The 71,909-nt window shown below is 42.4% G+C and overlaps 5 protein-coding genes and 1 pseudogene across 7 annotated transcripts in view; 3 read left to right on the top strand and 3 right to left on the bottom strand.

Moving 5' to 3' along the window:
- On the bottom strand, positions 32,105–33,249 carry LOC8066298 (putative glutaredoxin-C14). Its single transcript, XM_021446384.1, has one exon. It carries the CDS (start codon positions 32,839–32,841, stop codon positions 32,524–32,526), a length of 318 nt encoding a protein of 105 aa, XP_021302059.1. The 5' UTR covers positions 32,842–33,249; the 3' UTR covers positions 32,105–32,523.
- Positions 45,734–49,902, bottom strand: LOC8066297 (E3 ubiquitin-protein ligase MIEL1). The gene is made up of 12 exons (XM_002442208.2): positions 49,747–49,902; positions 49,403–49,490; positions 48,462–48,506; positions 48,335–48,367; positions 48,180–48,257; positions 48,064–48,107; positions 47,945–47,985; positions 47,496–47,578; positions 47,338–47,429; positions 47,149–47,218; positions 46,774–46,812; positions 45,734–46,420 (listed from the first exon to the last, which is right to left on the bottom strand). Exons 1-12 carry the CDS (start codon positions 49,842–49,844, stop codon positions 46,253–46,255), a joined length of 879 nt encoding a protein of 292 aa, XP_002442253.1. The 5' UTR covers positions 49,845–49,902; the 3' UTR covers positions 45,734–46,252.
- On the bottom strand, positions 51,839–56,183 carry LOC8067243 (annotated as a pseudogene).
- LOC8067242 (rRNA-processing protein FYV7) lies at positions 54,853–57,649 on the top strand. The gene is made up of 3 exons (XM_002443251.2): positions 54,853–55,132; positions 56,982–57,088; positions 57,233–57,649. Exons 1-3 carry the CDS (start codon positions 54,895–54,897, stop codon positions 57,509–57,511), a joined length of 624 nt encoding a protein of 207 aa, XP_002443296.1. The 5' UTR covers positions 54,853–54,894; the 3' UTR covers positions 57,512–57,649.
- Positions 62,718–66,519, top strand: LOC8066296 (disease resistance protein RPM1). Of its 3 annotated transcripts, none has more exons than XM_002443250.2 (4): positions 62,718–62,811; positions 62,923–63,082; positions 63,165–66,117; positions 66,204–66,519. In XM_002443250.2, exon 3 carries the CDS (start codon positions 63,272–63,274, stop codon positions 66,071–66,073), a length of 2,802 nt encoding a protein of 933 aa, XP_002443295.1. In that variant the 5' UTR covers positions 62,718–62,811; positions 62,923–63,082; positions 63,165–63,271; the 3' UTR covers positions 66,074–66,117; positions 66,204–66,519. The 3 variants fall into 3 exon arrangements, with proteins under 3 accessions (XP_002443295.1, XP_021301547.1, XP_021301548.1); XM_021445872.1 differs by having other exon boundaries at positions 62,718–62,853; XM_021445873.1 differs by having other exon boundaries at positions 62,923–66,117.
- Positions 71,416–71,909, top strand: part of LOC110437605 — an 804-nt gene continuing 310 nt past the window's right edge. Inside the window, exon 1 of the mRNA XM_021466083.1 lies at positions 71,416–71,909. This exon is cut by the window's right edge and continues 310 nt beyond it. Within this exon, the coding sequence (XP_021321758.1) occupies positions 71,416–71,909 (494 nt within the window).

The raw sequence follows: 71,909 nt of genomic DNA, 5'->3' as shown, positions 1-71,909 counted from the left end.
AATCTAAGGAGGTCTTCTACATGAAAGTTGTAGGGAATTTCATAAGTTTTCTAACGATATAATCTGCAACTCTATTGGATTAACAGAATAAGAGTTATACCTATTTTACTACGCTGGTATTTTTCATATCGCGAGGAAATTTCAGGACACTAGTTTGTTCTCTTGCATATAAGTTCTTTGGGATGTCGAAAGTTCTCAATGTTAGTTCACTTGGCTGGGAAACATGCGAGCTAACTTTCTTGTGTCCCCTAGTTGACCCTTTTAAGGGGGGTAGCCCAACTAAAGGAGTTACAATGAGACGAATTGGCTAGTGTTGGATCATATGTGAGGATCACAAGCGCTTGGTAAATTGGTTTTGATTCAAGATATCGTCCCATTCAGAAAATATCAATGGAGATATATGTCATTGCTGATACTCATGGATTGAGAGTTATGGTTATGAGGATCAGATGACACCAAAGGTTACGAAGTTATATGTACAATATGAGAGTGAAACAACTTAACCGTGATAAAGGTACCGATAATTGGAACTTAGTGATGGAACTAACCTTGGATCAAGAGACTCGGTACAACGAATGTAAAAGACTATGATGTGTAGCGTTCAAAAAGGATAGGAGAACTGGTCCTTAGTGTCCCCCAATCAATCTCATTCTAAGGGGTGTAGCACCTTGATATTACGGGATGATGCATTATAAAACTATCTTGAAGTGATAATTGTCTTCTGAGATATTCTATGATAATGGTCATCTATAAGAAGTTTAAGTTTTGTCAAGATTGATCTTTGGTTCGAGCCACCCTTAGTTGTGAGATCAATTTTCACCATACTTAGAATGTACCTGAGATGTGATGTGGAGCATGGAAGTACTATCTTCTTGGACAAAAAAATATAAAAAAATGTCATCAACGTGGATCATAAGGACCTAAGAAAAATCTTCACTAAGTTGATTCTAAGTTGGTTTGGTATTGAACAAGGTTATGACTTCAAAAAAAGTGCTATCACTTGGAGATAGATTACTAGAGGGTGCAAGGTAAAGCTAAAATCTCTACAAGAGGATGGAACAAGTCAAGGAAGTGAACAACATCCAAAGGCAGAGTATCCATATCTCTTTGATCACTGTCTTCCGAATCTCGAGGACGAGATTCATCTTAAGAGGGTAGAATTGTAACACCCTAAAATTTGCTCCTTTTGAAATAGGTGAAAACTGATTTAATTTAATATTTTTTTGTGCTCATAAAAATATAGGAAAAACAATATTTTTATTAAACTAAAATTTAATATAAGGCTTAGAAACATTGTTGAGCATTCATGCCAATGCATTGGATTTATTGTACTGCTTGGTTTTGATCATAACTTAAAATGACTTACACTATTTTCAAAATTGTTTCTAATAGGGTTTTGAAATAAAATAAAATAAAATAAACGATTCCAGATTTTTCTGAGATTATTTAATTCATAGAATTATTTAATTCTGGAAATAACAAATTCTAACCCTAGTCCAACTCATCCAAACCTCACGTGTATATATATATAATACTAGTATGCGTTAAATCTTTTTAGCATCACACGTTGAGCCGCCGCCGCCGCCTGAGTCCATCTGGGAATCAAAGACATGTTTTGCACCGTCGTTAATCCGTTCGATCTGGTTCATGCGTTGCTGGTGCCTGTCAACCGAGGCAGAATCAAGGACGGAATCCTTTTCCGTTTTCGATGGTGCAAGTCGCTGAAGTCAAGTCGAGTTTGTCATGGTCTCCAGAAGGCGGCTGATGTTCAGCGTTTGCAGAGATTGCTGCTTTAACCTGGTTGCCGCTGCTGCCGCGGCCGCTGTTGCGAGTTCCAGAGATGAGAAGTTCATGTCGATCAAAGTGGAGACAGGACTATTGCCGTCAGTGCTTCTCGTGAACACAAGAAATTTTCTTGCTGGTCTGCTAGTGCTGTTCCGTGAAGAGATATACGTGTGCTGATAATTATCTTGTTGCGCATACAGATCCAAGTTGCAGAACCTGTTGTCGATCGTGGAGGTAAAAATCAACTTGGTGTTTTCTATGTATAAATATTAATATGATAAGTTACTAACATAATTCTATTTCAACCTTATAAAATGCTCATTGTAAATCCGATTTGGTCCATTCAAATTGCGTTAGGTTCATATTAATGAGCTCTACATATTAGTAAAATTGTTTACTCAGTTTGAAACCTTTTTATTTTTGTGACCCTATTTAATTAATTATTTTTCTATATAAAATCTTAGAAAATTTATAACTTCACCGTTTTAACTCCGATTTTCGTGAACTTTACGTCTTTGAAATCGTAGCGATGCGTAGAATCATTTTATAAACTTTTCATACTGTTTTTACATGTTTGGTGTACTGTTCTAATTGTAGCTTTGTTTGCTTCATGTATGTTTGTCGTCGATTGTTTGTGTGTTGATGATCGAATTTAGACGGTGAGAAATTCGTGGTGCACAAGAGTACTTCAGTGATCAAGATCAGAGCCTTGAACAACTAGTAATACCAGCAAGATCAACAAGAGCATTTGGATTAAGGCAAGTATAACTGGGGACTATCCTTGCTATCTATACACAATTAATATAGCATTTATCATTTGCATGTGTCCACCTTGATGACCTTAGCAAAATCATAGATGATTGTTATCCTGAATTCCTTGATTACCTATTTGGATATGCATTTGGGTAGTTCTTGCTAGTGCTTGATTAATAATCCATGATCTTGTAACATGAATATTTGAATATACAATAAACAATAAAATAAGCTTTCTAGCAACTTGAATATAAAGGGTGGAAAGAACTCTGGCTTTTGCTGGATTGATCTTGACCCTCCATAAGGACTTATCCCTTGGCAAAAGCTGGGACAACTCGTACAACCATGAGGGCTATATGGCTCTGGCTTTAGTCAAGTATGAGTAAGCTTTTCTAGCTTGTTAGAGGTTACCCGAAAGGGCGGAGGGGCTGAACCGTTTTGGGTATAGTGCGAGCCCCTGTCCCTATGTGTATAGGCTGCGCGTCATTGTGCCATTCGGAAGGGGGTATCTATATCTGCGCGCAAAGGAAACCTTGCGGCCCTAACATGTTAGGCGAACCTTTGAAAGGCTTCATAGTGATCCCTGCCGACCTCCCTAGGAAGGGGGTTAAGAGACTAGCTACCTCGGGCGAAAGGGTAAATCATGACTCATGGGTAAAGATGTACAACCTCTGCAGAGTGTTAAATCTGGTATACTAGCCGTGCCCACGGATACGGGCGGCCCGGAAAACTGACGGAATAGATGGACACTGATGAACATGAATAATGATAATAAATGATGGTTTATCATGTTGTTTATATGTGTTATTCTTAATTCTTGTATACAATTGATCATGTGGTTATGGGATTATTAGTGCTACCTTGATATTTGCTATCCAATGATTAAATATTCTATCCACTATTAAAAGCTAAATGCAGTCAAACTAGTGTCAGCTTTTTGAGCCTCATGAACCCCTAGTTATACTTGTTGAGTACGATATGTGCTCACTCTTGCAATCCCCCCCCACACATCAGGAGAAGTTTTGGGCTTGTGATCAACCAGTCAGTTGGATCCTGTGGAGAGAAGTTAATACCCGAAGGTTTAGAGTTGTCTATCCGCTGTTTGATGCTAAAGGTTATCTCTTTTATATCATGTACGTTATATATTTATGCATTGTCTTTTGATATTACCCCTTATTTGTAGCTATATGTGAGATTTGACTTCTAAAACTCATATATGGTGCATATCTGGTTTTGTCCTTAAAATCGGGTATTACAAATAATCGTAGAAAAGTCTGGAATTATTATTTAAGCCACGAAAAATACTCCGAAAGCTCAGAAAATTTGGGAAAAATTCTCAGAAATATTATAGAACATGGGGAACCCGAATAAAGTTTTTGGAGCTCATGATAAGATTGTTTGGAGCATCTAAAAATTATATCATGCTCACAACAAAGTGAGAACAGAAGCTGGAAAAATTTCCAAAAAGTTTGTAGAGATTGCTTGATGGACGAGGAACTAAAAGAAGTGCTTTGAGTGACAAAGAAAAGATTTTTGGAAGCTCCTAATAAAAACTTGAGCTTAGAAATAAAGAATTTGGTTGTAGATAAAGATAAAGATGTACTGACCAAGGAAGATCGATCTACTAAACGCATTTTTAAAACTTTGCTCAATCAATACATAAAGGAGCATGAAGCATCACATCAAAACATATGCACCAGCATGTATGCATAATAATATTGCTAAGCCTTATGATAAATTTTAATTTAATAAAAAAATATTATTTTTCCTATATTTTTATGAGCATAAAAATATAAAATTAAATAATTTTATCTATATTTCAAAAGGAGTAAATTTTAGGGTGTTACAATAAGCAGATTTAGACATGAAGTGTTATAAGCTACTTTCGATAGAATTTTTGGAGACAAACATTTTTTACTAACAGTAAACCAATAAACAGACTGTGCAACTTTATCAATGTGTTTCAAAAAACACAAAAAAGTAATAAAAATGTGTGTATTTTATGATTCAAGCTCACTACCTATCAGCATTTCACAATCTTGTACTAAATAGTTCAGCTCCCAAATGATACCAAATGAAAAACATGCCACCTATGAAGTTTTAGACCTTGTCGGGCTCTACAAATTATATAAAGGTGTGTTTTCATCCGAGATATAGTTTGAAAAATTAAAAAAATTATGAACCTTAAAAATCTGACAATTTTGAAACAAATACTTGGGAGTAATCTTTTAAAATAAAAATTCATCAACTTCCAAGTGTAGTTTGAAATTTCTACAACTTTAGTATAGATCATGTTAACGTCCAACTTTGTACTTTCCATTAACATCTACAACTTTAGTATAGATCATGTTAACGTCCAATGTAGTTTGAAATTTCTAAATTTTAAATTTCAAAATCTTAGAACATGAATCAAATATTAGTAATTTAAATGACTTCAAATAAAACCATCATAGAATGTATTGAGAACTTCAACTTTTGTGTAGCCCAAGTTTGTTTGAAAAATATAAATTTTAAAATCTTAGAGTTTAAAACAAATATTTAAGACTCTATATAGTGTCAAATAAATAAGTTATCGACTATAGAGTTGTATATCACAATAAGCTATACAATTTTGGAATGAAGTATGTCTTAATATAGGATCATATAAAAAGTTATGATTATTTTTCTTGAAACAACAATTTCTACAGGCGATACCTTAGAATTACCGTCACTGTTAATCGATTCCTAGAGGCTGACCTCTAGAATGCCCCATCTTAATAGTCATTTTCAGAGGTAGGCATTGTAAGATATCAGCCTCTAATGTTAACTGATTAACAAAGATGATTGTCTTACAATGTCCATCTCCATTAATAGTCAATTAATAGAGGTGGTCACCTTAGAATGTCCAATCTCTAAAAATGATGAACATAGGTGGGGTGTTTGCTGGAGGCGCCCTAAGCTTACATAAGTGCCACCACAAAATGTCTTCCCTTCTAAATTCCTTTCTATAGTAGTGACACTCAAGCAACAAATGTTACGTGTCTCCATTAAGAAACACTGGTACAATACCTCATACTTTTAAACACTATGATCATGACATATATTCAAGTTCTTTCCAAAGTACTTTGTAGACTAGGAGTCCACTATGAGTTACCCACACCATCCAAAGTCATAAGTCCTATGATTTTGTGTGAGTTATGCATGCATATGGCTTATACGATTCAAACTCGTGACCTACCCTTTAGTATGACCCCTCCTTATGTATCACCAATACTCACTACTTATAGTACTAATGGGGACTACCCACTATGGAACCGCCTTATTGTTGATCGTCGTTAACACCTCGATCTACCATCAACATTTCACTCAATTATAAGGCAAACCAATATGAAATGATGGAAATCTTGTTTATAGTTCACCTAGTTCCACATGTCCTTGGAAATTTATTTGCATGCAGGGGAAACACCAAAAATGGTCAAATTTGGACATGGAATGACACATGGATGTGATAGAGGAGCAACTGGGCCAAGTGGCCCAGCGGCCACCGCCACATAGGCGGCGCCTGCCCCCCTGGGTGCCCTTGACACGTTACTGATCTATGGGATCACCTCACCAAGGCTTGTACACTGTCCATCCAAGTCGATTTGATCCAAGGGAGGCGGATGAATGTGCCATAGATCCATGGGCCCACCTTCATACTCCTAGAGCATGCAAACCACCATTCCAACTAGCATTTGGACATCTAGCAAATTCACAACCATCATTAGGGTGCATCCAAGGCCATTGGATGGCAAGGTGGTGGATCCAAGGGCCCCCTCCCCTACTAGCGCCCATCGCCTTACTTCCATCCACCAACCTCCAACACGCCTACAAATACCCCCCATGCCTGGTGCTACAAAAGGAGATGCCCGGCTCTTGAATCATCATCCATCACCGACTCCAAGCTCGACATTAGCATTTAGTAGTAGCACATAGCTCTCTTGCTCTAGCACTAGCACTAGCACTAGCTTAGCTTAGCTCTTCTAGCTTAGAAGTAGCAGCTAGCTAGCAAGAGGAGAAGAGTTGGGTGTAGTCTCTGCCTCAGAGTGTGGAAGAGTCTTCTAGGGTCTTCGGGTCTGGTATAGCTCCTTTGTAATCATATAGTTCTTACTTGATATAGTACTATACTTCTAGTACTTTACTTATTAAGTATTTACTTTACGCATTTAAGTTCAAGTCTTGCTCTTGCTTCTACTTGTTAGTAATAAGTCTAGGTCCTTGTTCTATCGGCATAGGTTATCTAGCTACCTTAGTGATAGCTTTATCATATCTAGTAACTGCTCTATCATCTAGTTAGGGTGTCTCTTCTTTGATCTCAAGTAGAGACAGTAAGTTTATAGATTAAGCGTGGTGATTAGGCTATATCTTACCTTCAGATATGGCTAGCCCACCGGATAGTTTGTGGTAGCAATAGGTGGTGATAGTCCTATTTGCCTATGTATTCCACCACATTGGGGCTAGTTATTAAATCATAGGGCTAGTTATTAAATCATAAGGCCCGTTGTGCACTGTGTCCAGTTTAATTGGGAGCACGTATGCATCTTTACTAGATAAGGTAATTCTTGTCACTCAGTTATCTTGGTTACCTAGATTACACCCTTCTCCCCCTCTAGAGCTAAGCAAAGATCAACCTACCTTTAGTTATCTCTAGTTATCTTTAGTTATCTTTAGTTATCTTAGTTATCTTTAGTTATCCTTTCTCCACTTATCGCCCCCGCTAAAGTTATCTAAAGCCACCACTCACTGATCCGCCCACTCATCCTAAGGAAACACCTATGAAAGGTCCTTGTTTGGTTTGTTTGGTAATTGAGTGACAACTTAGGTGGACTAATAGTGTGTATGTGAGATAGACAGGAGATTAGTCCACAGGTGATTATGTGATGATGGATGAGCTCATTGCATATGAGACATGACATGGAGTCATGTGACCTGGAGAAGATCAAGATGAGGCTTGGCTTGATGGACCGGTTGCAAGAGTGAAGGGCAAGTCAGAGGCTTTGAAACGAGGAACCACGTGTGACGGTGAAGCTTGAGCAAGACTTGGCATCGATGGACCGAGGCAACGGTGAGGAGCAAGTGAGGTCAAGATCGATGAACCAATACGGTCATGTGATGATATGAAGTGGATCATATCATTTGGTGATTGGTTGGTGCATGTGTTGGAGGAGATAGAATGGAATGCGCAAGGCAAAGGTATAACCTAGGGCATTCCCATTTCACCAGTCATAGGTGTGTAGAGAAGTTTATGATCGGATTTAGGATAGATGGCCGTACTATCAAGAGGGCGAAACTTGTTTGCATATCGCTCATCTAGTACCACTTGAGCGATCTAACTTTGCATACGTGTTAGGATCGAGTGGCATGGCAAGTTGAGAGGCTAACTCCTGTGGGAAAATGTTTGTGAAAATGCTAACACACTTGCACATGGTGGTGTACACTTGGTGGTGTTGGCACATTTGCAAAGGAGAAGGTGTTGGAGTTGATTTTGATCAACTTGGTGAAGAGAGAGAAGCTTTTCGGTGTTCTCCGGACATTAGGATGGCTCTTGGATTAAGACTTGGATCAAGTATCCATATGGATTGTGTAGCCCTCTGAGTAAGCTTTCCAAAATGTCTAAAATCATCAAATTTGGAGTCCGGAGCTAAAAGTTAGCAACCTAAACAAGGTTTGAGACGGTACGTTGTGAGCACAGGACGAGTCCGGTGTGCACAGGACGCGTCCAGTGGTGTGAGTCTGGTGTACACAGGACGCGTCCGGTGGTGTGAGTCCGGTGACCCTGCGAGTTTGCGTTACTCTCTGCATATGCGTCCGGTGGTGTGAGTCCGGTGACCCTGGGTGAAAAACACCCTCTCTGCGTACAGGTCCGGTGCGCACAGGACGCGTCTAGTGTGAAGCAGCAGAGCGTACGGTGTGGCTGGTGCAGGCACGCGCACATGCTAGCCATTGGTGGCAACTGTCGAGTTCAAACGGCTAGTGACACATTGTTGTTGTCTGAGCAACGGACGCTGGGGTTGAGCGTCCGGTGGCTCCCTGCAGTGGGTCCGGTGCTCACGACTTTTGCCCTGTGAAGGGGTAACGGCTATTTCAGCCCTTGGGGCTTTAAATAAAAGTGGTGGCCGGCCTTGGTTGGTGCTGAGCACTCTTGGGACTTAGTGTCCATGCTTGGGGAGTGCTAGGAAAGCCTCTAACTCACTTGTGCTTGCAAGAGTGCGAATCAATAGCGAGTGAGTGATTCTAGTGCGTTGCATTGAGAGTTTGTATCGAGTGGCACTAGGTGTTCGTGTTGCAAGCTGGTGGTGCTTGTTACTCTTAGAGGTTGCCACCTCTTAGATGGCTTGGTGGCTTGTGACTCCGTCGAACCACACAAGGAGATTGTGCGGTGCTCCAGAGAAGAGATTGTGAGGGGTACGGTGCTCACCCTGCGGGGATCACGAAGAGCAACTCTATTGGATCGTGCGTGTCATCGAGCTACCTCACTTGTGGGTGTTCTTGCAGTGTCCAAGTGGGGACGAGGTTCGTGTAACACCTCTTAGCCGCCGAACCACCAAGTGTTGGTCGACACAACAAGGACGTAGCTTGGTGGCAACAAAGTGAACCTCGAGAGAAAATCTTTGTGTCAACATTGCTCTTCCTATTGGTTTGCAAGTCCCTAACACAAGCTTGTTCTTACATTCATATACTTGTGCTTGTGTGTTGACGGTCCTTAAGTACTAAATTTAACCATCAACTAAATATAGAAAAGGATCCATATGCACCAAACATCTAGAATTAGGGTTTTATCTGACAGAATTCCATGAGCTTTGGTGTTTATCTATTTCTATAGGGGGTTATCAGAAAATATGGAGAGAAGGCCCACATGTCATGTTTACAACGAGATAATTACGTGCCGCGCAATTTTCCTTAATCTAGAAGAGTCCAGAAGCCACGGCAACGAACGGGAGACCGGACAGGCTCGGGGGCAGGGCGGCCGCCCTCCCCTATTGGGCGCCCGCCCTGGCCTCGGGGCCAATCAGGACGAATCTCCTGGATCGTGCTCCACCACCTTTGAGGATGAATCTAAACCATGCAATCAATGTCGGTTTAATCCGACGGCCCAAATTCACTTGAAAGGACTATTAATCAAGGCCTCTCCACCCCAGGGGGAGAGAGGAGAAATCATTATCAGAGGAAGCCATCAAAGTTAGGGTTTATACTTCTCTCCCACAGAGAATTAGAATTACCTACTCCCTAATCCTTCAAGTTTAGAGGATTGATTAGATAGAATTAGAGAAGTAGAGCACTACGCTCTAGATTCGGATCTTCGTAATAAAGATTGGTATTATTTCATATCTTTCTCTACTACTTTATTCTAATTGCATTATGTCTCTATTTATTATGCTCTTAGTTTGCTCTAGTTCTATATTTGATATAGTTATGATTGATAATAAGTTTATGTATAAGTTTGCAAAGCGCTTAGCTCTTGACACGTGGGAGTTAAGTGGTAGATCACATGTAGGTGTGGTACTTAGATGTTATTTACATGCAAATGTATCCTATTGGCCGGGCCGTGTGGTAGTTCGCGATAGTGACAGCTTCGTTGATTCTTATATAGTCCACCCTCCATTGATAGGACAGACAGAATTTGTATTGCGGAGTAAGTCTTGTGATGCCCGATTTACTTTAGCAATGTTCCTTATACATGAATGAAGAGTCTTTTATGCTATATATGATCTTGTAGATAACTAGAGTAGATTGTGACTTAGTAGATAGTAGATAACTTAGAATCCATTCTCTAGCTAATCCGACGTCACCTTACATATATGAGGAGTAGTCTATTTTCTAATCGCTGTGTTATTTATCCATGAGCTTATATTTCATTATCATTATTATTATGGCTTACCCCCTGTTGAAGTAAGTGACTGTGTGACGAGTTCCTCATTAGTAATCATGTCCTTGCAAGTTTATCTCTAGTTTATGCCTTGATAGATTTTATCCTTATCTCCATCTCCACTGTTCTCTTAAGCAAAATTATAAATAACGATACCTGGAATACTTTCCTGGTGAAATGCTACAATGAGGTGTTTTATCTGTGTGCTTGCAGATAGAATACATTATTTCCTAGAGAGCCTTTACATTCATAAATACCTTTGTACACTCTGGCACCATGCTGGGGATGACAACCTAGTATCTAAGTGGTGTTAGTCACTGTCAACAAGCATTTCTAGCGTCGTTGCCGGGGAACACACAAAAGGAGAACACAAAAAAAGGAAACACATAGGAGCGGTAAGGAAAGTTAGGAAATCAGTCAAGGTTATTCACATAAAATATTAGACTAGACTATAGAGAAATAATTGCATAAAACAGCTACTAAGTGAGAAATCATAACAAGCCACCTCTGCTTTGGTAGGTTTACCCTATTGTTTTTCTATGTTTATATTTTTATACAGGGTATATCAGGATTGACTTTGGTGCATTCAACTCTTCATCATCAGAACCAAAGCAATCAAGAAAGAAAGAAGAAGCTACCTACCAATTGCTGAAGCTATGGCACAAAAGACCTTGCAAGAATTCTCTGCTCCAAGTCTTGAGAACATTCCAACTGGTCCAAGATTTGCAGTAGAGGAAGGAGCACCCGAGTTCGAGCTCAAGTCAAGCCTCATCAATTTCGTACAAGCTACACAATTCAGTGGAAAGGCACATGAAGATGCTAGTGCACACTTGCAGAATTTCTTAGAGATTGGAAGCACAATCCACATCAATGGTTTTGACAAAGACGTCATTCTGCTTCGCCTTTTCCCATTCTCACTAGAAGGGAAAGCGAGGAAGTGGTTTTACACTTATCAAGATAACATCAACAATTGGACGAACTTGTCACATGCCTTTCTATCAAAGTTTTTCCCTATAGGCAAGACAGCTGCCTTAAGAGGAAATATTGTCAGTTTCCAACAGCAGAAGACAGAAACCATTCCAGAAGCATGGGAGCGTTTTCAAGGATACATATCAGATTGTCCTCACCATGGAATGGCCAGATGGCTACTTATGCAGACCTTTTACCATGGATTAACCCAGAAGGCTCGTGAGTGCCTAGATGCATCTGCTAAAGGATCATTCTTGGAGCTTACAATTGGAAAAGCAGAGATACTTTTGGATAAGATAGCAGAAAACCAAAGCTGGTTCCAAGATGAAGCTCAACAATGTCATCAAATTGAAGTAGTACCAGAAGAAGTAAATGCATTATCAACCAAGATGGAAAATTTGCTCTATTGGATTGACCAGAGGGCCAAGTTCAAAGAAGATCAAAGGGCCATTGAGACAGCATACAAATATCAACCTACCTCGAGTCAACCCAATAGCAAAGGTATGAATTCAGGTAATACTTTCAAGCAACTTTCATTAAAAGAGATAATTGCTCAACAAACCAAAACTAATGATGAAGTTAAACAAAGGCTAGATACAAATGAATCATCTCTAAAAGATATACACAATAAAATGGATTTTCTAATAACTGCCTTTGATGAGCAAAACACACTTAATAAAAGGGTAGAGCTTAAATTAATAAAGCTAGCTGCTGCATTGCCTGTTGCCACTAACATTGAGCAGGTAAAGAACATAACTACTAGGGGAGGCAAAGCCACCAGGGATCCCCCATACCCAAAAGAGAAACAAAGAACAACAGCACCAGTGCAACCAGCAGTGATAAAAGAAGAAAGCCCAGTTGAAGCAGAAGAACTGCTACAACCACCAAGGACTGGAGAAATGAGGAAAGATTTTTACGACACTAACTATTTGTCATTTCCCAGAAGGAACAGAGGACTACAGTCGGATGAGAAGTTTGGTAAGTTTGTAGAGGTCATTCAGAAATTATATGTCAACATACCTCTACTTGATGCCATACAGGTACCTACATATGCAAAGTACATCAGAGATATTCTTAACAAGAAGAGACCACTGCCCACCACTGAGGTTATCAAGCTGACAGAAGAATGTAGTGCGGCCATACTCAATAAAGCACCAAGGAAGAAGAAGGATCCAGGATGTCCCACCATTGATTGCTCGATCGGAAACCAACACTTCAACAATGCACTTTGTGATCTCGAAACAAGTGTCAGTGTGATGCCAGCATCAGTCTACGAGAAGCTTGAACATACGACCCTAGAACCAACATCAATGTGCCTGCAACTAGCAGATCAATCAGTTCGACACCCGTTGGATATCGCCGAAAACATTCTAGTCAAGATCAGAGATTTCCTAGTGCCAGTAGACTTCGTGGTACTGGACATGAGTCCCGACTCAAAAGTATCCATCATCCTTGGAAGGCCATTTCTGAGCACTGCCAATGCCCACATTGATGTCGGGAAGGGAGAAATCAAACGGACAAGAAGAACACTTCACATTCAAGCCCAGTAAAGGAAGTTCATCAAGAAGAACCACTAGAGACACCATCTCTGGAGGAAGGTAATTCAAAAGATTAAAAGATTTGGAGGTCCAGCTTGGGGGACCTAAAAATTTCAAACCCTCGTCGGGAGGTAAATCGGTATTTATCCACATCATTTAAATTCTTGCATTAGTCATATTTATTCATAGCATTATAATAATCAAAAGCCCCATATAAATAATATTTATGGTGTGTAACAACCCATATTTATTAATTATTGTGGAGGCACAAAAATATTTTTTCATGATTATTTTCAATAAATTCCAATAGATTTTCCTGCATTATATTTACTTATAGCAACCTTCTAGAAGTATGACCCACACTCCTTGGGTCCCACATGTCATACACCACACCTCACACACATCCCATCACATTATTTGATCCACCAACATAACTCCACTCACTAGCACTTTTTCACTTACCAATCACCACCCATGAACTATTATTCTGCGTAAGAGCCAAGCAAAGGAGGGAGTGGAGAAAAGGCAGCTAGGATGGCCACCAAAGGTGGGCGCCCGCCCACCTACAGAGGGCGCCCGCCATGCCCCCCTTTCCTCCTATAAATTGCCACTTCCTACCTCCAACTTCTTCACACAAGCATTCCAGAAAACCACGTAAGTTTCAGTTTCCAGAGAAGGAGCTCTTGTAGTGAAGTAAGAAGAGAGTAGAGAGGAAGAGAAGAGTGGGAGAGAGGTTGGTAGTCTCTGAGTGAGAGAGTGAGGTTCACCTAGAAAATAGTGACCCCACTGTCCAAAGCGGAAGTAAAAGTTGTTTAGGGGGAGGTGCTGCCAAAATAAAAACTTGTCTTAAACGACTAACCCCTAGACTACTGACATTTCAGGACAGCTGACCACTAACATTTTCTTTCACATTTTCCACTAGTTGTCTGTGTGTCAACTTTTGTCTACAAGATGTTCAAGAAGGTAAAAAACGCAGGGAAGGTCCTCAAGAACATTGGTACGAGGAGCTCGTCCCGACACTCCTCGCACCAGTGTTGGGTATTTTAAACGCAAACAGAAAAATCCGCAAGCGCACGGATACCGATGTAGCCTTCACCCGGGAGTATTCCAGAGTATCGATTTTCCACAGAGACCGTGAGTGTACTAATTAAGATCCAAGATCGCCCAAGGATAACTATATAATTATTTTTGGTGGGAAGAGAAGAAGTTTCCTGAGAGTTCTCTAGTTGATCTAAGAATCAAGAATTACTTCAAGATTATCTATATCGGGACATCAGAGCACTAACCACAGAAAGAGATGAGAAGGGGGCTAGGAAGGTCTGACTACGGTCCTACAAACACCGACCCGAACGTGGTGGAATACGTCGACCGTTAGGGCTGTCACTACCCTAAGGCTACCACAACAATCCGCAGGATTGGGTGCAATTCCAGGTAATCGCAAGACTAAACACCACGTCTAATCTATTAATTACTACTCTAGCGTTATAAAGACTAGAGCACTTGATGCAAGCGGGAATCCAATAAATAACTTGAATGTAAATAAAAGTAATTAGAGAACTCAGGATTATGAATTGAAGAACCTGGAGAACGATGAAGAACGAACCAGATGCTGCAAAAGTATAATGTTGAGGAAGATCCGACAGATCCGGCTCCTCCTCCGCTCTCCTCTTCTCTCTCCCTATTTTCTAGATTACAACTAGAACTAACTAGAACTAGAACTAGAGGAACTAGAACTAGAACTAGATCTAGATGAACTAGAGGTAGAACTAGAAGAACTAGAGGGATCCTCTCTACTTGGATGAAGAATTGAAACCCTAACTTTGATTCTGTAGAAGAGGTATGATCTCCAGGGGCCAGGGGGTCTGGTTTTATAGTCCCTTCAAGTGAATCTGGGCCGTCGGATCAAACCGACATTGATTGAACGGTTATTGTTGATCCTTTAGGTCAGTGGAGCAATATCCCGAAAGAGAGTCCTGATTGGACTCTGGCTGAGGGCGGGCGCCCAGGAAAGGAGGGCGGGCGCCCTGTCCCTGTGTCCTCTCGGCCTCCGCTTCTGTCCCGTGGCTTCTGGAGTCTTCTAGATGATAGAAAATTGCGCGGCACGTTAATATCTCTATGTAAACCCGACGTGTGGGCCTTTCTTTTATATTTCCTGATAACTCCCTGCAGAAATAGACAAACACCAAAACTCGTGGAATTCTGTCAGATAAAACCCTAAGTCTAGGTGTTGGTTCCATTTAGATCCTTTTCCATGATTAGTTGATGGTTAAATATGAGCATTAAGGACCGTCAACAAGCTCCCCCAAGCTTAACCTTTGCTCGTCCCTGAGCAAAGATGAACTCAAGAGTTTCTGCAGTGGTTTCATGCCTTAAAGATATACATGCATTCACACAAGATTTTATCTCTAAGTTAGAGTAAACTGTTAAGACTTAAAACTTACTCATTTACCTTTCACCATGGGGCTTGCGACCATCACCTGTGTCTTGAGCAGTTAAAAGATAGAACGGTCTAGTCAAGCGCCATGTCTCATGTTCTTGATCAACTATAGCTCTGGAGTTTTTGCAGATTTTCAAATAAAACTCAAAGATTCCTTATATGACTCTCTCTAGTCTTTATTTTGTGGTATTTCTGGATCCTTACCAAGGCAGTAAAGGTGTATGCCTTCTCTCAAAGTATGTGCTATTTGTAGTATGAAGCATAGTGGCATTGCCTTCTCTCTCACCCTACTCTAATAAGGTTTTGATATCTGGAGCTCATAGGTGGGAGATAGCTAATACATACTTACAAGACATTTATTGCATAGTCAAACCAAGGATCCAGAAGAACAAGTCAATAAGTCAAATCAAGATGTGCATGTGTGGCGAATGAATGGTGTATGGTGATGATGGTGATAACAATGGTGAACGTCTAATTCTACTTGTGCTCTTTTGAACGGATACATACCTTTCTTGCTCTTTTGAAACTTTTTGAGGAGAATAAGATGCTCTATGTTTTCTTTTTCTTTTCTCTCAGGTGGGTATCTTGTACCCCTAATTCTACTATCGGACACTTGTCCATTTTTACCTCTCGTCTCACTTTTTCTTTTCTTTGAGGTTCCGGGCACTTGCCCCTTTTTATTTCCTCGTATATATATTTTTTCATTTTTTTTCTTTTTTTTTAGAGCACTCATCTCATGAGATAATATAGCAAGTGGTAGTAACAAGATAACTTGAGCATTTATTTCACAGGTGAAAAACAGGAATATTTTTGGCTATTCTCTTCCGGATTAGGAGTAGAATATTTTTGGGTGGTTCTGGAGATGGAAATGGATGGATATATGTGGATGCGTACTTTCGGAGTAGAAGCAGCATGTATGAGTGGACGTGCAAGTGAATCTTGATTTAACCACATGACAAGCTCCTAAGGGTCTACAAAGCTTGACCACACTCAATGCTCATAAGCAGTAAAAAGTAAATGTGTGGCTCAAAGTCTAGCAAGCATGTATATATGGCTGTGGTAGGAATTTAAACTCTCATCATACAGGAACTCATCATGCAACAATTTAAAGATTTTCAAAGATAAAATTCTCCAGAATTCTAGCATCTCTAGGAACAGATAAACAACAGCTCAACCTTCCCATATCGTATCCGTTAACGACTTAGACTTTAGATCAAGTACTCTCCCCACAAGTTCAGGTTTAGAGCAAATCTTAATTAATAACAGTCATGCCTAAACTTAAGAGAGGTTTCAATATTTAGAACTAATCATGGCAGAGCAACTATTCATCATTTCCATGTGAGAGCTTATCATGAGGGTTCATAGCAAACTTTATTTATTTATTTATTTAGCAAACTAAGCAAAGATATATATATATATATATATAAGCACAAAATCTTTATTTGGATTTTTATGATTATGCATCTTTTTATTATTTGAGTAAAGTATAAAGATGAGTAGAACACTTAGCTGGATAAATGGGGGTGCTCTCCCCCAAGCTGGATTTTGACGAATTTTCTTCTGATGTAGCTGGCAGGTGGCGGAGGTGTATTTGAATGTCGGCAGCACTCTGACAGCGATTAGGATGTCCTCCGTCTGCTAGTCTTCTTTGATCCTTGAATTCCGCGGAGCTCAAATAGACAACAAAGCTTTGTGCAACTGGTTAAGTGTTAGCATAAATACCTAGCCTTTATCATGTTGAGTCTCCTCAATAAATGTTACTCATTAGTAGGATCATAATTTTATTTTTTTATAGGACAGGAATATATTTATTTTATTTTTATGCCACCACAGTGAATGTACTTATGGGTTTTATGCCATGAGCATACTCACATGGGGCTTACTATTTTTAACATTTTTATTTTCTTTTTAAGATGATATGAACCTGATTAACTAAGCAAACTATTTTCAATAATTGAAAGGGAAAAAGGATAACTACCAAGTTTAACTCTTACCAAGGCGTTCGGTGTTTTTAAGTCCTCCGAACGGGACTCTCTATTTTCTCAGTTGTCCTGGGATTCGCTGGATGGCGTAGTCAGTGGTTCCGGCAGCGCCTGGTCTTCATGTATAACTATCTTCTCTCTCCACACCTGACACGGTGCTACGGTCTCCTCAGGACAGTTCTATTCAAGTTGTATGTCTTCAGACCTTACAACTTCTCCTTCATAGTCTACCCATCCGTCCTTGATGATTTGCCTTCTCTGATTGCGGTTGCGTCGTCTTCTTCTTGTCCTGACCTGCTTAGAGTCTTCAACTATATGGTTAGGGTCAGTAAAATAGCGGCGTACCTTTTCAGAGGGGAAGTGCATGTGGACTTCTCCGGTTCCAATGTAGATGATTGCTTTAACGGTGTTGAGGAACGGTCTTCCAAGGATGATGAGTGGATCGTACTTGTCTTCTCCCATGTCAATAACCTAAAAATCATGTGGAGCTGAATGTATGTTGGTTGTAGGGGCATGGTTCCATGCAGGAGCTGATAAGTGACTGCGCCCATTATGCTGACGTCAGATCTGGTGTCGTAGAGTGTCTTCTGAAAGGAATATCCGTTGATGGTGCACTCGATGCTTGGAACACCAGGGTCGTCCTTCTTGATCAAGAAAGGCGACTTAAGTCGACGATCTTGACCTCCTTGAACTGCAGTGACCATCTTTGCTGACTTGGTCCACATTTGCTTGTTCCTGTTCCTCTTGTTGGTCCTCTTCCTTGTTTCATGTCGGGATTGCTCTGAGATTTGTGTAGTCTTATTCTTGAAGGTAAACGTCTCCTTCCTTCCCTTGATGTAGAAACTGATCTTAGCAGCACTAGCGTAGATGACAGCTCCTGAGGTGTTTAGGAATGGCCTCCCTAGGATGATGGGTGCCCTCTCATCAGTACCAGTCTCTATCACTATGAAGTCTGCTGGGACGTACAAGGTACCAACTCGGACGTAAAGGTTCTTCAGTATTCCCCTGGGCATAATGTTGACGCTGGAGCCAAAGTTGTAGAGTGCTTCTGGGAAGTCCATCATGCCGATGGAGATCGGGATGACGGTGCGTCCTGGATCGCCTCTCTTGATCGGCAGAAGGTCAGTAATTACTTCCACGGGTTACTCCAGTAGTTATGTCCTCAAGCATCTCAGGGCAGTGATTGCCTGAGTGTCCAGTCTCTCCAGTGTGTTTGTGCTCGTAGATCTAAGTTCTTCACTTGGTGGAGTCTGGGAGTTATAAAAGTCCTTCATATTTTGCTCGAAGTGTACCTGCTCATAGAGACAAGGCAGAGATCAAGTGCATGGGCCCTGTTGGTGGAAAACACCAACAGAACCAAAAGTGTATTTGCTCTTCTCTATCCTTAAGCATAGTGAGCAAGACACAGTTGATGGATAATAAGATCATGAGTGTAGCATTTAAAACATTCGTCAGATCAGATCACTCAACCTAATGGAAAGATAATCTATCTATACTTATGTTTTGTTTATATCTTCCAGAGATTGAATGTGCAACATTTTAGTTCATATGATTAGGAGTGTGGGATCACAAAGGTGGAAGGACTAAACATGTTGAATCGATTGGGTTGGTTAATCTAGAGTTGCAAATCATACATGTTTTATTCATGTGAACGCCAGAACCAAGGAGAAGCTTATAGAAGTGATAGTCAAGTACCTTAAGATGTTACCTTACTTGAAGAGTGATGGTACAGTATCACCTTGTGGAAGCTTTCCTCTCTTAGCGGTTGTGCATCGTGTTTGTGGCACCCTCCATGGATCATCTCTTGTGAGCTACGCCTTCCTTGTGTAAATTGTTAAACTTCATGTGTGTCTCTCTTTGTCTCCAATGTGAGTTTATCTCAGGACTTCCCAGGTCGATATTGAAAGTTTTCCTGCAGGGGTTAGTCCAACAAAATATACCAATGTCTACACAAGCAGTTTTTAGTTCAATAACCAAACTAGACTCCATGTCTAATTAGATTAAGGAAGGTTGTTTAACCTAAGCACCATGCTTAATTTAAAAACCAATAGAAGTATGTACAGTACTTCCAAACTAACACTTACTAGGATAAACAAAGGTAGCGTGATGGCTTTTATAGAGATCTACTCAAGTGGAGATGAAGTAGTGTAATTACTATTTAACAAATTGAGCATGTCTCAAAGGTAGGGACAACCAACATAGCAACATGGCAAATGATGTTTTTATATAAAGTACTCCCCCAAGCTTGAATTTTGCAAAATTCAAGTTTGGGTGAATTTAATTCAATGTTGTATGATGATTGGTTGGACATACCTTGTGCTTGTCATTCATCCGATCTTCTTGCTCCAATCCTAGAAAGGTTAGTGACAAGAATACCCGAAGGAATGTTTTTACAATTATCCTTATATGCTCAACACACAAGGTAATGTTGCAAATAATTAAAAGTTTATGTTATGGTCTGATCAGTGCTTATTTTAGGACACTAAGCTTGTCCTTGGGAAACCATCAATTTATGTCAGTGAAGTGGTTTCCCCTCCAACGCTGACCTATATCAAGATCAACTCAACGAGATCTGCAAAATTTATTATAGACATATGCATCGACAACCGCCCTTTTAAAGTTTTTATGAATATAAAGGAAGAGGGGGTTGGAGATCTCGAATGTGGTGATGTTGGAGAGACCAATGGATTGTGAAGATGTTGCATATGAGCATGGAGTAAGTGAAGTGGCTATGAAATAAATTCCATGCTCATTAATGCTTAGAGTGAAATCCATGTGGTATGGTGAAAGTGATAAGGTGAGTGTGGTAAAAAAGGAAAATAAAAAGGATACACGGACGACTTGGTTCGAAACTAGCACAGCTACCGTTCCCCGGCAACGGCGCCAGAAAGCTTGTTGGGTATTTTAAACGCAAACAGAAAAATCCGCAAGCGCACGGATACCGATGTAGCCTTCACCCGGGAGTATTCCAGAGTATCGATTTTCCACAGAGAACGTGAGTGTACTAATTAAGATCCAAGATCGCCCAAGGATAACTATATAATTATTTTTGGTGGGAAGAGAGGAAGTTTCCTGAGAGTTCTCTAGTTGATCTAAGAATCAAGAATTACTTCAAGATTATCTATATCGGGACATCAGAGCACTAACCACAGAAAGAGATGAGAAGGGGGCTAGGAAGGTCTGACTACGGTCCTACAAACACCGACCCGAACGTGGTGGAATACGTCGACCGTTAGGGCTGTCATTACCCTAAGGCTACCACAACAATCCGCAGGATTGGGTGCAATTCCAGGTAATCGCAAGACTAAACACCACGTCTAATCTATTAATTACTACTCTAGCGTTATAAAGACTAGAGCACTTGATGCAAGCGGGAATCCAATAAATAACTTGAATGTAAATAAAAGTAATTAGAGAACTCAGGATTATGAATTGAAGAACCTGGAGAACGATGAAGAACGAACCAGATGCTGCAAAAGTATAATGTTGAGGAAGATCCGACAGATCCGGCTCCTCCTCCGCTCTCCTCTTCTCTCTCCCTATTTTCTAGATTACAACTAGAACTAACTAGAACTAGAACTAGAGGAACTAGAACTAGAACTAGATGAACTAGAACTAGATCTAGATGAACTAGAGGTAGAACTAGAAGAACTAGAGGGATCCTCTCTACTTGGATGAAGAATTGAAACCCTAACTTTGATTCTGTAGAAGAGGTATGATCTCCAGGGGCCAGGGGGTCTGGTTTTATAGTCCCTTCAAGTGAATCTGGGCCGTCGGATCAAACCGACATTGATTGAACGGTTATTGTTGATCCTTTAGGTCGGTGGAGCAATATCCCGAAAGAGAGTCCTGATTGGACTCTGGCTGAGGGCGGGCGCCCAGGAAAGGAGGGCGGACGCCCTGTCCCTGTGTCCTCTCGGCCTCCGCTTCGGTCCCGTGGCTTCTGGAGTCTTCTAGATGATAGAAAATTGCGCGGCACGTTAATATCTCTATGTAAACCCGACGTGTGGGCCTTTCTTTTATATTTCCTGATAACTCCCTGCAGAAATAGACAAACACCAAAACTCGTGGAATTCTGTCAGATAAAACCCTAAGTCTAGGTGTTGGTTCCATTTAGATCCTTTTCCATGATTAGTTGATGGTTAAATATGAGCATTAAGGACCGTCAATAACCAGTCAGAGATAAGCATTGACCCGACGCCCTCGCAAGCTCCGTCATCTTCATCTAATCCACAAGTCAAGGTCCTCCTCAAGATAGGAGACCTTGGACTGAAGACCCGTAGGGAAAAGGAAGTTTACCAGCAACTAAAGAATAAGGATTTCATTCATACCCCTACTCTTGATCCTATCTTGCTACAAGAAATAGGTATGGATACTGAATTCGATTTAATTTTCCAAATGGTGGGATGGACAAATTTTTGGAACATAACTGAGCTAAGTTCTTGTCTTCTCACCCTTGAATTTCTTTGTACTTTACAATATTATGAGGGGGGAATTGCTTTTCGGATGTTCAAACAGGACATTATGTTGTCTTGGAGAGAACTGAGCGACCATCTCGGTTTCTCTTCAAGATGCATCCTGGACATTGACTCCGACTTACCCAATTTTGAGAGACACCAGTTCTGGAGAGAGATATCTAGAGATGAGTTTTATAGCCAAGCCCGAACCAGCGACATGGAACACTCCACTCTTAGGATGTTCCACAAATGGCTCGGGTACAATCTTTTCCATCGTGATGATATTAGAAAAGTAAGAGTAGGAGATTTACAGGTTCTATATGCTGCTATAAATAAAGTACCCACTTCACCTGTTACACTATTGGTTTCTCATTGGCTTAGTATACCTAGTCTTCAGGGACCAGTAGGATGTACTTCACTTATCACTCGTCTAGCCTCTAATCTTAATTTGCTAGAAAACTCGTCAATGGAATTCATTGATGAATTACGAATTTATCATGGCTACGACACATTTAGACATGCTCAGATGTTGAAAAAAGAAGGGAGTGTAATGTATATGTTATACGATAATAAAGGCAAGATTCTGTTACCTAACCTGAACCTTGGCCTCTATGTTGTTCAAAATTATTTGATTGAGATTGCAGTGACACCGGTAAACCAGAGAGCTCCACAATGAGTGGCATCTGAAAGGATGACCACCCATCAAGAATGCACCTGGTATGGAGCTGATCCCGGGCCGGAAGAAGCAACGCACCTGCATTATTGTGACTACAACCCCCGAGTCCTTCGGGACCCATGGGTTCGACACGCTCAACCACAAGAGCCAACACAGGAGACATGGCCGGAGAGCCAAGATCACCAGTGGACAAACCCGCCTTTCCATTCGGACAGGTACTCCACTGATCCATATGGAGCTTCAGGGTCCAGACCTCCGCCCCAATTCGATGCAGGACGATACTCCGACGCCTCGTATGCTTTCACGAATGACTACTACCAAGAGGCCAGCGCTTTCTTCACCCGTACCGACAACACCCTCCTCGACATCCAGAATACGCAAGCAGAACATGGATGACTCCTGGAACAGCAACAAAAGTGGAACCAGGACCACGCCACTGCAGTACAAGAGCTGAGACAAGACACCACAACAATGAACGACAACATCACCACCATGATGTGATTCTGGAACATTGGGTAAGACCGACAACCACATCCTGCTTGGGGGAGTTCCTCCCTATTTTATCAAGTAAGTTTTTATTTGCCCTTCTTATTTATTCTTTTCTATTTTAGTGTTTTATTTTAAAGAGAAAAACTTAGAAAACCTAATAAATATTTTCTTGCTTTAATTTACTGCATTCTATAAATATGAAAACAAAATAAAAAGAGTGTGTAGATAAGTATGCTTATTTATCTGCCAAGTGTTAATCTCTAGAAAAATAAAAAGACCAAAAAGATGCTTGATGGAAATGATGAACAGTTGCTCTGTTTACTTACTTTCGAGTACCTAGCTTTTATATTAGAGTTCTTCTAGGAATTACTAAAAACTAAAATTTAATATCTATGGGAAGCATGAACCTAAAACTAAAGTCTAGGTAAGAGAAGGACATGATATAAAGTTTTAGCTGCTGTTTATCTTGTTCCTACTACACTGAATTCTGGGGATTTATTTTGGAAAACATGCAAATCACATGATGAGTTCCTAGCATGACAAATTTCCTACCACAGCCATACTTGCTATAACATCTTTTATTATATTCACATTGAGTTTGATCGAGCTATGTAGACCCTTAGGGGCTTTTCATGTGGTTAAATTAAGATATTCACATGCACACTACACCATTCACCACAATTTATTAAAATTGCTAAAAATAATATTATCACTCACTGTCCCAAGTGTTTTTATTCTCTTTCTCTAAAAAGATTCAATGCAAAAGAGGCATGGGTTATGCAAAAATATGCGAGGAAATAAAAAGGGGCAAGTGCCCGGAACCTCGAAAAAGAAAGAAAAAGAGTGAAACGAGCGGTAAAAATGGACAAGTGTCCGTAGTAGAATTAGGGGTACAAAGGTGCCCACTTGAGCGGAAAAAAATGGACAAGTTTCTGACAGTAGAATTAGGGGTATCTACTACCCACCTGGAAAAAAAAAAGAGAAAAGAAAAAGATAGCCCATGGTCTCCCAAAGCAAAGATCAAAGAAGAGGAGAGATAGCAATATGAGGAGCAATGAGAAGTAAGTTTTATCATTACTTATATTTCCACCACTACTATCATTTACTTCACCACACATGCACATCTTGATTTAATTATATGCTAAGTTCCTTTGGATCCATGGCTCGATTGGACAACATATGTATGAGCTATTTTTCACTTCTATAAGCTCCACTTAAATATTCCATTAGCTATAGGTAAGTGACATCTTGGTAAGGATCCACAAATACCACATATAGAGAGACTTGAGAGAATCATTGCTGGGAACTCTGAGTTTTATTTTGAAAACTTATGCAAAACTCCGGAACAAAGGTGAAGTATAGACATGAGGAATAGTGTTTGACTTAACTATTTTGTCTTTCAATTTCTTAAGACTTAAGTGCAGGTACTAAGCTCCATGACACTTCACTCTTATCTGGAAGAATTTTTATGTGAAAGCATGTGTGCCTGTCAAGAAAGAAAACATTGAAGCAACTCCTAATCCATCTGAGTTTAGCTGTTTGCTCAGGGACGAGCAAAGGGTAAGCTTGGGGGAGTTTGTTGACGGTCCTTAAGTACTAAATTTAACCATCAACTAAACATAGAAAAGGATCCATATGCACCAAACATCTAGAATTAGGGTTTTATCTGACAGAATTCCACGAGCTTTGGTGTTTATCTATTTCTGCAGGGGGTTATCAGAAAATATGGAGAGAAGGCCCACATGTCATGTTTACAACGAGATAATTATGTGCCACGCAATTTTCCATAATCTAGAAGAGTCCAGAGCCACGGGAACGAACGGGAGACCGGACGGGCTCGGGGGTAGGGCGCCCGCCCTCCCCTCTTGGGCGCCCGCCCTGGCATAGGGGCCAATCAGGACGAATCTCCTGGATCGTGCTCCACCACCTTTGAGGATGAATCTAAACCATGCAATCAATGTCAGTTTGATCCGACGGCCCAAATTCACTTGAAAGGACTATATAATCAAGGCCTCTCCACCCTAGGGGGAGAGAGGAGAAATCATTATCAGAGAAAGCCATCAAAGTTAGGGTTTAGACTTCTCTCCCACAGAGAATTAGAATTAGCTACTCCCTAATCCTTCAAGTTTAGAGGATTGATTAGATAGAATTAGAGAAGTAGAGCACTACGCTCTGGATTCGGATCTTCGTTAATAAAGATTGGTATTATTTCATATCTTTCTCTACTACTTTATTCTAATTGCATTATGTCTCTATTTATTATGCTCTTAGTTTGCTCTAGTTCTATATTTGACATAGTTATGATTGATAATAAGTTTATGTATAAGTTTGCAAAGCGCTTAGCTCTTGACACGTGGGAGTTAAGTGGTAGATCACATGTAGGCGTGGTGCTTAGATGTTATTTACCTGCAAATGTATCCTATTGGCCGGGCCGTGTGGTAGTTCGCGATAGTGACAGCTTCGTTGATTCTTATATAGTCCACCCTCAGTTGATAGGACAGGCAGAATTTGTATTGCGGAGTAAGTCTTGCGATGCTCTGATTTACTTTAGCAATGTTCCTTATACATGAATGAAGAGTCTTTTATGCTATATATGATCTTGTAGATAACTAGAGTAGATTGTGACTTAGTAGATAGTAGATAACTTAGAATCCATTCTCTAGCTAATCTGTTGTCAACTTACATATATGAGGAGTAGTCTATTTTCTAATCGTTGTGTTATTTACCCATGAGCTTATATTTCATTATCATTATTATTATGACTTACCCCCTGCCGAAGTAAGTGACTGTGTGACGAGTTCCTCATTAGTAATCATGTCCTTGCAAGTTTATCTCTAGTTTATGCCTTGATTGATTTTATCCTTATCTCCATCTCCACTGTTCTCTTAAGCAAAATTATAAATAACGATACGTGGAATACTTTTCTGGTGAAATGCTACAATGAGGTGTTTTATTTGTGCGCTTGCGGATAGAATAGATTATTTTCTAGAGAGCCTTTACATTTATAAATACCTTTGTACACTCTGGCACCATGCTGGGGATGACAACCTAGTATCTAAGTGGTGTTAGTCAGTGTCAACATTGTGTAGTTGCTCTTGTAATTAGTTAGCTTGTATAGCTTGCTAGTTACCTTCTTGCTTGTGTAGCTAGAAGTAGTTCCCCTTGCGTGGCTAATTTGGTTTTGTGTAACCTTGTTAGTCACATTGCTTAGTTTGTGTAGCTAAGTAAGTTGCGCTCTATAATTTGGTATTAGTTGCCTTGTTATTGAGCTTTGTTAGTGAGCTTAGGAGCTTTGTGTTTTTGCTTACTAGTTGTGTAGGTGCTCTCCGGTTTGCAAAGTACTAGTGGCATAGGTTTTTTTTACCTAGCTCCTAGAATTGGTTAGGTGAGCTCTTGCTAAGGTAGCACCTTGTTTGCTTGTTTAGGATCTTTTACAAGGTGCTAGAGAACTTAGATAGAGGGGTAGTCTTAGCTAGACCGATAGTTTTAATTCTGCATTTGTTTTGGTTAGCCGACATGATAAGTTTTAGAAAGGACTATTCACCCCCCCTCTAGTCCGTCATCTCGACCCTTCAACCTAGCCCGCATTCCTTTGGGATCAAATAAATTGGACACCTGGTATTCCCAACAAAGTGCTACACAATAGTTCTATGCGCTTGCAGAATCTCTCATACCTTGCGGAAGCATTGTCACATATTTCTAGCGTTAGGATTGATAACCCTGCTAAGTGACACTAACAAATACCGAGAAGCATTTCTAGCACTATTGCTTGGGATAGAACTAAAACTCTATTCTAAGTAGTGATGTTAAGAAGTGTCAACACTTATTGTCTAAGTTTAGTCAATTATTTTGGTATTATATTGACTTTGAATAAAAACACTAACTAAAATATTCTCAATCTCATCAAAATCTTATGATTTTTGAAACTTTGTCCTAGTTCGAGGTAATATGTAAAAGCTATGAATTTTCAACACAAGTTGATGTTCAAATTGTAAAATTGATAAGTAAAGTATTTGTGCCAGTGGCTTTTACTTTTATTTAGTATGGATAACCATGGAGCATAGATGTATCCATGCCAATTGGTATTCAGTTAGGTAACATGAGCCAGCACCAACAGACACAATGAGTGGATAACACTTAGATGGTATTTTCATACTATGTGAGGTGGCATGAATTATAGGCTTGTCCATAAAAGTTATAATTTTACCAACACTTATGAGATAGTAGGTAAGAGCATTGTTTAGTAATGTTTGGTAATTATTCTAATTTTTAAATTCTCCTAATTTTTTTACTATTATCTTGCTAGGTTTCAAATAATACTCTCCACAATTCACAATACTTGTTTTAACCATGGGCACAAGAATTAAGGAGGTATACAAAATTAGTTTGTATTTAGTGATATTTACCAATATAGCCTCATAAAAAATGCATCTTTCTTATATGGTACTTTTTATTTTGAACTTACTCGTATGGCCCCAAAATAAAATTATCTCCCTTCTATGGCCTCCATCCGTGTTTGGCACTTTGATGGTGTTAAGTCAATGGTAAAAGACCATTTTACCCCTAGCAAAAAAATACATAGTTTTATTTGTCTATCGTATATTTTAAAACTTATTTTGCGTAATATTACTACAAACTTACCTGTACATTTTAAAACATATTTGTGTAACATTAATCTAAACTTACTTGTACATTTTAAAATTTACTTGCGCAATATTACTCCAAATGTATAATAGACAAATAAAAATCTACATTTTTTGCTAGGGGCAAAATGGTCATTTTACCCTTTATTTAACACCATTAGGTGCAAAAAATAGACAGAAGGCCATGGAAAGAAGAAATTTTCATTTTAAGGCCATATAGGTAAGTTCAAAATAAAAAGGGTCATATAAAGAAGATGTATTTTTTCCAAGGCCATAATGGTAAATGGATCATGTGTTTATGGTGTCCAAATGACACACCATACCCACTCTCTCCCATACTAGTTATAATGGAATAAAGGATGGGTCACATTGAAAAAAAAGTAAGCCAAAGTTTCCTTGGGTTTGGAACAAGTAACATGAAGATGGTAGAAGATGCTAAAACAACAAGTGTAGTGAAATGGAGGGAGTAGTTTTTGTAAGGAAAATGACACCTAGCTAGTTCCCTTAAGTGATTTTGGTGATTGGATGACAACATGATCATTTTGTGCACTAGTATAGAAGGTTTTAGTCCTATGGATGCAAGGGCGGACTTGGACAAGGCAACATGGATCAAGTGATCAACACCTCAAGAAAGGACAAAGAGCTATGTTGAAGACCTAGAAGGCATGCAAGAAGTCCAAGACATCAAATATAAGAATCCCAAACAAGAAGACGCAAAGAAAGAAAGTTCAAGGAACACTGCACAAAGTCACTAGAAAGCTTTGGTGATACGCATAGAGTAAAGCACCATTGAAAGAAGCAGTAGTGGACAATAGGATTAGCCTAATCATCCTGTACTCGCTAGATTTCTTTGGTGATATACTATGGGTAAGCAACAAAGCTTAAGTTCTTGGCCATCAATAGGGTAGAAAAGTTAGAGGCACGGTGGAGGCACCGAAACCTTCCCATGATAGGGCACTAGAGAGACATGGTGTTAGTTACAAGCTCTATAGAAGGTTTTCAAGGCAACTGGAACCTTCTAGTGATGGGGACCAGAGAAACATGGTGTAGTTAGAGGCTCTATAGATGGGTTTTTGGTCCACCGTGAGCACCAAAGAAAACCACTAGAGAAAAGGTCCTCCAACGGCTATATTTTAGGAGAGAGGCTATAAATACCCCTTGGTTAGCCATTTGTGTCTTGTTAGAGCTAAGGAAAGTTGTAGTGACTTGGGCTCATCTCTTAGTTTACTAGCCACCAAAAGTGCTTAAGGAAGATTAGGTGATGAGCCATAGTGCTTCACGAAGGGCTTACATTTGCATACCTCTTCCTACCTAGCGGTGCTTGCATGCACTATTGTTGTACCCAAGGGGCTTGTAATCTTGTGACATCACACCAATAATTGTGTCTGTTGTGTGGCCATTGTCGATATTGGTGTACTAGAGTGAACAAGGCCTATAGTGATTAGGTAGGAAGCTCAATAGTGGAGATGGCGGGAAGTGATTTAGGAGAGGCTGAACAGAGACCTACTTGGGTGTGGGGATGTCTTGTGGGCTATCCATATAGTTACCTGACTGGGAGCTTGGCCCTTGTGAGGCCATCCTTGCAAGGGGATCCAACAAGGACCAAGGGGAAGCATGAACTTTTGATGCCTTAGAAAAATCATCATCCTAGGAGTTTGCATATCTCCAACTCATTTATGTTTTCTACATTTACTTCCTTTCCTTGGTTGTCTGCTTTACCATGCTGAAAGCCCTAGTTTGGTTTTGGATAATTGATGAAACCCTAGTACTAACCTCTATACTAAGTGTGTGTAGGCTTAATGAGGTTAGTACATGTCAAGTGATGGAGCAAGATATGATCATGGTGATGATCGTGATGACCACAAGATGATCAAGAGCTCAACTTGGAAAACAAGAAAGAGAAAAACAAAACCCTATGGAGATCAAGGCAAAGGTATTGCTTAGGGTTTTAGTTTTGGTGATCAAGAAACCATAGAGGGTATGATCACATTTAGGATAGATAGCCATACTATAAAGAGGGAAATTCTTTGGCTAAGCGGTTATCAAGTCCCACTAGGTGTCATTGTTCATGTGCATACATTTAGAACCTAGTGAGCTAACTTAACTCATTCGAAGAAAATGGTTGTGAAAATTCTAACACACTTGCACATGTTGGTACACACATGGTGGTGTTGGCACACTTTGAGAAGGAGGTGGAGTTTGAAGGGTAGAGAGGGGTTTGGGTTCCTCTCTCCCTCCCGCCGAGCTTGCGAGGCGAGATTTGGTGCTTTTGAGAAAACGAAATGCATATTTTCTATTGGGAGTGTTTTTCACCGGACGCTGGCCACGGAGGCATCGGACACTATGTGTCCGGTGTGTTGTCAGTTTGTGGCGCGGATGTAGAGTGAGCATCAGACGCGGGCTGGACACTGTTCACGCGTCCGGTGTGCCTGCGCGTTTGTATTGCTCTCTGAGTAAGGGTCCGGTGCTGAGGGGAGCGTCCGGTGGTGTGCGTTCGGTGACCCCGTGCGCTTTACACCCTCTCTACGTATAGGTTCGGTGTGCACCGGACACGACCGGTGCCCTCTTAACCGCGTCTAGTGGTTTGAATGTGACTGTTAGAGATCGACGCGCGAGATTCAAGTTGGGGGCACGTGGCTGTCTTCTAAGCACCAGACGCAGGGTTTGAGTGTCCGGTGGCTCACCTGCAGTGAGTCCAGTGTCCTAGTGAGGACGAGGTTCGTGCTACACCTCTTAGCCGCCGAACCACCAAGTGTTGGTCGACACAATAGGGACATAGTGTGCCGGCAAGTACGTGAACCTCGGGAGAAAAATCAGTGTCTCAATTGCGTTTGATTGGCATTCTCCCGGTGCTTGATTGTTTACAAATTGGTGATTGGTTTATCCCCTACACGGTGATAGAAATATCTCATCCTCTCCATTTACTTACCACAAAGTAGTGTAATTAGTTTAGTTTCTTACTTTGTCTTGTGTAGCTTAGTTCACTAGTGTAGCTTGTAGTGACATAACTCTTGTGTGCCTAGTGATCATATCGACTAGAATTGTTGGACAGGTGGCTTGCAAACACCCCATTAGAACTAGAGCAAAAAGCTTAACTTTATTATTTACTAACCTCTTGCTCTAGTAAGTTCGTAGATTTTTTAAAATAGGCTATTCACCCCTCTCTAGCCATACTAGGACCTTTCACATACCTAGTCTACCTTGCTAGGTTAGTTGAATAGGATTGGAACCTAGATTGCACAATTCTTTTGCGTTAGAGATAACAACACTTAGCAAAACCATAGGGCGCGTCTAGATATCTTGCATAGGTTTTGATAAGTAGGTTTTAGAGACCATTAGTTTTTAAGTAGTTGAATTCACCCCACTCCACCACCTTCTATAGTTATCACAGCCCTTCTATTGGTATTAGATCTAGTTGGCTCAAATTTAGACCTTGGCTTAATTATCATTGAGCTGACACTCTTTAGAGTGGAAAGAATAGATATTAGCAAACCTTGGACTTTGATGGAACTACTCCTATTGGCATGCTAGAAATGTCTTGCTACATAGAAATGGTTGGTCTAGGTGTTTGGAGAGTCACTAGTAATAGGACAAAACCCATAAAGAATCCCAATAATGCCCACCCCTAGTGACGAAAAGGATTCCCACCTCAATCCTCATGCTAGTTTGCTAGAAATTATTTATGTGAGTCAATGAACAAAGATGTGTTTAATCAGAATTTAATGCAAACAAAAGATAATGAAATATTGCTAAAATTGCAAGAGCTTCATGATAGGACTAGCAACATTCATGAACAAAAATATTCCTATGTTAGCCACACCTATTATTCTTTGCTTATGTTTCCTAATGATTGTAAAAGATATGTATTCAAGTTTGAACTAACTTCTCACAAGTTATACAAGTTTTAGAGCATTGTGGCTCAGGGATCTCCCCTTCCCCATCCGTGTTCAAATCCTGGTACACCTTCTTATTTCAATGCTTAGGGGGGCTTCTTCCCCAGTATTGGTTGAGTTTTTTGTATTCAAATTTAGATCAAATCGTGAGTGTGCAATAGGTTTTGACCAAGGTGAGTGACACAGATGTGGTGAGGAAGTTCATCTTGGCACCATACCCCATGACAAATATGCCTCCATCATCACCATCCTCCACAACATGGAGGACTTGGGCAAAATGACCCCCACAATTGTCATTGGCAAGATTGTGGCATTTGAAAAATGCCACGATAAGATGGATTCATCAAGCAATCAAAGCATTTCTTTCACATGTGACAAGCTCACTTATTCCTCACTTATTTCCCAATACATCAAGTTCTCTAGGACGGAAGGAATATTGCAAAATACATATATATTGGTCTATATTAATTTGGATGGGCAAAACCATGTTTTTTTCTTAAAAAAAGTAAAAACGAAGTTAGCTAACAAATAAAGATGCATGTATCACCATGCATACATAATGCATGTGATGCTAGCTACTTACATTCATAACACATGTCATCGAACATACTGGTTACTTATAAACTCTGATATACATATACTTATATTGATATTCATATAAGCCCGTGGAAAAAGGGCGATGCATGCATGGATCAGTACACGCACGCACCTCCATTGCAAAGTTATTCAGAAACATCAAAAAAGAAGAAAGAAGAAACAACATATAGCTAGGCCTCCATCTCTCTCGCTCACTAGCTAGCTCCTATACAAGGCATATGCATGCATGAAGCTAGCAAAGCCCGTTTGCCTTATTTGTTATTCCTGTCAGAACTCAGAAGAACAGGACGGGAAAAAACCTGCCCTTGACACGTACACACACACACTACTAAGTACTAACCTTAGTCTCTTTATTATTCATTATTCCCGCGCGCGCATGCATGCAGGCATGCATCAGCAGTCAGCATGCAGGTGTGTCTCTACAACCAGAGCGCGCCGGCGCTCTTGAGCATGGGCACGAGCTCGCCGGCGAGGTGGAGCGACATGACCCTGTTGGTGCCGCCGACGAGCTTGCCGCCGATGAAGACGGCGGGCACGGCGGGGCCTCTCCCGCCGAGCATCTTGAGCAGGGCGCGCTCCATGTCCTTGCCCCTGGGGTCGCTGTCCAGCTCGTGCACCAGCGCGTTCACGCTCAGCTGGTCCGCCATGAGCTGCGTCACCGTGTGGCACATGCAGCAGCTGCTCAGCGTGAACACCACCACCGCACGCTCCGATGCGATCTTCATCACGCGCTCCATTTTTCAGTTAAAACTTCGTTGCCTTAATTTGCTTTGCTTTGAGTAGCTTGGCTTGGCTAGCTTTTCCAATGGCTATGTTCTATCCAATGCAAGCAATCTCTCTCTCTCTCTCTCTCTCTCTCTGATCTCTCTCTCTCTCTCTCTCTCAGCTGCGTTGTTGGTAGCAGTGGATGTGGATGATGGACGTGAAGATGGATCGATGAGCTAGTAGTGACGAGTGATGGTTTGGGAGTAGAGGGGGTGGCTGCCTTTTATAGAGTCTGCAGGGCAGCCAGCTGGTCTACATAGAACTGCGAGTAGCTAGCAGGGATATCAAGCACGGAATTCATGAACTTTTTCGAGCAAAGGCAAGCTTTGTATATATCATCGTCTGCTCGGTTAGTGTGTGATGAGCTGATGACCTCTCTGGGAGTTTCTAGAGAGTAAAATAAAAATGTTGCAAGGAATCTATAAGCTGGAGATAACAGTGTGTGTAATGCATATATGGCTACTAGCTGGCTAGTAGAGCTATAGGACCATACATCACGTCTCTGACTTTTAACGATCGATATGATGTATAGTATTAAAATAAGATCAATGCAACACAATGCACACCTATCTGTAGAGTTTTGGAACCAAAAGGTCTCTATGCATGGTTTGGTCACTGCTTTGTTGAAAAAGGATCGTGTGCATGCATGCATATATGTTTTGGATAACGCATGAGCCGTCTTTTCAATATATGGGCCCAAGGAACATATCTTGGAATGTTATGTCCTGTGTTGACCTACTGGCCTGGCATCTCAATCTTATGTATGCAGCATAGACCTTTCTCTTCTCTTATATTTGCTATATCATCATATTCATGAAAATTAAAGTTTCTGCAAAATCAGTCGAGTTGATATTTGTCGTCATCTCCTAGAAAATATTTGATGAGTAGTGTTTGGTTTGCGAAAATCACTCCATCCTAAGTTGGTGCATGTTGAGTCCATTTCCTCAAAATTTGGTGGAATGAATTCATTTCTCGTACTAGTATTAAGTATTAGCTTATGAGGAATTGAATAATAAGGTCATGATAGATCAACTGGCCCATTCTATTCCACACTAAACAAATAAGTGAGGAGTGAGCAGATGATGGCCTAACTCATTCCTCAAACCAACCACCCTATGTGTGTTGGTACCTCTATTGCCTAGCTCTCCCCTTCTTCTAAGTTGTGGGAGCAAAGGCGGAAAGAGGGGTAGCATCAATATGATCATATCAGTGACCATGATAATGTGTTGATATAATCTTCAAAGAAGAAACCATGATGATGCATGCATGCATGCAGTCTCTGATGTTTCCATTATTAACAAAATGAAGAACAATCCTATTAATGGCGCATTTTAAAAGTACAGTGCGACCTAATAACTAAAGCATACTCTTAGAACTATTGATCTTCCAATTATGGAATGGTGTGGCACTAGCAGAAACCACTACATGCTTAACAAAAGAAAAATAGCTGGCAACCCTATATTTGCGCTCTTATTTTAGTTGTTAGCTTCAAATAACTAATGAAAGAAATTTAATCTAATAGAAGACCCGGCTATTAGCTAGGATAAAAAACATGAATATATTTATATGTCAATTCTCTATCAACTCCAGATGTGCCTAGCCAGCTAGTTCTAGGCATGGAATAGATTGAAAGCAAGCATAACCAGGATTCTTCATAGATAGATAGAGCTAGGGCATAAGTCTGTGTTTATTCCATGATTTTGCAATAAAAACGATCATACAAGAATCAATCCATCGATTACCTCCCAACAAAATTTCTATTTGAACATAAAAAAAAAAGTCACGTGTAAAAGAATCTATTGATTGATTTGGTCGTGTCATATATATTGGCTTGGTTATTGCTGAAAGGGCAGGGTGCAGAGGCCACATGTGGTTATGTACAAATCACATGTGTTGGTCGGATATATCGAACTTATCGATTATTGATCTCAGAAGATAAATCAGAATAAGAATGGTCAGATAATCTGTTTATTGTCGCCTTTAATAGCACCGCGCACTATGTTCTGTCATTGTAATGTTTTCTATCAGTTTCTAAAGTTAGTATTGCTGTGTTAAAACATGTATATAACAAATGGTATTAGTTGATAATTAAAGTTTCTATATAATAGCAAAAATTATAATGGGTAAAAGCTCATGTGCCTCTAAATATAGTCCATGTAAAACCCTAAAATATTTACCTCTTCTATTACAATGTTTAAGTATCGCCACTTTCTCTGATCTGATCACCATACTTTTCACATTTCATCATCATGTTTCTCTGATAACCTGAATAACAAATTTAACTTTCAGTAACATAACTGGCTGCTGGTTACTGGCTTACTTCTTGGATTTTCCTCAAGTGCTACTGCGGGGATTTGATCCCCTAGGTTTTTGATACCTCAGATATCTTCACATTTGACAAATGGCATGTGACTTGAAGAGCATTAGAGACGTATAGCGGCAGTACAGGTTGGATTGTGATGGCTGGAATCCATAGCGGCAAGATAATGTACCGGACGTGACTGCGTGCACAGATGCCAAATCTGATGGGATTTGAGCTTAACTGGAATCTCAAAATCTGCAGTAGTGTACCGATATTATTCTGTAAGTTAGCAGAAAATCAATTTCACCAGAAAACTAGACGGTAGAATTGATCTCTTTCTGCATTTCTTTGGTTACGAAAGCAATCAACTTGCACTACTACAAATCTGATTTTCGTAGCACGGTTTTCATCACCGGTTTGACTAGAACTGGCGGTGATAATATATATTTCACCGCCGGTTCAAAAGCCGGTGGGGTACAGTGAGACAAAAAACCGGCGCCGGGTAACCAGCCGGTTGGTGGATGATCCGGGGATGAAAACCGTGGTGCTATTATCACACATAAAACAATCGACAACTAGGGCATGAGCATGCATATATAAGAGTTCTACAAGGATATCGAACTGAGTTAGTTGTGAAAGTTCCCCCCTTTGGGGCTTACATTTTTTCTTTTTCCTTTTTGCCTGTCATCACAGCTAAATTCTGACACAAACACAAACTGATCTTCAGGATGAGTTGTGTGTATACAATACATGGATGCACACAGCTGCCTTGCGTAGACCAGAATTTTCTGAATGTACAGCAAATTGTTGTGGTACGGTGAAGCTCCTGCATTTTCCAACTGCAACAAGCCACAGTGCATGGAAAATATGTGTGTACCATGTCATAGCAAGAATGGTGCCAACAACAACAATGACTGGGAATACTAGTATGGTACAGCCAACTGCTCTTCGTCATACGACACATGGAACCAATTCTGACAGGCTGATCAATCGAGACGGTTTCGAAGGAACCAGGGATCAATCCCCTCAGCAGCAGCAAGTTTCAGAATAGGATCCGAATTGAAACCGCCAGTCAGTCAGGACTCATCGCCTCACTGACCTGCAGCCTTATCTGTGGCACGGAATATATCAACCATGCAACTTGCTTGCACGTGGCTTTTCTCAGCAGATTGAGCTGCCGTTGCTTTGTAAAACCAGCCTGACCTTATCAGATATGAGGCGTTGCGATGCCACGAGCCGGCGCTGCAATAATCTTTTCTTTACATATCCTTGGTGGGTTCATCCTTCCCTACAAAACTCTTCGATCAGTGGGCTAAAGATAGCAAAGTTAGAGCAAAAGATGTTGTGGCACAGTTGCTATCTACCTGTATGATGCTGCAGGGGCATCTGAACAAAGTCAGATATTATCTGATCTTTTCTCTAGTTTCTTTTCTAATATTTTTTTATACATGACGCAAACATCCGGCACAAGCATGGAAGATTGAATATTTGGATAGAGAGATTCGTATCCACTATACCGGCCTTGATAGTACTCACCTGGAAAAGAAAGAAAGCAAGGAGGAAGAAAAAGCTAGTGCTCTGTAGAGCAATCTCCATTGCTCCAGAATCCTTTTATTCTTTTTGGTGTTTCCTCAGTACTTGACTCCTCAACTTCACAAGGGTCATTGTGGCTCCTGCAACAAGTTAGTTAGTTTACCTCTAGGCATATCATCACATCCAATCCTACTGTGCATAATTTCGAGCAAAGAAAATTACAGAATTTAAATGGGTGAAGAATGTAACCATGGGTTGATTTGTCAGCAGTTACTGCAATTTGTTCAGCCATAGTTCAAGAAATTATCAGAGACATACAAGTCAACTTTTAGTTAGAACAAATGATTTCTCTAGTGCTTTCATCTTCTCTAGAGAAATATACGCATCTGATGGTACAATTCACATTGTGCTTATGATTCTATACCATGTGCTTCACACAAGACGTCAAGACCTAACCTAGAGAGCTACACTGTTGCTATATGCCTTAAAGTCCATGATATGCCGACACCTACGAGGATCTTATGCCTTGGTCTGTGCCATCCCATTTGTCCAAGTGGTCTCTAGTATCTAGGAATTGAAGTTCATTTTTCCCATAGGCATCACGCGTAGCTCCTTAGCTCAAACCAAAACCAGCTAGACTGGCTTTAGCAGATCCTTACATATCAAAATCTATCCATCCATGTAAATGTAAACAATTTGAATTCCAATAAAAACATGGCAATTGGGACCAGTTGATGTCTATGACACTATCCTACGTACCTATGCGATGAGGTCCAGGAGACTGACTCTATCATCCTTTCATCGTCACCTTCAGAGAATCCCCTTTGGATGAGCTGTGTTGATTTGGATGCTTCTTTCTTTCCATTGTTCTGTTATTTCAAGATGCCACAATGTTTGTTTTCAGTGAAAGAGGCATGATATTTTTAGAACCACATTTTTTTCCAAAGAAAGGTTTCATCTCAACCTTCAAATGCATAGCTAACAAAGAAGCATGTAACTATATATACCGAACTGAAGCATTTCAGACCTACAAAACTTTTAACAGAATGAGATGAAGTTTTCAGGTACGGCATGTACTTGGGCAATAATGACCTAAATCTCAGAGTTGATACCAGCTATTTTAATTTGCAAAGAATCTATCGCCTTTATGGTATTCATGCCCTTATCAGTAGTGCAGTGGCACTAGCTAGAACTGTGTGGTAGTGCGAATAAAAACAAAGAACAATATGCAAGATTGTACGATCGTTGACACCAAGAGGAGGATTGCTACTACTCTGTGACCTTGATGGATCGATTCCGTGACGAATTGCATACAGCGATGCCTTGGGCAGGATGGATGATGGTTCCCTCAGCATCGAGCATGTTGCTGTACGTCAAAGTAGCGATGATGATATATATCATTCTGTCTAAGGATCCTCTAGGATCAATGTGCGGCGTGGCGCCACAGTAGTAGCGATGGCCACAGGCTCATCTTTATTCTTGACTTCATCCATATACCACTCTTAAAAGAAGAAAAAGACAGGCAACGTATATAGTGTAGATAGAAAAAAAAAAGATATATATGCACAATGTACGTACGGATGCAGGATGGATGCATGGTTGCGTAAGTCTTCCAAGTTGGGTGGTCCTCTCTGTCAGCATATCTTTTCTCTACGATTTCAGTGACTGTATTTCCCTCGTTAACGCATCTGCAATTCTGCAATGCCAAGTGCTTGCTGCAACATGGGTGTTCAACTTCAAAGAGAGATAATGTAGCCAAACCATAAAAAAAACACCCATGTTCAATGTCATGTGGGGCCAGCCGTACGTCAGGCGCCGGCGCAACCGTGACATCCGCCGAACTTAGGAACGCGCTGCGCGCGCACAAGAAGAAGAGGTCCAAGCGGGATTCGAAATTAGTGGCTAGGAAATATTAGTGTTAGCTATTTTTGATTAGTCCTAAACTCAAGGAGAGATTGTTAGTTTCCCTTTCATGCAAGCCGGATGGCTGTTTGTATTCCCAAACATTCCCATGAGAGAATTAGGCAAGATCAATCAACCAAACTCTCTCTTCCTCCCTCGAACATTCTCAAGCCCAGAAGGCGAGAGGGGCATAACCTCCGTTCTGGAAGACACGGCACGAGACTACGAGCTACGTAGTCGAGGGCCGGCTACCCTAGATCACCAGGCTCTTGACAACCTGGTATCACAATCCAATCGATCATCGGCATCCTCAGCCACCGCGCCATCATCTTCGACACCAGCAGCTACACCAAACCCATCGCCCACCCATTCCACAGCCTCCACCGCAAATCCCAGTCCACCGCCATCTTCCACTGCCCTCGCAACCACCCCAGCCGCCGTGGCTGAACCCACCCTCGCCGAGGTCATGGACATGCTCAAGTCCATGCGCACGGAGATGTCCACCCTCAAGTCTGGCGTGGCGACCATGAAGGACAAGTCCTCATCGTCTTCCGGCGGCGGTGACGATCGTCGTTCCGAAGGCCCGCGAGATCAGGACTTCCACCCCAAGCACAAGAAGTGGGATTTTCCCCGCTATATGATGGCACGACCGATCTGATGCTATTCCTCAACAAATGTGAGGCCCACTTCCGCCAACATCGAACCATGGCGGAGGAACGGATGTGTATCACGTCGTACCACCTCGACGACATCGCGCAGCTGTGGTTCACGCAGCTCCAAGACGATGACGGCACACTGACGTGGGGCGCTTCAAGGACCTCCTGGACCTGTGGTTCAGACCCCCCACCGCTCCGCCCCAATGTTCGAGCTCGCCGAGTGTCGGCACACCAGGACGGTGGAGGAGTACTCCAACCGTTTCTAGGCTCTCCTACCGCGCGCGGGTCGCCTCGAGGAGGCCCACCGCGTCCAACTCTACACAGGGGACTCCTTCTGCCGATTAGCAACGCCGTCCGCATCCACAACCCCGTCACGTTGGCGGCGGCCATGAGCCTCGCACACCAGGTGGAGATGATGGAGGGCGAAAGGCTGCCTCCGCACCCCCCCTCAGGCGCCCCCGCGCGGTCCCCCTCCGGCGCCAGCACCACGACCTGCACTACCGGCGCCACCACCGATCCTGCAGCTGCCAGCACCTCCGGTGGCCTCTCAGCCGGGCCGCGGCGAGGGAACACAGCAGCACCTCTCTCCAGAAGAAATGGCGGAACGAAGCCGCCAAAACTTGTGCTTCAACTGCAACTGGTCATAACAGGTTCTGCAAGCGCATTTTCTTCGTCGATGGCGTCAAGATCGACGACGAGCTAGAAGGCGAGGCGGCGGTCACTGCGATTTCTGGGGAGGTGGAGGCACCAACCTTCTCCCTCCATGCGGTCGCGGGCCTGGCCATCGGCAAGACCATGCAGGTCCGCGTCTCGGTGGGCGCGACGTCCCTCATCGCCCTCCTGGACACGGGATCCACTCACAGCTTCATCGGCGAGGAGGCCGCGCACCGGACCATTCTGCCGATCCAACCTCGTCCGCGCTTGACGGCCACGGTCGCCAATGGCGAGCGCGTGTCATGTCTAGGCGTCCTCCGCGGCACCCCGTTGCTCATCGACGACTTCCGCTCCACCGTCGACCTCTTTGTCATGCCTCTTGCAGGATACGACATCGTCCTAGGGACAGACTGGATGGCGACCCTGGGATAGCTGGTGTGGGACTTGGTCGAGGGCACCGCCTCGTTCCAGCACGAGGGACACGTCGTGCGCTGGTCCGCCGTGCCGGCCCCTGGCGCCCTTGGCCCCTACACCACCACGGCCAGTGACTCGCTCCTGGAGGAGCTTCTGGCGCAGTTCGACACCGTCTTCGCCGAGCTGACCAGCCTGCCTCCTCCCCGGGGCCGCGAACATGCCATCACACTCAAGCCGGGCGTGGTCCACCCGTACCGATACCCGGCGGAAATGGGCGGGGCCAGGGGTATGCCCCTGTATTCCATGGAATACCCATAATTTTTGTGACAAACACAAATATATGTATATATATACACATGTATAATCAGCATGTTAGTTTGTTGAATATTGCAAATGTAGGCCATAAGAGCAACTCCAATAGTGTGGCTAAAATTAATTATTGTTTAACCATAACTTCTTAAAAAAAGAAGAGATCTACAACAGTCTTGTTATTTTACAAAGTCATATAGTTAGCGTCTGAAATAAGCCATATATAGCAACCAAAAATCAAGAAAAATCCAACTTCCTATTTTACAGAATTAGATAGCATATAGTTGGAGTCTACTTTTTACTATACAAATACTGAAATAGCATACACAATAAGAATAGTTAAGCTCTTGAAGTTGCTCTAAGCCCAGTAGAACAACTAATACAGGCAGTCCATGAACTCATCAGAAAGAAACCCCATCGACGGCATTCCTCTAGCGGCGGCAGCGGTCAGTGGTCTTTGTAGGCTCCCTCTCGGCTCTAGCCTATGGGCGTCCAGCCCTCCCCCTCAGCGCCTTTCTTATATACTGTTTGAAGCAATAGCAAGGTGGACACAAAGACCCCCACATCCATTTTGTATTCTTCAAAGTAAGAATTGTAGGTTTCTTTTTCTTCTTTTTTTTGTTACGTTCTGATTTTTTTAAAGAAATGTTGCATTGTGTTCTTGTAACATAGATAAAGAACTTATATATACTTTGATTATTACCGGGGGCGACACTAGGCTCACTTTGCCTGATGCCTTGTTAACATGATAAATAAATATTTTACCTAGCATATATTTTAAGAAAATTATATGTACTACTTGAGCTGTGCACCAGGATCAATTTTGTACTGGTTTTGTCCTTTATTACTATTGTACATATGCATTGAAAATTTTTTATACGTGGAATACCCGGCTGTAAAATGCTGGCTCCGCCACTGCCGGCGGCCCACAAAGATGAGCTCAAACGCCAATGCGTCGCGATGATGACGCAGGGCATCGTCTGCCGCAGCGACTCGGTGTTCTCATCGCCGGTCCTCCTCGTCAAGAAGGCGGACGGCGCATTTCTGCGTCGACTACAGGGCGTTGAACGCGCTCACGGTCAAGGATGTGTTCCTCATCCCCGTCGTGGACGAGCTACTCGACAAGCTCCACGGCGCGCGTTTCTTCACCAAGGCTAGACCTGCGTTCGGGGTATCACCAGGTCCGAATGCACCCGGAGGACGTACACAAGACGGCATTCCGCACACATGACGGACTCTACGAGTTCCTCGTCATGTCGTTCGGCCTCTGCAACGCGCCAGCGACATTCCAGTCCTTGATGAACGACGTCCTTCGACCATACTTACGTCGGTTCGTCCTTGTTTTCTTTGATGACATCCTAATATATAGTCACACTTGGGCGGACCACCTGCGACACTTCCGTGTCGTCCTCTACGAGCTGGCGCGCCACCACCTCTTCGTCAAGCACTCCAAGTGCTCCTTCGGCGCGTCCTCGGTCGGGTACCAGGGACACATCATCTCGGCGTCCGGCGTCGCCATGGACCCGGCCAAGGTCCAAGCTATCCGCGACTGGCCGGTTCCCCGGTCGGCACGGGCAGTGCGCGACTTCCTTGGCTTGGCCGGCTACTACAGGAAGTTCACCGTGGCTACCCCGCTCACGGCGCTCCTGAAAAAGGAGGGGTTTGCTTGGACCGATGCGGCAGCTGTCGCGTTCTGCGCCCTCAAGGAAGCTGTGACGACCGCCCCGATACTCACGTTGCCGGACTTCACTAAGCTGTTCGTCGTTGAGTGCGACGCCTCCTCCTACGTGTTTGGGGCCGTGCTCATCCAGGAGGGCCACCCCATCGCGTTCTTCAGCCGGCCAGTGGTGCCCCGACACCGCTCCCTCGCGGCGTATGAGCGAGAGCTCATCGGGCTCGTCCTTGCGGTGCGCCATTGGCGGCCATATCTGTGGGGCCGCAGCTTCGTCGTCAAGACGGACCACTACAGTTTGAAGTACCTCCTCGACCAACGCCTCGCCACGATTCTACAACACCACTGGGTGGGGAAACTCTTGGGCTTCGACTTCACCGTCGAATACAAGTCCGGTGCGACGAACACGGTGGCTGATGCCCTCTCACCGAGGGACACTGAGGAGGCCGAGCAGGGCGCGGTCTTGGCGGTTTCCGGACCCCGCTTCGATTTCATCAGTCGGCTCCGCCATGCTCAAGCCACAGACCCGGCGCTAGTGGCTGTCCATGATGAGATCACCACCGGGACGCGCACCATCTTCTACGACGGTCGACTCTACATCCCACCATCTTCACCACCGCTGCAGGAGATTGTATCCGCAATGCACGACGACGGACATGAGGGCGTCCAGCGTACCTGGCACCGCCTCCGCTGCGACTTCCACTTCCCCAACATGCGCACCGTGGTGCAGGACTTTGTGCGGGAGTGCGCCACATACCAAAGGTACAAGTCGGAACATCTACACCCGGCAGGCTTGCTCATGCCCTTGCCCGTCCCTACCATCGTCTTGGCGGATATCGGCCTCGACTTCATTGAAGCACTGGCCCGCGTCGACGGCAAATCGGTCATCCTCTCCGTCGTCGACCGCTTCAGCAAGTACTTCCACTTCATCGCCCTCGGCCACCCGTACACCATCGAGTCTGTGGCACAAGCGTTCTTCACCGACATCGTGCGTCTTCATGGTCCGCCTCAGTCCATCGTCTCCGACCACGATCCGGTCTTCACCTCCATCTTTTGGCGCGAGCTCATGCGCCTCATGGGGACGAAGCTGCACATGACCACTGCGTTCCACCCGCAGTCGGATGGCCAAACCGAGGCGGCCAACAAGGTGACCGTGATGTATTTGAGGTGCTTTACAGGTGACCGTCCCCGCCAGTGGCTTCAGTGGCTACCTTGGGCCGAGTACGTCTACAACACCGCGTACCATTTCTCGCTCCGCGAGACTCCGTTTCGGGTGGTCTACGGCCGTGACCCGCCGTCCATTCGCTCTTATGAGCCCGGTGAGACGTGAGTCGCTGCCGTAGCCCGGGACATGGAGGAACGTGACGCCTTCCTCGCCGACGTCCGCCATCGTCTGGAGCAAGCCCAAGCGGTGCAAAAGAAACATTACGACAAGCATCACCGGTAGGTGGCATATGTCGTCGGTGACTGGGCACTTCTCCGCCTCCGACACCGTGCAGCCGCCTCCATGCCGCGGGCGTCCTCGGGCAAACTCAAGGCACGATTCCTTGGGTCGTACCGCGTCACCGAAGTCATCAACGCCGTCGCCGTTCGCTTGGAGCTCCCTCCCCAGGCACGCCTCCACGACTTGTTCCATGTGGGCACACTGAAGAAGTTCGTGGGCACACCTCCTGCATCACCTCCACTGCTCCCCGACATCAAGCATGGCGCGGTTGTACCAGCTCTGGAGCGCGTCACTCAAGCTCGCCTCGCCCGCGGCGTTCGCCAGGTGCTGGTCTTTTGGAGGGGTGAACCGCCCTCGTCTGCCACATGGGAGGACCACGACAATTTCCGCGCCACATATCCAGACTTTCAGCTCGAGGACGAGCTGACTCTCCAAGGGGGAGAGATGTCATGTGGGGCAAGCCGTACGTCAGACCCCGGCGCAACCGCAACATCCACCGAGCTGAGGAACGCGCTGCGCGCGCACAAGAGGAAGAGGTCCAAGCGGGATTCGAAATTAGTGGCTAGGAAATATTAGTATTAGCTATTTTTGGTTAGTCCTAAACGAGAGATTGTTAGTTTCCCCTTCCGAAGCTGAGGAACGCGCCGCGCGCGCAAGAGGAAGAGGTCCAAGCGGGATTCGAAATTAGTGGCTAGGAAATATTAGTGTTAGCTATCTTTGGTTAGTCCTAAACTCAAGGTAGTTTCCCTTTCATGCAAGCCGGATGGCTATTTGTATTCCCAAACATTCCCGTTCCCGTGAGAGAATTAGGCAAGATCAATCAACCATACTCTCTCTTCCTCCCTTGAACATTCTCAAGCCCAAAAGCCGAGAGGGGCATAACCTCCGTTCTGGAAGACACGGCACGAGACTACGAGCTACGTAGTCGAGGGCCGGCTACCCTAGATCACCAGGCTCTTGACATTCAAGTACGTAGGTGTGCTTTGACAGATTGTGGTATCTATCAATTTGATGTGTATCCTAAATCACTTGTTAATATAAGCTCCTGAGGGCTTAACTTAGGCAGCGATGGTTAAAAAGAGGCACGTCATCTATCCGCAGAAAGAAAGAAAAAAGTGGTTTTCTATTGTCACAACAGAAGAAAAAAGAAAATTTGAGAAATCACTTATAGTTTATCACATATGGATTCATTAAGCTTCTCACAAGTTTGAGGCAGTGGCTGTGCGAAGGCAAGAAAGGCCTTGTTGAAATTTCCAGATTTATGTGATGTGCTAGTGCTACCATGCTGCAGCCGTTGGTAGGATCGACTTGCTTTCTGAAGTTCAGAGTAGGAAGCAGAAGCAGGGTTGTGCTCAAATCCATGAGCTGAACGTCTTGTGCTGTTCATCAGTAACGCAGTGTATGAAAGGCTGGGCAATAGAGATTGAAGATTGGCTCAAATACACTCTATCCAAACATGTACAATCATGAATGCTGGGCAGTAGAGATTGAAGATTGGCTCACGAATCTGGTAGCAGGGCACAGACGCATAATAATGGCCAAAACAACAGATAATAGCTTATGCATTTTTCACCTTTTCAGTTCACAGCGGAAGAGGCAGCAAGCAGGCCGCATGCAGCTCCATGGCCATGGCGCACTGAAAGCCTGAACTGGATGCATCGCAATCAGCAATCCGAGAAACTGCTGGACTGAACCTTAGCAATGGCAGGGTCGGCAATCCTGCCAAGTTGCCACATGAAAGAGCAAGTAAGGGAAGCAGGGAGGGCGCTTACGTACCTTTGGTGAAGACGACCAGAGCACATGTACCTTGGTGAAGACGGCCAGAGCACGCGGTGGCAGGTCGGTGGCCGGCGGCGAGGTCTGCAGCGGCAGTGTCCCTCCATCCAACAGAGCATTAGCCACGGGCAGGTTGAATTTGCGGTCGGCAGGTCCACCTGTCATCGACTGTGGTGATTTTCCACAGCATGCCATCAATAAATATTTCTATTATAAGATTTTATTTATTCATTGCAAGTGTGTAATGCCATTACAATTTCACTGCACACTTTGGGGGTCCCTGACAGATCATCAGAAAACCCAAACGCAATATTTAGTGCTACTGAGCAGCACGGCAATTCAGGAACAGTTCACCACACGCACATACACACAGACCAGGCATCATCAGTCAGGGGTACCCCGTACCCATCTTCTGCTATATAGCTTACAGTAAGTATGCGATTCATAACATGCTGGGTTTTCACCCACGGTGATACAATCACGACTGGCTGCGACCAAGATCCAACAAACATCTACGCTGGCCATGTGGGTTAACCCAGCAATGCCGAAGCTGGAATTTCCCACGACAGCCAAGACTCATGGATTGAGTCGAATCTTGACAAAACGAGGGCAAATAAATGGCTGGGAGTCTTCAAGTTTGGCAGGCACGCACGCCGCAAAACAATGTTCCTTCTTCATTTCTTCTGTCGTATTGGTTCTGGCACCACTGGTTTTCTCTTCTCTACATGTTGTTGTCGGATGAGTCTGTCGAAGGTGAGCTGCTTCCCGATGAATCTGCAGGGCGCGATGTTGATCGGGTGTTGTACGAGCTGCAGTGGCTGCACTTGTGGCCGATCACATGGAAGTTCACCTCTGAGACCTTGTTGCAGTCGTTGCAAAGCACCCAAATCTGCCATTTTTTTCACGCAGAGGACAAAATCATTATTAGTTACATCGAATGAACCGGCATGGCAATATTATCTTCTGATCTATTCAAATGGCTAGCCAAAAATAGAACAGAACGTCAACATAAGGGAGCTCCCTCCTTTAGGATGTTTATTATTCCACTAGCATAGATGATTCATCAGCATAAGAAGACTGCAGAGAGGTTTTGTAGGTAGGTTATGGAAAATGCCATTCAGTGAAGGTTTCTAATTTACATACCAATAACTAAGTTATGAACTTATTATCCTTGGGTTAATAATGTACTAAGCTAGCTGGGAGTTGGGCTGCATAGGTACACCAGAAAGGAATGAAGAATACCTTGTACCGATATACAGGAGGCATGATTGTGGCTTCGATCTACAAAAAGACAAGGAGCTAGCCATCAGTCATTCAGCAAGCACCAGGAAACACCATAATATAGTTGCCCAGAACAAAACAAATTCAGCACAAAAGTATATTTCTGGAGTGACATGTCCAACCAAAATGCTATTATACTATTTTTACTATATCATATCATCTGCAAAGAGTGTCTCCTGATTGCTGAAAGGCTTGTTTTTCTTACACTGCTTCCAGATTATTTCCGGTAATAGACAGGAACACACATCTTAGTAGAATTCTGAATCTTAAATTACAACCAAAGATTGTTTCTCTGTCAGTATACAAGATTCTAGCAGTGAAAAAGATATATGATACCTCTTGATCCAACATCTCCCAATGACGTGTCATATCAAGAGCTGTTTTAGAGCATATTGGACAAGTGTATCTGTAGCATCAAACACCAATAGAAGTTACATAAACAAAACTGTGTCAAAGAGTAGGTTCAAAGAATGAAAATGAAGTATCAATATAATTCTATATTAACAAAAAGGTGTAGAGATTTACTTGTTATGCTCCACCATCTCTTCAAAACATGTCAAGTGCATTGTGTGTCCACAGTTAAGAACTCTTGTTCCTTGTAATGAGTCAAATAGATACTGCAGACATAGTCCCGGTTATAATATCTAGATAGCTTCAGAAGCAGCGCAAGCTATGGATGTTACCTCATAACAGATTGGGCAATTCTGCCTCATTGAGTTCTCCACGCACCGATGGTTATCACGCAGTTCAACAGAATAGCAAGACCCTGTGCATTGCAGAAAAAGAAAAGAGAGATATAAAACATAAGCATTACCACACAAAGAATAGGCACATGCGAGTTTTACCAGTGAATATAAAATTTAGAATGTTGTTTCTTTGTTGCTGAATTTCAATCACCCTAGATGGTTAATAATCATTTATATTGATACCATTGCAGGCTTCAACTTGGGGGTATGAAAATTTCTCATTAGAGACAAAAAGTTGACAGAAAATTTTCACTGTTGCATATGTAAGAACATTCAACTCAAAATCACCACTGCTGCGTATGGAAAAACATTGAATCACCACCATGGAGTATGGAAGAACATTCAACTCAAAATCACATAATCAAATTGGTTGAAGCAAAGCATACCACACTTTACACAGTGGAAGAATTTTTCCTTGCCACCAACCCTGGTTGAATTAAGTGAGAAACCTGCTCAGAAATCAGCTTAATAATTTATACATTGGTGAAAGTTTCTTTGTGCTCACCTGCATATGCCACAATCATTGCAATGGTACTGCCCTTTCCCTATCTGTAAAAGAGCAACATGCATCAGTTTAAATGGTACAAAGCAAATACAAAAACAATGAAACTTAAAACTTACATCATCATCATAAAATTTGCATATATCACAGAAGTACTCTCCCATATTGACTCCACAGCTTATGCACACTTGTGACACCTAAACAGCAAAAATGAAGTTTCAGTTTAAGCACAATAACCCTTACATGACATGAGCACTGAATAAATAAGTCATACCGGCTGTTCTGTTTCACAGAGTAGGCAAACTACCTGCAGGAATGAACAGAGTTACTCTTCCACATTTGCTGAACATAGTAAAGTCAATTAATTAATTCTAGAAAGTAGAAAAACATGGAAGGCTTACTTTTTTAACATCCTGACGAACTATTGTATGCCGATCTCCAGAAGCCTACAGTGAAGAAAGAACCAACAGAGTTCACATTTTTTTTAAAAGAACAAGAAGTGCCCTAGCATTAGTTGTTCTTTGCATATAGTGCCAAAACCAGATGGTTCAATTTTAGAAGGCACAATTTCATACACCCATTATGTTTCATTGCTCCAAAAATGACTAAAGGCACAATTTAAGAAATCTACTATAAAGTTCCCATTCCAGAGTGCCAAAACCAGACGGTTCGATTTTACAAGGCACAATGTCATCATCCATTATGTTTCATTGCTCCAAAAATCACTAAAGGCACAATTTCATACACCCGTTATGTTTCATTGCTCCAGAATGACTAAAGGCACAATTTCAAAAATCTGCTATCAAGTTCCCAATCCAGGAACCACAGATTCATATATGTAATCTGCTAAGGAGATTGTTTCATGTTTCACAATTTATTGCCCGAACACTTCTGTACGCCGCAAAGATTACTGGCATTGAATTCCATAATTTAACCAAAATGAACACAGTCAACATCTAAGAGTAACAAAAGTATAGAGCCAAACTATTGACCTTTCAGGTGCAAATGTAATAGCTATGCCTATACAATCCCCCTTGGTGCAAACAAAAATGCATGCCAATGTGCTAGCTAATTGTCAAGCACGACATAAGGTTCCACAAGCTGCCAAACTACTCTCTCCATTCCAAACTATAAGTCATTTTGGCTTTTTCTACATATATATTGATTATACTATATATCTAGACACAGTGTTATGTAGTAGGTGCATAGCAAAAGTTACATACATAGTAAAGCCAAAAACGATTTACACTTTGAAACCGAGAGAGCACTCTTCTACTTACTCCATAAAAAAAGCCACACGATACTAGCCTCTGAGGAAAAAGGGGGAGAGGCACTAGCTCACCGTAGCCTCGTTGTGGCAGTGGCGGCAGGGGAACACCTGGTTGCAGCACGGCGCCACGATCTTGCACCTGCGCCGGTAATGCTCGCACCTGCGGCGACGAGCAAAATTTCTGACGTGAGCAGATGATTAAGCATACCTTGGATCCGGAAAAAAAAAACAAAGGGTGAGAACGAGCAAAAATCAGGCAGCCACACGAAACCGAACATAGCAGATCAGCCAGCCACGTAGCGCAGAGCGATTCGGCACCGGAAGGAGCGAATCGAATATTCCGTCGTCGGAAGCAAGCAAGGGGAGCACGAATTAGGAAGGATTCAAGGCGCGCGCGCGCGCGCGCGCTCGCTCACCCGTGCTCCATCTTGCCGACGTCGCGGCGGTGGTCCACCGCCTCCCCGTCGCGGGCCGCGACGACGTCGTTGTCGCCGAGGAACTGCGCTCCCCCCATCCCCGGCGGCGGCGGCGACGGCGGCGGAGAGGAGGGTGGCAGGGATGTAAATAGCGAGGGCGGTCAGGGGCCTCCAGGTAAAATGCCGTGATAAAGGGAGTGCGGAGGCGCTTCCTTTTGGTCCATCCAGGATGAGTTAAAGCGACGTCATGGACATGGACTTCTTTTCATGGAGCCTCGTGCTGGGCCCACCGCTTTCATTGCTAACTGTGCCAGCCCGTCTGCCAGTCTCTTATATTTATTTTATTAGGACTTGTTTGGCACAGCTCAACTTCACTAGTAAAGCTGTTTTTTTTAGAAAATAGCTTCATGAGTGACTTTCTAGATGAAGCTGAACTGTTTTGGAAAAAGTGTTTAGCAAAATAACTTCACCAACTACTTCATACATAGTTGAGAGAGAGAAATGAGAGAGAAGCTGCAATAAGCTACTTTTTTCCAGCTTCATCCAACTTATGTATTTGTGAGAGGAGGGGAAAAACAGCTTCACCCATGAAGCTGTTTTGGAAATAAGTGTTTGGCAAAAAAAAAACAGCTCACAACAGCTCATGAAGCTGTTGTGAGCTGTACCAAACAGGCCCTTACATGAAGAAATGGATTAAAAAGGATGTAGTCAGATTCGCATCAATCCACATGTGTTGGGGTGGATTGGAGTGAAACTTGAACTAAATTCCACCCTAATCCACTCCGACACATGTAGATTGAGGTGAATCCGAAAACATCCAAACAAGGCCTAAAGTGTTACTACGTTTAGTAAAATCCAGCAAACTCTGTGTTTTTTCCTTCATCCTTCGTATTGCCATTGTGTATGTCTGTACTCTCTCCGTCCTAAATTATAAAATATTTAACTTTTTTTAATCTTAAATTTCATCACTTATTTTATTCAAAAAAATTATATAAATATAGTTAAATTTAAGTTACTTTAAAAAAACTTTTATTAATAAATCAAACCACAACAAAAAAAAAGTAATATTTTGGGTAAATTTTTAAATAAAATATGTGGTTAAATTTGATGTTAAAAAAGTAAAATATTTTATAATTTGAGATGAATTGAGTATTGTTTGTTTTTGATGCGTTGGTGTTGTCACAAGGGGATGAAGAATAAGATACTCCTTGTGAATTGAGTATAGGATAAGGAGATGAGATGAGATGCACAACGGCATGGGTCGCACGCATACAAATCACCGGCCTAGTCGTCATCGCCACATATTTTGGCTTCAGCCTCCTCCAGCTGCTGTTCTTTATACTCCATCTCCATTTGATTTTATACTTTGCTTGCACTCTCCGTTCTACTCAATTTAATCTATGGAACTAGATAAAGAAAAATATTAATATTGTTAGTTCTGTCAATGATATCTCCAAGGATGGACTTATAAATCAGATCTTGGTTGGATGTGCAGTCAACAATGCGGTGAACATGATCTGTACGATATCATATTATTGATTATTATTCAGGCTGGACACACTCACTCTAAGACATCTAGGTATCGGCTATAACAATGAACAGCTAAAAAATTAATGGGGAAGTAAGATGTGAGCTCTCGCTGTGTCGAAACACGAATGTTTACTGTTTACAATTAGGGTTGACGGGTAAGGCTCTGAGCCATTCAGTTTTGTTTCACGCGTGCTGTAACAAGCAATGCTCTTTTTTCAGATTCAAAACCACTGATCTACCATGCATGCACTCACAAGGCCATAAGTTTTGTTCGAGCAGAATGACAGAAGCAAAATACTAAGAATGATTTAGCAGAACTTGCCGTTAACAAACACTGCAAGAGGTGGACGCTATATTAAAACAGAAGGTGGAGCATCATCAGAAGTCTCATCCACAACTCCATTTGCTAGTTGTGACAAAGCCAACAGATGGCATCACAACCCAACGGTGTGAATCCAAAATGACCTAGCATTACAGTCTCAGTAAGATGTTATACCAATAACGTTGTAAGACGCAGAGCCCAAAGAACTAGAAAGTTTGTTCAAAAGCTCAAACAGCACAGTAAATTGAATCCAGTTTATATATAATCTAGACCTAAACAGTTTATAAATTATAAATTATAATTGATCTAGAACTAATCTAGTTTATGATTGATCTAGACCTAAACAGCACAGTAAACATGCATAATGGTTGCAGAAGACTGCATAACCGGAAACTTTTCAACCACAGTATTCATATTCTTTGAGAACAAATTTAGATCTGCACTGCAAAATGCAGATAATAGCAACAATAATATCCCCTTTAGAGTCACTAATAATGTTCTATAATTTAAACACCAATTACTTTTCAAAGATTGGTGGAAGGAGGCCACGAAAATCCAATCCAATCCGACTAAGCCAAGACTTATTGCACAATACTGCAACATGAAAGTGTATCAAATTTAAGAATGAAACCATAATCGAGATAGAAAAAGGTTCAGAAAACATTCCTTACCATGCATTGTTGAAGAACGTTGGACAAAGACCCACCTTCTGTTATGTTTGGTAACATAACTTGGAGAGTGGTGAGGTGACTACTAACTTGTTTCATTGCCCAGCTGAAAAGGAGCCCACCGCCATAGTTCTCATCATTTCCAGATTTATCATTGTTGAATATTGCTTGATATTGATTAATAGCATCAAATAGATGTACCCTGCGGAAGTCCCATGCCTTTGAGGCAATCATAAACATTCCTTTCGTCCAGATCTTCAAGAATCCCAGAAAGCCAAGCTTCCCTGCACCTCTGGAACGAGAAATTATATCAGGGTTAGAAGATGAAGATGCTCAAATCATATTGTCCAGAAAATTTGACTGCACGATATAAGAAAGTAAGATGAGAAATATCATTACAAAAAATTCTGCATTGTTATTAAAGAGAATACATGAGCACTACTGCAAGTCAAATATACTTGCAGACATAGCAGAAACTCCCCACCATTATAAATTGAACCCAAAACAAGCAGAAGGAAAAGCAAAGTATCTCTTGAAGCCTACTCACACAAAGAAATTTACATGAAAGAAATCAGAATACCTGTAAGCACAAGTCTGACTTACTGGCAGTTCCAATTCGACGCACATACATGTGCTACAATATGGAGGTACTCAGGTAACTGTAGAAAATAAAATTTCTGTGTTAGATACATTTGTGCTTAGATGGATGAGTCAAGCAATTTGGGGGTGAGACGAGAGTATTGTATATAACAAAGAACTAAGATACACACATAACATAATCTCTACAATTCAAAATGGTCATAAATAACCCTTATTACATTAGCATATTCACCTGAATATTTGATCGAAGTTTCTGGAGAAGCTGTGAAATTAATGATTGCACTGCTTGACTTCAGCAGCTAATCCTGGGATAAAAGATACACTTCAATTGGAAAAAGTAAATGATTAATATAACAGCAAATGTCAAGATCTGCGATAGCAATTATGTTCCGCAACTTACTCAGGATGCAACTTCGAGGTTTTGCTTACAAAAGCTTCTAGATCAAGTGCTTTGTCATAGTTACCATTCCGTATACACCTACAGGAATAAGCTTACCGATTGCCATGCATAATTCAGCAACAATATAACAGTTGACGCTATGCATTACTGAAAAGAAAATGAGTATAGCAATAGCAAACAACTGAAACAAGAACTGAAGAGACAAGGGAATGGTAAGATAAAAGTTGCATACATGTCCATCAACTGTGGGATTTCAAGAAAGTCAAGCAATGCAATATTGTTTGGCTAGTAATGTTTGATTTAGCTTCCTCTCCTCCAAAATTTATTGTGCAGACTCAACAAACTCAGTGCAGCCAGATGTTAAATTTGGTATCTCTATCGACAATGGTGCATAAAAAACAATGATTAAACACTTCACATCATTCCTTCCGATGAAGCGTGAATCACAGAAATATATAATGTTAGAGTACCACGTAGAAAGGAAAAAAGGCAGGATAATAATAAACACGTAATCGATTTCACCCGCTCCCTTCCAGTAGTGCTAGACTGAAATGAAGCAATCATCAAGGCTTCCACGAATTCCAATGTTATATTGTCATTGAGAAACAGAAACCTTGTTTCAGCATATAAACATGGTAAGGATGTTTTGACAATTTAATACAGTATGACAGTATCTATCCAACAAATATCTGTGATGGGTAAAACCTTTAAATTTGTATTGATCCTTTCATGAAGTTTGTTTAAACATATCGTTGGCCATACCAGGTGCTAAAGGCCATCTAATTGACATCCTACTGTTTTAAGGGTACTTCTGTTATGACACACACATTTGAAGATACTGACATTGTATGTTTTCACCAATAATTAGGCTAACTATATGATGGCTTAGCTACACAAAAGTGGTTCCAGTAGATTCAGATTTTGACCTACATCTAATCAAATGATCATGACATTGTGATCAATAACAATACATTGCAAAGTTCAACTAAAAAATGACCAAACTGCGTAGCAGAATTGCATTTCCCCTCAAGAGGCAACAACATCTCTGGGGTGCAACGATAACAAGATCTACTTGCTACTAGTAGCATAAAGCGGTATTGTTCAATCCCTCCACCAGCATTCATCCGATCAGTTGACTTTTCATATGACTGCACAAGACCTACTTACTGATCCACATGGAGCAACAAGTTCTAGGGGGGGGGGGCAGACAGACAGTAGAAGCAAACGGAAGTGGGCAGTGATAAGGGAAACAGAGAGGGAAAGGGAAATGCAAAGAGAGGAGCTCGGCTCATACCCCTCTGATCCCATTCCATCGGGAAGGGGACGTGACCGTGGCCGGGATCAGTGCTCCGGCGCTGACCTCGCGAACTCCGCCGCCACCACGCTCCCTCCTCTCTGTCCCCACCGGCGTGCGTGGCAAGTGCGGTGTGGGGCGGCGCCGCCGCCGAGGCCCAGGTGCGGAGGTGCTTGGGCGACATGCGGACCCATAAAGCGAACGGCCCAATTATTCGACCTAAATAGCTCAAAGCCCACATTTCGGCCCAAAGGGCCCATGATCTGTCAAGAAAGCAAGTGGAAGCCGATGGGCTCCAGAACGCCAACGCCGCTAGGGTTTCTTGCACGCGCAGATGAAGCGGCAGCCACCACACGCTCGCGGCGGCGGCGGCGGCGGCGACGCGCCGGTCGGCGAGGGCGGAAGCGGAAGCGGCGGAGGGTTTAAGAAGGGGAAGGGACAAGGGAGGTGGGGCGGCGGGAGTCGGAGGCGGAACGAGCAGCGGCTGGGCGTCGGCGGCGGCGGGGCGCTATCCCTCGCTGCATTCGCCAGCGCCAAGTCCCGGAGCACCGGCTACAACCCGGCCCTTATCAGTGAGTACCACCACCTTCACGAGCTTACTGGGCGCAGTTTGGAGCATGGATTAGCTAGGTAGCAACCGCTGCCGTGTGCTTTGCACTTGGGTCTGCTTTTTTTTCCCTCGTAAACTTGCTAGCATGATCCATGGATCGTCGCGTTAATTCTTATGGCTGATTGTGTCGGTGAGGCATTTGGCTGAATTTACTGGAAATCGTTCAGTTCTGAGGTTTAGAGGAGTTTGAGAATGATAATATGCTCGCAGCTGACAATTAATCTGCTCGTCTCGGGGAGGCATTTGACTGAATTTACTTCAACTCTCACTCATGCTGGGGGTTTAGATAAAGTCGAGAATGATGCTACACATGGTCACACATTCTTCCTTTGCTAATGTAGTTCTGCTGTTATAATTTAGACAACTGAATGATGCATCAGAGATTAGATAGACGAAATAAGTTGTCAACGAAATCTCATTGTATGGGATCTAGTTTCATGTACTTGATGGTTTCAGTTGAATATGAATCCATACTTGGGTCTTATTACCTTGTGAAAGAAATGCATTCCAATTTTGCTCGGGAGAATTGCAAAAAATGTCCATTATTACTTGTATCTATACCTAATATTAAAACGAGACTCCCCAGAAATTTCATCCATCAGTCCAACCATTCATTGGCCCAACTACCCGCCCACCCGAACGGCACATACAGTGTCCAGGACATATTCGTCAATCTGCTCACAGAACTGTCTCCATGAGGCGTGTGCCATGGTGAACTGGCGGTTGCAGATGCCAACAGTGCGAATGACCTGCGGCGCTGGCAGGTCTAACTGTCAAAGTCGGTGGGTGTGTGGAATTCGCAGTCGCCATCGAGAAGTTCCAGGAAGAGGTTCGCCAGGGTCTTAGACCCCGTGTAGAGGCCTAGAACTAGAAGTAGAGTGTCTTGGAAGGTAGACATGGCCAGTGTTCCTCTGGAGTCCAGCAGTGGGCGTGGGTGTCATGGCAGCTGCAACATCGCTGGGACCTCTGGTTGCTGCCGCGCTCACTGGAACACCTCCGCACTGGAGAGTCATTGTGCGTTGGAGCTCACAAACTGTGTTGTTCCCTCTAACGGTGCATCTGCCACTCCACCGTGGGAGAAGATGAAGGGAGAGGGAGAGGGTTGAAACCTCGGCCAAGTCCACAGCAAGCATGCAGACGGGAGAAGAGATAAGGGTTGAGAGCGTCTGAATTTTTTATTCCAAGTAGCGGCGGAGAGATGTGAAGGCAACAACTTAAGTTAGTGGGTATTCATAATTGTCTCATTGTTTCATGTGCAAAGAAGGATTCTCAGTTTGTAGTAGTGGCAAAATGCCTTTCTGGAAATTCACGCCTTCTCTCATCATTGTGGGAATTAGTTGGACCAATGCAGAATTATCTTAAAACCTGTGTGTGGGTCCAACTCATCTAGTCATCTCTAACTTGTTTGAGAGTTACCACATACTTTTCTTTTGATATTAGATATCAAATTATTACCAGATGTATAATTGCAAGGTACAACATATTTGGAAAGGTGCAGTTTTGTATCTCCTGTGACCATGTCTATACTGTATTTTACATACAATATATAAATTGAGGTTTATTGCATTAGAGCTGCGTAATTATATTTTCCCTGTTGCATCGCACATGCACATTTGATTAAAGGATAGACAGAGCAGTCATGGTGTTTAAAGGTTATAGTAGACGAACCTCAATAGTTGACACTTGGAGGTTTTAAATACACACTAATATACGTGTTTTCAAAGTTCTCTGTCAAATTATTTCGAGTTCCTGTCAGTACTATTTTAATTTGTTTCCAAATATATTCATGAAACCATTGCTCTAATTTGCAGAGAAGCAAAGGGAGTTCTACAAGAATGCTAAATTAATTAGCAAGTACAAAAAGACAAAGAAGCAACAAAGTCAGTCAAACAACCGTCCAGAAATTCCAATCCATGAGGTAATTCTGCTTACAGTGATAGGAGTTAGGCCAAAATGTTAGTTGTAATGTGTTTCAGTCATCTGTTTTTTGACTATCAAAACAGCACAACTGTTCTGTATCTTCAGAGACAAGTCAGCTCATTTTTTATGTGATTCCATGCAGGATGGTGGTGACACTGCCCAAGATGTGCCAAAGGCACATCATAAAGGGAAGAAGCGCATTGCGCATAGTTTGAAGGAAGAGTATGAGAAGAAATGCGCAGAGGATGAGAAAGCTAAGAAAGAGCGGGATGCAGAAATTCAGGCGAAGAGGGAACATCGGGAGAAGTCTGAGGCAAAGCGGAAAGAACTGAGGGAGAAGATGTTCAAGAAGACAAGGTCTGGACAACCTGTGATGAGATACCGGATCGAGCATCTCTTGGAGACTGCATTAAGCAAATAACACAATACCACCATGGCCTTATAAGATCAAAGTGTGCTAGCAAATTTTGTAGTTCCGTGCAAGTGCAACCATTTGTTTGTTGTAACTGACTTCTGTCACTTCATGATTGTATATATATCTTTGGATTTGATCATCTCACTCCGGAGTTCTCTGCTGCTGGTACTGTGTGCTTACACTTTTGCAGGTATGTAATATGATCTGAGGGGACCTGACTGCGCAAAAACAAACAAGCCTTGATTCCATTAAGTATCAGTTTTAAGCTGAGCAAATGGGCTTCTGACTCTGCTGATGTTCCATGTCTTTCTTTGTGAATTGTGATTGTGAGAGAAGTACAAATCCAGCTAGGTGTGTTTGGTTTTCATAATATAGCCTAACCACCATACAGAGAATAGACATTAGCAAAGAAGTGGGCCATTAGTATGTACTTTCATGTTTCCTGTTGACATAATGAATGGCAGTTGTAAATTTTTGCATGCCTATGGTTGAGGAAACAGTGGATGGATGCATGCCTATGATTGAGAAAACAGTGGATGGAGAGGTTGGATGATCATGGTGTTTTGTTTCATTATTCAAAATGAACCAAAACGTATAATTCTTTGAGATGAAAGGGAAAAAACACCTCTGGACGGGCTCCACCTTTATACACTCGAAAAAAATTTGCATTTTAGATAGAACTAAATATAACTATGAAAATTTTTGTATTTTATATTTTAGTAGCAAAAAATACTCGTGCGTTGTAACGGGAGAAAAAAAAAGCTATCAAATCTATATCTATATCTCTATTACCTAATCTTTCTCTAATATACAATTATGAAAATTTTAGTTCACCAGAAATCCATTTTTTGTCTGTCTCCCTCTAACTACCGAACAATACAGAGTTTCTTTCGTCCGAATTTATATATAATCCGTGCTCCAAACTTATATATAACTCGTGTTTATACGAGTTATAAAATAGCTCTTGTCTAATATGATATGGAGTTTGATTTCTATTTTATATAGGTCCTATATATGGTAACCTTAATAGCTAGGAAGAGTCATAATCCTAATATAAATAGATTACATAAATAGGAATTCTAATTGAAGAGTTCGATTACAGATTTATATTAACACTATATAGGGCAACCTTGATAGCTAGTCCTAATTCTAATCCTAATATAAAGAGATATTCATCTTTAAGTAATTCAAATAAAAAAAGATACAAATTTTTCTAAAAATAAAAAAAAGGCAAAAAAAGATATTGTTCGTGTCGAACGCCCAGCTGATAACAACCATGCGATGTGCGCACCACACTCATCCATCTCCTTTTTTTTGAGTAATCGAAGGGTTTTTTTCTTTTTTTTTTGTGAGGGGATCGTCGTCTATCTCTAAGTTCATAACCCTAAACTCAGTCCATGCCCAAACCAGTTCAGTCCATTGATTGGCCCAGCAGGCCTGGAATCGTTTTGGCCCAAGTGTAGACGATGGGGCGTGGGACAACAGGTGAGCCGTATCATACCGTTTTTCTCAAGTCCTATATGGACATTGGAAGGTGAACACAAATCTAAGCAAACTGAAATTTTCATAATTTATTATTAGGTATAGATATTTTATTATTGTATTCTATTGGGAATTAAATATACCCTTAATTAGATGCATGGAATGAAAGACCCTGTTTGTGCTTGGTTGAGCTCAAGCTTGACCACCAATCGATCGAGGCGTGCCATCCCATTACCATGGACATGATGTGATTTCCAATTGCGTGCGTGGTGCATCTGTGCGACCTATGGCTACTGTGATGTCTTGTTTCAGTTGCACAGCTACAGCTAGGTAGGAGCACCAATCTCTTAGGGTGTCTGCAATGACAATTTACAAATAGCTAGCTAGATGAGACATAATAAAAAAATAATTTAGTGGAGAGTTATGTGATTTGTGAGAGAAGAGTTTTTGAGATATCGTGCTAGACTAGCTATTTAGAAGTCGCTTGCTATTTGATCTCTCTCTTTGATAACCAATAAAGTTCTTTCTAGACTAGCTATTTGAAAATCATTAGAGTTCATGCATGTTGCTAATTTTGCTTTTAAGCCCACGGCTCAGTTTCTTCACCTTAGTGAAGCTAGAAAAACTGTTTGGTAAAACCGTTTGGTAAAACCGTTTCACGCAACTTCATGTATGGCCGAGGAAGGAAAATGGGGGAGAGAGTTGCGAAAAAATACCTTTTCTAACTTCACTTCTCTTCATTTTTTGTGATAGCATGAAAAAAGGCTTCACTCTATGATTGGTTTTAAAAAAAGTATGTTTGGCAAAGAAAAGTTCACAAATAGCTCCATGACAAAGACACTAACGGCATAGCCATCTAGGTTCCAAGCGATGGAACACGATGCGTGCTGATCCACCAGAGGCTCGGACCACATGTTACGACCTGCTTCTCCGCCCTAGATGCTGATAGCCGGTGCATAGTCATGTCACAAGGGCCATTAGGTGGCTTGAAGGGACCAGACTTCAACGTCCGGCAAACCCTCGACCTCCTATGCATATCCTACCAGATCTATGTAGCAAGTGTCGACTGTCTCTCTTCCGCACATGGAGTGGTGACCTATAGCCTACATACTGCCCTTCCATTGTTTGCGCTGTAGGGGATTATGACACCTCGCGTTTGACCGCAAGAAACTATGATTAGCAGTGTGAGCTCCGAGAGCTCTATGCGACAGGCCATGCCTGTCGTGACTCTCACCCCGAAACAATGGTTCTCAACCTGTGGTCCATAGAGGTTCACCCGACTCTGGTGGTTCCGTGCTGGACTAGGACAGTCGTGTCAGCGGTGACCATTGATATCGGCGGAGGTGTCAAAGTTTTATTCATTTTTGGCTTTGAAAAATTTATTCTAACAATGAGTATAGGTTTGAGTTTTCAAAAGTAATTAAAAATGTATTTTTCATAGATTTCAAATTATGTTTAAAATGGGGTATAAATTTTCAAAATAGTTTTTTTAAAATACATTTAAAAACAACTATATATATAATGTTTGAAAGGGGCGACATGACGGCAATGGTGCTAAAACTAGTCTCACTATAGATTTTATGGGGTTTCATGCACATTAAATTAAGTGCCACATCAGTAGAAATAAAACTTTTGCATGTATCGAGGGAGAGAGGGGGGGGGGGGGGGAAACCGTTTCATGGGGATAAAAGGAATGAGCGTTTTGTTGATTTTTATGACGTCCAAGTGTTGGCAAATCTACGGTGCCCAAGTGAACGATTTCCACTAGAGTTGTCTTTCGCAATCTCCAGCGGAGAATAGGCATAAGAACTCTTCACAAATCATCTAACGGAGCCAGCAACAATCACCAATCCTCCACTCTGCTCTGTAACACCCTAGATCCGGTCAGAAAAGTATAACACCCTAGGTGTTGATCTTGCTCTTTGCATTATTCATCACATCATAAGCATCATTCTTTATCACGTTGTTTTGCATTTTCTTGATGAGTGATTACATAAAAAGGATAGATTTTTAAATTTGGTTTGCGTGATGTGAAAACCATGCTTGCTTAGGTTATAGATATGACTTTACTAATGTGCACAAACAACTGCTAATTAAAGTGACAAACAACTTTTATTTAAGTTTCTTGCGCTTGTTGTTATAAGAAAAAAAAAAAGAAAATAGGTGAAGCTATTAAACCTGGTTGTATTTGTTTGATTGCTTGTTTGAGTTGAGAAAATCTTCGAACCCTTGTTCTACCCATATATAGCGACACCTTAGCCCATGTAAAAACAACCATGACTAGGGCCGAGCTTTAGACCTATGGATTAGTGTGGAACATATGAGGATTTTTTTAATGCCAGCTTAAAATTCACTACCACGACAAGTCAAACTCATGATCTGAGAAGTGCTACTCAAGCCGTCACTCAAAAATAGGGATGAAAACGGTACGGATATTTTTCGACCGTATTCGAGACCGAATTCGTTTAGAGGGGTTCAGATCTGTCCGTATTCGAGTCCGAATATTCAACATCTGATACCGTATCCGTATCCGAATACTTAAATAGTATATTTGTGATGTCGACATCCAATCATATCTTATCCGACATGGTTGACATTATCCGTATTCGAATAAGAATCCGACCAAAAATATAAAAACAAATATGATATCAGTGATATCCGTCCGTATCCGATCCGTTTTCATCCCTACTCAAAAGCAATCTGAGTGCAAAGGTTTCTCAAGCTCTAGTCAGTGTGCATATCTGTTGGGAGTGCCAAGAGAGCCTCAAGCACGAGCACATACTCTATTTTTAAACTACCTCAAGAACAAGGCGTTAAGCCCTTTCATGGACTGAAATTTGCTGGAGATAATTTTATAGATACGCGTGCTACTTCGTGCTGATTGGCACTGCAACGTAAACGTGTGGACCCTACATCAAGGATTTAATATGACATGAGGCTACTTTGTGACATTAGCATTTTTGGTCCCGGTTCAAGCCCACTGGTCTTGTCTTGGGCTACTAGACAGTGACATACAAACTTGAAAAATCCACCTTAGCTTGGCAAAATTTATTAAATTGAATTAATTTTACAGTAAAATTTAGTGGGCGACCTCTGCCCAATCTCAGTCTCAGGCCTGGCTCGAGCCTACCCAGAAAAGCAAATCCACCTTAGCTTGGCAAAATTTATTAAATTGAATTAATTTTACAGTAAAATTTAGTGGGCGACCTCTGCCCAATCTCAGTCTCAGGCCTGGCTCGAGCCTACCCAGAAAAGCTCAGTCTGACGTGGCCCGCGGGATGTTTATGGACACAAATTTCTAGCCAACTGGTTCCAATACTATTTGTTTTGGGACATTGAGGTCTGGTTTACTTCCTAATTTTTTTTAAGATTTTTCATCACTTTGAATCTTTGACACATGTATGAAACATTAAATATAAATAAAAAAACTAATTGCACAGTTTGCTTGTAATTTGCAAGATATTCTTTTTTGAGCCTAGTTAGTTTATGATTAGACAATAATTGCCAAATATAAATAAAAATGCTACAATAGCCAAAGCCAAAAAATTTCGCGAACTAAACAAGTCCTGATTTGATCCATTTGCTGAAATGGGGACCACTGTGATAGACAGGCCAAAATGATTAGAGTCATCAATGCTGAAAGATAATGACTTATTCACAAAATAATTCAGCATTGCTCCTGTCTTATTTCCCTCTCGATCTTTGGAGTAAGTTATTGGTCGTGATTGGTCCTCTAGCGAGGTGCAACTCCTCCCACTTTTTTGAGGAAACAGGAGGGAGCAAGAAGCTCCTACTGAGATTAAATTAAAACAAACAAAGTACAGGTACAGGCGCAACTCCTCCCACTACCTTCCTCGTACTTCTGGGTAATAATACTCTCCCTCAAATTAATTTTGTCGGTTCAAAGTTTGTTTAGTATTTTTTTGCATCTGCAGATCCTTAAGCTGAAAACAAGCTCTGGAAATTGATTTCATTTGTGAAAGTCACGTGTGTTTTGCTTCAAGCATGTTAAGGAAGAAACACTCTCTTTGTCACTCTGAGGCTCTGACACGTTGAAGCATACTACCAATTAAGCGAGAACCATCTCCTATTCTGGTAACCATCCACTTCATTTTACCATTTCAAAATAAAGTTTGGAATCTTGCTTTGCATGTTTAGAACTTTATTAGTTTTCCAGCAGCAAGCTCGATCTGAAAATTGATCTGATTTGTGAAATTTGGGTATGCCAACCACATGCACACACGCCTGTGACTGAGAGCACTCAAGGAAGTCCACACAACTAACATGGCAGAGGCTGTTGTGGGTGTGTTGATCGCCAAGCTCGGTGCTGCCTTGGCCAACCAGGCAACAGCCTATGGTGCATCCCTGCTGCTTTGCAATGAAACTTCTGCTCTCAAGGCTCTCTTTGGCGAGATCCACAAATCCAAGGAGGAGCTGGAGAGCATGAAAGCCTACTTGCATGAGTCAGAGAGGTTCAAGGATACCGACGAGATCACCGGCATCTTCATCAACAAGATCCGGGAACTATCTTTCAAGATTGAGGATGTTGTCGATGAGTTCATGTACAAGCTTGAGGACGACAACCATGGAGGATTTGCAGCCAAGATGACGAAGAGGATCAAGCATCTCAAGGTTTGGCACCGTCTAGCTCACAAGCTCTATGATATCAATGCCCAGCTTAAAGACGCTGCGGAAAGGAGGGCCCGTTATGTCATCCCAGGAATGCAGGGAAACGCTGGGAGCAGTGACAATCATGGCAGATCCACCAATCAAAATTTATGTTTTGCAAGAGAAGAGGATGTAGTTGGTATTGAAGATAAGGCAACCAAGCTCAAACATTGGCTAGTAGGTGATCTGGAAGAAAAGAACTACAAAATAGCCACAGTGTGGGGAATGGGTGGTGTAGGTAAAACTACTTTGGTTGACCATGTCTACAAGACTGTGAAACTGGAATTTGATGCTGCAGCCTGGGTAACAGTGTCAAAGAGTTACCAAGTTGAAGACTTGCTAAAGAGGATTGCAAGAGAGTTTGGGATTGTAACTGATGTTACTAATATGGAAATTAGAAACTTAGTTGAGATCATCCGGAAACATCTTGAAGGTAAAAGGTTTATCTTGGTTCTTGATGATGTTTGGGAAAAGGATGTATGGATTAATAATATCATGGAAGTCTTTCCAACTAATTGCACCAGCCGATTTGTTTTCACATCAAGAAAGTTTGAAGTTGCATCATTGGCAACTGGTAATTGCGCTATTAAACTGGAACCTCTAGGAGAAAAACACTCTTGGAAGTTATTCTGCAAAGCAGCTTTCCGGAATAGTGATGACAAATGGTGCCCATCAGAGTTACATGATTTGGCTACAAAGTTCTTACAAAAGTGTGAAGGTTTGCCTATTGCCATTGCATGCATAGGACGTTTATTGTCTTCCAAAGACCTAACATACGCAGCATGGGACAGTGTGTACAGGGAGTTAGAATTTCAGCCAACTAATAATGTGATCCGTGGTGTTGATATTATTCTAAAAGTCAGTTTGGAGGACCTTCCATATGAACTGAAGAATTGTTTCTTATATTGTGCAATATTTCCAGAGGATCAAGAATTGACAAGGCGAACCTTAATGAGGCACTGGATTACTTCTGGATTCATCAAGGAAAAAGATAACAGAACACTAGAACAAGTGGCAGAGGAGTACTTGAATGATCTAGTAAACCGAAGCCTACTACAAGTTGTGATTAAAAATGCGTCTGGACGGGTGAAACGTTGCCGAATGCATGATGTTATCCGCCATCTTGCCATTGAAAAGGCAGCAAAAGAATGCTTTGGTATTATTTATGAGGGCTATGGGAACTTTTCGGTACATGGAACACGCAGACTGTCAATACAGAGGACCAACAATGTACCACTGAATCAATACAGTGCAACATATCTCCGTGCAATATATGGTTTCACGAGTTCTGTTAATATTGATTTGGTGAGGCCTATCCTTGCATCCTCAATATTGTTGTCCACGTTGGATCTACAAGGGACTAGAATCAAAATGCTGCCTAATGATGTCTTCAAATTGTTTAATCTGCGTTTCTTGGGTCTTCGCGACACTAGAATTGAGATTCTACCAGAGGACATTGGAAGATTGCAGAACCTAGAAGTACTGGATGCAGCGCATACATGTCTGCTATATTTACCAAAGGGTGTCGCAAAACTAATCAAGCTTAGGCACCTATATGCGACTGTAAAGATCACTGAACGATGTTTATTCTTCGGTTATGCTGGAGTTAAGATGCCAAAGGGCATTAGGAACTTGACTGGACTGCATGTTCTGCAAACTGTTAAAGCTACCCCAGAGATTCTCTGTGATGTTGCAGCTTTGACGGAGCTACGAAAATTTGCAGTTGACAATGTAACAAGTGAGCACTCAGTAGACTTGCGTAATGCTGTTCTGAACATGAGCAATCTTGTCTCTTTGATAATTCATATGTCAAATGAAAATGAAGTGTTGCCATTGGAAGGACTCCATTTACCAGAAACTCTTTCGAAGCTTTCATTGGATGGGAAGCTGGAAAAGAAACAGATGCCTCAAATTCTATCATCCTGGTTGCATCTTAACAACCTTACTAAAATGTCTCTTAAATCCTCCAAACTTGATGAGAACTCATTTAGAACCCTCATGGTGTTGTGTAATTTACGCAAACTTGCCCTTTTCAAGGCTTATGATGGAAACAAATTATGTTTCTGTGCACAAACGTTTCCTAGACTGACAGAACTACATATAATGGGTGCTCCGCAGCTCAACCAAGTTAAAATAGAAGAAGATGCACTGGGAAACCTTGTTGAACTATCATTTTCAGTGTGCCCAGAATTGAAGTGCCTCCCTCATGGCATTGAGTACCTTGAGGCCCTTGATGAATTGTATTTGGAAGATGTTGCAGATGAGCTTATAGAGATATTTAGGCAGGAAGGTGAGGCAAATGAATGCAAGGAGGAATTATTGAAGATTACCAACATTAGGGAGGTTATTGTTACATCAACTGATAAAGACTTTTGGCGAAGAATTGTATCCAGAAAAGGGAATGAATTGGCTAACTGAAGGCCTTAGGATCCTGGCTGTTATTTCGGGAGTTCACATACAAGGTATGGGTTTTATACTGCTTCTTGTTTGTTGGCCCTGCCGTAACACATTGACACTCTTATACGCCTCATTGGTTTCATTTCCTCAGGTTGCTGCTGCATTTGTTGGTCTGCTTTGGACCTTTGGTGGGTTAGTTCACTGGTTAATGAACAAGTATAAAGCTAGCGATCGAGGAAGCAGAGGAAATTCATCCATCAGCAAGGGAAGTGCCTGATTTCTGCTTGGGTGCAGATTGCAGAATAGAGTATCAATACGAATTTACTAAGTTAGTTTGTGAGTTAAGTGCAAACACTGTTGCGATTTTAATTGCTCCCTCATGTCTTTTGTGCCTGGAGTAGATCTAAGCATAAAAACTTGTTCCAAGTGCACTGTCATGCGATTTATTGGCTTGATGTCATTCATGAGTGAGGCATCTGTGAAGTTTGGTGTAACGTGATACCTTCTTAGGCTTATGGTTTCGTGTTAAATAAAGCTAGAAACAACTCCTAGCATACGTGGCATTATAATCTTGGGTTAAAAGTAGATGGAACAACAAGATAACAAACATGATCTACTTCCTATACAAGAAATCTAAACACCGCAACAGTCCATCTACATTATCATAACAACCTGTACACCAGTACGTAACACGAAACCTAGAACCTTTATTAGTTAACAACCTCTGTCAATCACAACTCTACTATGAGATTGAGATTTGTAACACCCTAAAAATTTCATTTTTTTTCCAAATAGGCTAATTGATTTAATTATTTGATGTGAGCACTGAGAAATAGTAAGAAAATAATTTTTGTTGAAATAAAATCCACTATAAGGTCTAGAAACATGTATGTGCATTCATGCTGCTGCATATATTTTCATTGAGTGGAGTTCTTTCCATTTAAAGTGGTTTTGGATTTTCTTTTCAAAGGATTTGAGCAAAACACAAATTTGGAAAATGAAAAAGGATTTCCTTTATTCTCTCCCTGTCTCGGGCTTGGCCCAACCCCTTCTCCCCCGTGGCCCGCATTCCCCCCCTTCCCCCTTTCTCTTCTTGCTGCGGCCCAGCACCAGCGCGGCCCACTTCGTGGCCCGGGTGGACATCCAGCGCCGCGCGCCTCCCCCTCCTTGCCTCAGCCGCTGACGGCGGGGTCCCACGCTCCAGCGCCACTGCCAGGTGGGACCGATCTGTCGGGCTCGTCTTCCACCTTGAGTCCGAACCGGTTACGAGTCGAGTTCAACAACCGCGCGCGATTCGCGCGAACAAGCCCCGATTTCGCCCGATGCCGTGCTTTATATACCGCCCGAAGCCCCGCTAGCCCCCCAAGTCATCCCGAGCCGCAGCCACCGCGCCGAGTTCGCCAAAGCCGCCGCCGAGATCCGCCGCATCTTCAATCCGCCGCTGCAGTGCGTCCCGAGCCGCGCGAGCAGCTTGCCGAGCTTCGGCTTCGGTTTGCGAAGTCGCCGGAGTTCTCTTTTTGTTCTTTCGAGCTTTCTGTGCCTCGCTAACCCTCGCCGGATTGCTTTCCAGGGTCGCCGTCCGCCGTTCGTCGTCGCGTGCCCGAGCCGGCCCTTCTTCGTTGCGGTTCTTGCCTCAGGTCAGTTCGCGACAAGCTCCTGAGCATCCCGGTGTATTCGGTTTGCCCCTACCGCTCTCTAGCGCCCGATAGCCCAGCGCCGGCCAACTCCGGCCATGGCGCCGCCAGGATCGCCCCAACTCCGGCGGCCGGATTCCCCTTCCCCACCCGATCTAATCCTGACTATCGAATTGAGATCCAACGACCGAGATCGAGGGATACCCCTTCGGTCGGCTATTTTGCAGAAAACCCCCTGTGCTTTTTAATGTTCTAACCCGCGGTCCTTTACGCTTTCCCGTTTTACGCTTTCCAAGTTGGAAAACGTATTTCAGCCGCGCAGTTCAAAAAGAAGTTTCTCAGATTTACAGTTTTGCCATCGAATCTATTTTGCTCATAAAAACTTCGTTTTAACTCCGATTTAATCCGTTCAAGTTGCGTTAGATTCGTTTTCGCGTAATCTATAGTCTAATGCTACTGTAGTACAAGTTTTCAACTTTTTAAATCTGAGTTTAGATTTAATCTATTATTTATTCAAAGGAAATCTTAGGAAAGTCATAACTTCTTCGTTATAACTCCGATTTTCGTGATTTTTACGTCTGTGTGATCGTAGAGCGATGTAGATTCGTTTTATAAACTTTTTATCTTTATTTATTACTGTTGGTGTACTGTTCTAATAATAGGCTTGTTTGCTTTGCATGATTGCCTTTGGATGATTGTTGTTGATGTGGTGGTTACAAGTAGACGGTGAGCAGTTCGTGGGTGAACAAGAGTACTACTACGAGCAGGATCAGCAGGACCAGTGTGATCAAGGCAAGTATAGCATGGGATCATCCTTGTTTCCTAATAACTTTAATCACTTAATTCATATTGCATGTGTCCCCTTGATAAGGATTTCCTAGTATTGATCTTATACCTTGTCACCTATGGTTTTGCATTGGGTAGCTTATGCTAGTGCTCCACTAAACCATGATCTTGTAACTTGACTAAAGAATTATGTAATAAACATTAAAAGATGACTTTTTAGCAACTTTGGATAAGAGGGCTGGAGCATTGGGCTATGTTATGGTGCTCTAGTTTCTCTCCATAAGGACTTATCTGTATCTGACCATCTGGGACATACAGTACAACTGTGAGGGCTATATGGCTCTGGCTTTAGCTCAGTATGAGGACCTTTTCTAGCTTGTTAGTGGTTACCCTTGTGGCGCAAGTGGGGGATAGCAGACCGTGGATTCCTGCGGGTGAGTCACACGGACTGACTAACGAAACCCAGCGGCCCTAACTTGTTAGACGAACCTTTGAAAGGCTTCATAGTGAACCCTGCCGGTCTTCCTTGGGAGTGGGCTAAGGGGCTGATCACCTCGGGCAGAAGGGTAAATCACGACTCACAGTGAAAGTGTACAACCTCTGCAGAGTGTAAAACTGATATATCAGCCGTGCTCACGGTCACGAGCGGCCTTGGACCAATACAGAATAAATGAACACTAATGGCAAATCATTAAATATTATTATTGTTAATATGTTGTTTATGCTATTCTTTATTCACTTTACCTGATCATGAGTTTATCATGGGTGTTGACAACTTGATGCTACTCATATGCTAAAATTGTGACAACTAAAAGCTACATGCAGTTGAACCAGTGTCTAGCCTTTGAGCCTCATGAACCCCCTGTTATACTTGTTAAGTACGAGGTGTACTTACACTTGTTTATTTTCTTTATTTGGATAAAAATCCCGGATGGGTAACAGATGGCATGGGTAATGACTACTACCAGTACTTCCCTGAGGATTTCTAGACTTGTGGTCAACCAGTTGACGTGCCTGTGTGATGGAGCTTCCATGCTAGAGTTATCTTTTATTTCCGCTATATTTGTGTAAAGACTCTGAGTTATACCGTTATGTAATAACACTTGTGATGATACTCCCTATAATTTGTCGGCTTATGTGAGGTTGATCTCTGGGCACACATAAGGTTTTGCGTTCAATTTTATCCTTAAAATTGGGTGTGACAAATTGGTATCAGAGCCGTGTTGACTGTAGGACGCAAGCCTAGATAGAAATGGTCGTTTTAGTAGTCTTTTCTTCTCTATATTCATGCTTACCATCTTGCTCTTGTTATTTTCTAAAAACTTTATGCTTCTATCATCTTATTCTATTATGAAATTATTGATTCTAATCTAAGTTCTCTCCGGTCCATTCTATAGATGGTTCGTGCCAACAAGACCGCTCGTATCTCCACTGGAGGGTACCATCCACCTCGTTACCAATACGAGCCTATGGAGCCACAAGAGGAGAGTTCACCGGAGCATGAGGAGACCTCACCACCTTCAGAGCAAGCATCTGGGCCAGAGCTATCGCAAGTGGAGTCTGAACCAGAGGAGGAGCCCCAGGTGTTCATACTTATTTCCGATGATGAAGAAGAAGGTGCTCCCAGAGGAGGTCAACCCCCATCACCACCACAAGATGGACCTGCTGAGGATGATGAGTCCCCTCCCATAGGGTGGACTAGAAAGGTGTACCACAAGGCTTCGTGCAACGCTCCGTCGCATCACCGGCTGGTGGGAATGTTGGAGAACTACTTCTCTGACTGGGATGCAGTAGTGGAGTATTCCTGCATCGAGTACACGCACCCCCTGGAGAACACCTACTGGAAGTCCAAGGTGCTGATCTTTCCCAAAGATGTGGAGAAAGATGCCTACTTGAAGGACAGGGGCTACCGTCATGATGGACATAGAGCTACCATGGAAGAGAGCATGGAGGAAGCAGCTTTCACAGCATGTTTGTTCCTCCGTGAGCAGCGTTTCGGTAACATGCGGTGGGACATACACCGTTATCTACCCCGCCTGGACCCGGAACAAGGATGGGGAATGCTGGAGCCAATAGATTTGGACCCAGTCTCCCGAGTGATGGTGTACTTCGCTCATGAGATGGTGGAAAAGCATTTGAAATTGCAAGATATGGTGATAGCACAAGGGAAGGCCCTCAAGAGGTGCTACAAGATTATTGACGATCATCGTGTGAGGGAAGGACAGCCCAAGATCTATGGAAAGCTTGACTATGAACCACGCCCTTAGTGTTGGAAGTCCCTATTTGTAATAAGCCGCTAGAAACGCTAGTGAGTCGAGTCAAGTTAGTGTGGTGTGCTTTTTTATGCTTAGTTGCTTGTTATTATGTTTATGAGTGAGTTGGATCTTTGTAATGAGTGCTGGGACATTGTAGGCATGTCTACAAGTTCCATAGTTAAGGTAATTAAGGATTAAGGTTTAATGAATAAACAGTTGGGTTGGAATATCTGTCTTTCCTGTTTTCGTTCTTTAAACCTATCTGTCTTAATAATTTTACCCAGAAAAATCAGTTCGACCAAAAATTATGAAAATTTTATGGGAATAACTAGACTTAAGCACCTTTCCTATGCCGCTGGAATCACCTTTTTATCTGATCTGAGCCGAGAGATATGAATGTTGAAAACAGAGGTTCCTGTGCAGTTTGAGTTCTGGGACAGTTTCGATTGGAGACAGTTTATGGCTAACTTAATGTCCGAATCTGAATTTGTGCTCTAAATAAAAGTTGTAGACAATTTCTTAAGATTTTCAACCATCAAAGTTTCGCCTCTGTTGGACTTTTATATCTCAAGTTATGATCGTTTTACTGAACTGCTGGCACTGGACTCACACAGAAGTTTTCAGAATTGCAAACTTGCACTTGAAAGTCTATATTTTGGGAGTTTCTAAAGTTTTAATGTTATGACAGATGCCGCCAAGAGGTAGAGGACGTGGAAGGGGTGTCCCACTCAACCCACCCGCCACCATCGAGCAGCTACTAGCAGTCCAGACGCAGCTTATGGAAGCCCTGGTGAACAACCAACAAAATCACCCAATCGGAGGAGCACCACCGCGTGATAAGCGGGGTGAATTCTTGAAAGGTCATCCCCCTGTGTTCACACATGCTACTGATCCACTGGAGGCAGATGACTGGCTTCGCGCAGTGGAGAAGCAACTCAACATAGCACAGTGTGATGATAGGCAGAAGGTGTTGTTCGCATCTGGACAACTTCAGGGAGAAGCTCAGACATGGTGGGAGTCGTTTGAGTATGGACGACCTCCCAATGCACCTGCTATCACATGGCTGGAGTTCAAGGAGAACTTTAGGTCCTATCACATACCAGAAGGGTTAATAGAACTGAAGGTAGAGGAGTTCCGAAATTTGAAGCAGGGATCTATGACAGTTCCAGAGTATAGGGACAA

The sequence above is a fragment of the Sorghum bicolor genome, chromosome 8 (genome assembly GCF_000003195.3).
Source record: "Sorghum bicolor cultivar BTx623 chromosome 8, Sorghum_bicolor_NCBIv3, whole genome shotgun sequence".
In the NCBI taxonomy this organism is placed as follows: domain Eukaryota; kingdom Viridiplantae; phylum Streptophyta; class Magnoliopsida; order Poales; family Poaceae; genus Sorghum; species Sorghum bicolor.
The sequence above is the reverse complement of the archived record's forward strand: the minus strand, read 5'-3'. Positions and strand labels throughout refer to the sequence as shown.

Coding starts and splice junctions, on each gene's coding strand:
- LOC8066296 (XM_002443250.2), top strand. CDS start 63,272: ATGGCAGAGGCTGTTGTGGGTGTGTTGATCGCCAAGCTCGGTGCTGCC.
- LOC8066297 (XM_002442208.2), bottom strand. CDS start 49,844: ATGGGGGGAGCGCAGTTCCTCGGCGACAACGACGTCGTCGCGGCCCGC. Junction 48,507..49,402: donor ACTGCCACAACGAGGCTACG/GTGAGCTAGTGC, acceptor TCTTCACTGTAG/GCTTCTGGAGATCGGCATAC. Junction 47,986..48,063: donor AATGATTGTGGCATATGCAG/GTGAGCACAAAG, acceptor TAATTCAACCAG/GGTTGGTGGCAAGGAAAAAT.
- LOC8066298 (XM_021446384.1), bottom strand. CDS start 32,841: ATGGAGCGCGTGATGAAGATCGCATCGGAGCGTGCGGTGGTGGTGTTC.
- LOC8067242 (XM_002443251.2), top strand. CDS start 54,895: ATGAAGCGGCAGCCACCACACGCTCGCGGCGGCGGCGGCGGCGGCGAC. Junction 55,133..56,981: donor CTACAACCCGGCCCTTATCA/GTGAGTACCACC, acceptor TCTAATTTGCAG/AGAAGCAAAGGGAGTTCTAC. Junction 57,089..57,232: donor CAGAAATTCCAATCCATGAG/GTAATTCTGCTT, acceptor GATTCCATGCAG/GATGGTGGTGACACTGCCCA.